The sequence below is a fragment of the Passer domesticus genome, chromosome 11, assembly GCF_036417665.1.
Source record: "Passer domesticus isolate bPasDom1 chromosome 11, bPasDom1.hap1, whole genome shotgun sequence".
Classification (NCBI taxonomy): Eukaryota; Metazoa; Chordata; class Aves; order Passeriformes; family Passeridae; genus Passer; species Passer domesticus.
In genome coordinates this window covers 32278430-32350214 of record NC_087484.1, presented here as the reverse complement: position 1 = coordinate 32350214, position 71785 = coordinate 32278430, and the positions used below count along the sequence as shown (strand labels likewise).

Sequence of the window (71785 nt, the reverse complement as noted above, 5' to 3'; positions counted from 1 at the left end):
GAAGCGAGGCATTTGGGATCCCTGTCACATGATCCTGTCATCGACCAAGGCATGATGAGGGGGGCTAACCCTCACAGCCTCTGGGCACGGGTCTTGGACAGTGTAGCGCAAATATACCTGTGTGCCGATGATCTCTACATGTAGCAAACACAGTGGAAAACCATAGAACAAGGGATTCAATGCTTGAGGAAAATGGCAGTGGTGGAGATTATCTTCTCAGATGACATAACAACTAGGAATGCAGACTTGGTACCATGCACATCTGTGATGTGGCAAAAACTGGTAGGACTTGGGCCACATGAATATGCTTCTGCTCTAGCTATCATGAAGCGGGATGGCACGGATGAGACCCTGCTTGACATGGCAAAGAAGCTCCGAGCTTATGCAGATGCTGTACATGTCCCAACACATGCCAGAATCGCAGTGGTGGAAACACGTCTGCAGAGATTAGAGGATAAGATAGAGGAGAATCATAAGAAGCTCAGAGAGGAGATTAAAGAAGACCTTCTCCAAATCTCGGCAGTACAGATCAGAGGTTCTGGTACCCAACGCAGACATTCCCCAGATGGAGAGAGAAGGTACACCCCACGAGCTGAGCTGTGGTTCTTCCTGCGCAATTGTGGAGAAAACATGAGGCTATGGGATGGAAAATCCACCGCTGCTCTGGCCCGAAGGGTGCGTGAATTGAAGGAAGACAGGGCTCAGAGAGGAAGTTCCACCACTTCCAAGGAAAAGTGGTGGAAAGGAAGGAAGTTCCAAGGAAAGCAGCTCCAGTTGCCCATAGCCAAACTGCCAGGTATGATGATGATTATGACATGTCTGATCGCCTTGAAGGAACTTCTGAGACATATGCCCAAGGAAAGAAGGATAACCAGGCTTAGAGGGGCCCTGCCTCTAACCAGGTAGAGGCTAGGGAAAATTGTGTTTTCTGGACGGTGTGGATTCGTTGGCCTGGCACATCGGAACCACAAGAGTATAAAGCTTTGGTCGACACTGGTGCGCAGTGTACCTTAATTCCATCAAGACATGTGGGGACAGAATCTGTTTCTATCGCTGGTGTGACAGGGGATCACAAGATTTCACTTTGGTGGAAGCTGATGTGAGCTTGACTGGGAATGAGTGGAAGAAACATCCTATTGTGACTGGCCCAGGGGCCACATGTGTTTTGGGCATAGATTATCTGCAAAGTGGGTATTTCAAAGACCCAAAAGGACTGAGGTGGGCATTTGGGATAGCAGCTGTAGTGACAGAGGGCGTCCAGCAATTGAATACCTTGCCTGGACTGTCTGAGAATCCATCTACAGTAGGGCTTCTGAAGGGAGAAGAGCAACAGGTACCAATTGCCACTTCCACAGTGCATCGTCGACAGTATACCACTCGAGATGCTGTGATTCCCATCCATAAGATGATCCGAGAGCTGGAGAGCCAAGGGGTGGTCAGCAAAACCCACTCACCCTTCAACAGCCCCATCTGGCCTGTGCGTAAATCTGAAGGAGAATGGAGATTGACTGTGGACTACCGTGCACTGAATGAAGTGACTCCACCACTGAGCGCTGCTGTGCCAGACATATTAGAGCTCCAGTATGAGCTTGAGTCCAAGGCAGCGAAGTGGTATGCCACTATCGATATTGCCAATGCATTTTTCTCCATTCCGCTGGCAGCAGAATGCAGGCCTCAGTTTGCCTTCACCTGGAGAGGTGTGCAGTACACTTGGAACCGGCTGCCCCAGGGGTGAAAGCACAGTCCTACCATCTGCCATGGACTGATCCAGAGTACACTAGAAAAGGGTGAAGCTCCAGAACATCTGCAATATATTGATGACATCATTGTATGGGGGAAGACAGCAGCAGAAGTGTTTGAGAAAGGAGAGAAAATCATGCAGATTCTCCTGAAAGCTGGCTTTGCCATCAAGAAGAGCAAAGTCAAGGGACCTGCTCAAGAGATCCAGTTTCTGGGAGTGAAGTGGCAAGACGGAGGGCGTCAGATTCCCACTGATGTCATCAACAAAATCACAGCAATGTCTCCACCATCCAACAAGAAGGAAACACAAGCTTTCCTAGGCGCCATAGGTTTTTGGAGAATGCACATTCCTGAATACAGTCAGATCGTGAGCCCTCTCTATCTAGTCACCCGTAAGAAGAACACTATCCACTGGGGCCCTGAGCAGCAACAAGCCTTCGTCCAGATTAAGCAGGAGATCGCTCATGCAGTAGCCCTTGGCCCAGTCAGGACAGGACCAGATGTGGAAAATGTGCTCTACTCTGCAGCCGGGAACCATGGTTTGTCCTGGAGCCTGTGGCAGAAGGTGCCTGGGGAGACTCAAGGACGACCACTAGGATTTTGGAGTCGAAGCTACAGAGGGTCTGAAGCCAACTATACTCCAACAGAGAAGGAAATTTTAGCAGCCTATGAAGGAGTCCAAGCTGCCTCAGAGGTAATAGGCACTGAAGCACAACTCCTCCTGGCACCCCGACTACCAGTACTGGGGTGGATGTTCAAAGCAAAGGTTCCCTCTACCCACCATGCCACCAGTGCTACCTGGAGTAAGTGGATTGCTCTCATAACACAGCACAGCCGTATTGGAAAGCTGAATCGCCCTGGGATTCTGGAAATAATTACAAACTGGCCAGAAGGTGAAAACTTCAGTCTCACTGATGAAGAGGAACAAGAAGTGACACGTGCTGAAGAAGCTCCTCCATATAACCAATTGCCAGTGGAAGAAACACAATATGCTCTTTTTACTGATGGTTCCTGTCGCATGGTAGGAATGAATCGGAAGTGGAAAGCAGCCGTATGGAGCCCCACACGACAGGTTGCAGAGGCCACTGAAGGAGAAGGTGGATCAAGCCAACTTGCTGAACTCAAAGCTGTTCAACTGGCCTTGGACATTGCTGAAAGAGAGAGGTGGCCAAAGCTCTACCTCTACACTGATTCATGGATGGTAGCCAACGCTCTGTGGGGATGGATGGAGAGGTGGAAAGAGGCTAGTTGGCAGCATAGAGGAAAACCAGTTTGGGCTGTTGAAGAGTGGAAAGACATTGCTACCAGGGTAGGGAGGCTACCTGTGAAGGTCCGCCATGTAGATGCCCATGTTCCCAAGAGTAGAGCCAATGAGGAGCACCAAAACAATGAGCAGGTAGACCAGGCTGCAAAGATAGGGGTGTCCAAGATAGACCTAGATTGGGAGCACAAAGGAGAGTTATTCCTAGGTCGATGGGCCCATGATGCCTCAGGTCATCAGGGTAGAGATGCCACCTATAAGTGGGCACGAGACGAGGGGTGGATTTAACTATGGACAGTATTTCTCAGGTTATCCATGACTGTAAGACGTGTGCTGCCATCAAACAGGCCAAGAGGGTGAAGCCCCTATGGTATGGTGGGCGGTGGTCCAAGTACAAGTGTGGGGAGGCCTGGCAGATTGATGACATCACACTGTCCCAGACACGCCAAGGCAAGCGCTACGTGCTCACAATGGTAGAAGCCACCACGGGGTGGTTGGAGACCTACCCTGTGCCTCATGCTATTGCCCGTAACACCATCCTGTGCCTGGAAAAGCAAGTCCTGTGGAGACATGGTACCCCTGAGAGGACTGAGTCAGGGAATGGGACTCATTTCAAGAACAGCCTTATCAGCACCTGGGCCAGAGAACATGGCATTGAGTGGGTGTACCATATCCCCTACCATGCACCGGCTGCGGGCAAAGTGGAAAGGTACAATGGGCTGCTAAAAACCACCTTAAAAGCCTTAGGTGGGGGATCTTTCAAAAATTTGGAGCAGCATTTGGCAAAGGCCACCTGGTTAGTTAATACCCAAGGCTCTACTAACTGAGTGGGCCCTGCCCAATCTGAGCCTTTGCATAGAGTAGATGGAGACAAAGTCCCAGTGGTACATGGGACTTTGTCTTCCCTTTGTTAGGGAAGACAGTTTGGATCAATCCTGCCTCGAGTACAGACAAACCCATTTGCGGGGTTGTTTTTGCTCAGGGACCAAGTTGCACATGGTGGATAATGCAAAAAGATGGAAGAACACGATGTGTACCTCAGGGAGATCTGATTGTTGGGTGAGAACCATGTATAAATATCACTGCTGAATGTTACTACAATTGTCTGTGTATAGCTGTATATTGGATGAATAATGTATGTGTTTGTAGAGTTAGAATATATATTAGTTTTAGTAGTAAGCTGATGATATGGGGATAAGGGGTGGAATGTCCTGGGTTGACTCTATGATGCTTTTATCCCCAATCGTCTTGTTCTGTTTATGCTGAATAATAAGTTTTACACCTTTAAGACTCTCTTCCAGACAGTGAAGAGGGGAAGGAAGAAGCGCACAGTTTGTTTTCAGACTGCTCTCACTCCTCCACATTCCTGCTCCTGGACTGTGTTGTCTGCGGATGGACAGACAGCCGGACAGAGCTCCTTTTTCCCTTTTTCTTGCTTTTAGTTAGTTTTAGCTAGCTGAGGCAAAGAAGTTCCCTGGACTGTGATTTTTTCCTTTTTTCTTGGACCTGTTCAAGCCTGCTCTGGACTGAACACCCAGAAGAGCACCGGCAGCTCCACCTGTGGCACCTCTGGCCGGGCCTGGGCAGCAACATTTCCAGCACCAGAGAGACTGATCAAAGACTGAGTGAGCCGAGCTGCAACCCGGGGAGGGGACTGTTCTGAGTTTGGGGGTTTTTTGGAGCAGTGAGAAGTTTTATTGTTTAATATTGTTTGGTTTCTATTGTTTAATAAACAGGTTTCTTTCCACTTTTTCTCCAAGGAGATATTTTCTCCCGAACCGGTTGGAGGGGGGAGGGGCAATTGAATCTGCTTTTGTAGAGAAGCCCCTTTGGGGGTTATCTCCCAAATTTTCCCTAAACCAGGACAAAGTCCAAGGGACAAATTTGTGGCAATGAACTTCACACCTTGAACTAGGAGGATCAATTCTTGTTGTGCTCAGCAGAGTCTGGGGACAGAGAGGGTTTCCAAAGGAAATCTTGGTCCATGTAGGGCTGAGGCTCCCTCCAGGCTGGCTCCAGCCCCTCAGGGTGCCCACAGCCCAGTGCCCCCTCCTTAGCCCTGGGGCTGCCCAGGGAAGAGCCATGGCTGAGGCTCTGCAGGAGCACACAGGCTCAGCCCTGCTCCAACATGGGATCCATGGGCCAGGGCACGCTGGGCTTTGCCCCTACAGCTCCCAAGTGTGTCCAGAGAAACTGCAAGGAGAGGCTCACCTCTGTCAGTGGGACCCCTCTGTGTACAGGGACCCCCACTCCTGGGGAGGCTGTGCCAGGGACGTCCAGCCCTGGGAACCTGGAGCAAGTGGAAAGCACAACTTTGCAAAATGCTGCCTGTGACTGAAGCAAATGCAAAGAGAACTGGGGTGTGAAAAGTAAAATTTGTTTATTACAGAAGAACAGCAGCAAACATACAGAACATACTAACATTGTAAGAATATTTGTAACAACAACAATCGATAGAACATATATACATAAGAACCTATCTAAAAAAAAAAAAAGGAAACATATTTACAGAAGACAAAAAGCCCTAAAATCTATATCCTAAAGACAACATCAAAGTGTAAAACATATGTACAAAAGGGTGGCATCTCTCTCCATGATGTCCACTGGTCCTGGAAGAAAAGCAAGTGCCACGGTCACTCCAGTCAGGCACAGAGGGTTCTTCCATGTGCCCCCAGGCTGGCAGACACTGGCCCAGCAGCAGGACTCTGCTACCAGAACTGAGCCTGGGTGGATCTGGGACCGAGCTTGTGCAAAGCAAAGCAGGCACAGGACAGGCTGTGGATGGCCACCAGAATCCAGTGCCCTGGGTACAATGTCCCTGAGCAGGGAGCACCCAGCCCAGCCCCAGCCTGGCAGCAGGAGACCCACTCTGCCTGTCCTGCTGCTGGCATTGCTCTTCAGCCCAAGATCATGGCCTCTTTCTCACTTTTTCAATCAATGTCCATGTCCTCAATGGACTCTTCCATATCCACTTCCATCTCCTCTTCCACCTCCACCTCCATCTCCTCCTCTCCAGTGTCTTCTCCCTCTGTCTCCATGACCTCCTCTCTATCAATCTCTGTATCCACCTCCATCTCCTCCTCTCCATCTGGGACAGCCTGCAGAGGCAGCAAAACCTCAGAGTGGGATGCCTTTCCCACTCCATCCCCACAGAGCTCCAGCCCACCCGGGCAGGTGGGGGGTGTCCACCTCCATGGAATGGCTCCATACCTTCCTCAGGACAAATGGGAGCATCCTGCAGGGCTGGATGATGAAATCCTGGCACTCAGGAGCTGTCAGGAATGATCGGGGTATCGGGGGGATAAGAAGAGTGAAATGCGAGGGCAGGAGCAAGGTGCAGAGCGTGTCAACACAGCGGCCAAGGGTTGTGTTGTGCCCTTTGCTGGGCGCTGGACGTTCCAGTTGGAGCGTGGGCTGTGACATCACAGTTCCCAGGCTCCATCTGAAGTGGACAATGGAGACCATGGAATGATGGAGTCCCTGAACGGTTGGGCTTGCAAGGGAGCCTGAAGAACAACATCTTGTTCCCAGCTGAGCAGTCTTTCCCCAGAGCAGGCTGCTCAGAGCCCTGTTGCCAAGGATGGGGCATGCACAGCCTCTGTGCACAGCCTGGGCCAGTGCCCCACCACCCCCAGTGGAAAAGAGCAGCTTCCTTAGATGCAGCTTCAATCAACCTGCTGCAGCTGAAAGCCATCCCCCCTTGTCCTGTCAGCACAGGCCCTGCTGAACACTCTGTCCCCTTCTTTCCTGTGGGAGCCTTCCAGTCCTGCACAGCCACAGGGAGGCCTCCCAGTGTCTCCTCTCCGGGCTAAGCATCCCCAGCCCCACTTGCACAGCAGTCAGTCACATCAGGGCCAGTCAAGGCTGAAGGGTAGCAAATAGCATCAGGAACTGAGAGATGCAAGCTTTAGACCCAGGTTTGCCTCTAAATGTACAAAACTAATAACAGTGGAGGGGAAGATGGTGGGGCACTGGGAAGATGGGACACTGGTTCTGTTCTAACTGGTGATTTATTTTGCTTTTTCTTCTTTTCTGTCATGCTGACCCAGGATTCTCTGTTTGAAAGGAAGCTTGGCACAATGTCCATTGTCTTCTCCATTTGTGAAACAACAAGCAGAGTCTGGGCAGGCTGATGATGCAGAGCACAATCTGAAAATATACTAGTGATCCTGAGCCTGGGGGATGCAGCTAAACCCAGCCAAAAGGAATTTCTGCAGAGTCGAGCCTGGTTTACATTTTCTTGAGTGTGGCTATGCCAACTTCCCCAGTCATTTCTAAAAAAGCAAACAAAAACTCAAACCAAAACAGACAAAAACTCAAACAAAGAAACACACAAACAAACCCACTCAAACCAATCCAACAAATAGATAAAAAACCCCAAATAAAACCAAAGGGAATGAGGAGTTAGTATTAGTTGTGAGGATAGCACAGCAGGCAAATGGCTGCTTCCCACAGGATCACCATCAAAAGCCACATAGAACAGCTGCTCCAAAATATACCCAAGAGGAGAAAAAGAAAAAGTGATCCATGGCAACTTTGGGGGCAGCTCCACAGTCAGGTGAAGGATGAGCACACAGTGGTACAGATCCAGCCTTGCCCACTGACACGATCCGTCCTAAGGACGTGATTCGTGAAGGTTCTTTTCCACTGATCTCAGGGTTCAAAAACTGACACGACAAGGGGATTTGCAGTAAAATCAAAATACATGTACTTTTATTAAATAGCCATAGAGAAGATGCGTTAGAGAGAGGGGAATGAAGAAAGGGAAAAGAATAAGGGAAAGAAAAGAAGAGAGGAAGGGCAAGGAGGTATATAGCTACCAGACGTGCGGATGACAAAGTCCCTCAAAGTCTGGTCGACGAAGAGGCCTGTCGTCTTCACATCAGGGGAGATCTCAAAGGTATCAGTCAGGTCTAACCTTTTTTATAGTCCTTTTGAAATGGGGGAAGGGGACCCATTTCAAAATAGTCTATTGATAAAGGGTACAAGGAGTCCATCAGTAGTCCATCAGGAGCAGGCGTCGTCAGCAGCAGATGTCGTAGGCAGGAACCATTGTCTTCTCGGTCCAGTGGTCGCTTGCAAAACTTGCTCCGGTCCCCACGCATACCTTCCCTCACCCTACGGTGGGGATTTCAGTCTTAGTCCTTTTGGGAAGAAAAGGGGAGCTTTTCCATGTAGGAGTCGCACGTCTCAGTCCTTGAGGGGAGAACCTTCCCCATCTCAGTCCATCTGTCACGGTGGTTGATGTACGGTGAGTGGAGGGTCCTTTTGTGGTGACCTCCAGAAAGGTCATTCCAGAGAGAAAGTCCAGCCAAGTCAGAAGGGTGGAGAAATTCCAGCACTAGCATTGCTAGGTGATGCAGGCGAAGGAGAGCACACTGCCCCTTCTTGGGTGCAGTGTTCCATGAGTTGAGCAAACACACCCGTAGGCAATAAACTGGCTTGGTGGACCAGACAGACCTGGATTTTCAGAACAGGATCTTTCCCTTTCCTTGGTGGTCTTGGCTTTCATGACGATCGAGAGGCAAAAAATGAGGGAAGTTTCGGACAGATTCTCACACATAGCAACAGGGGGCTGGTGATGTTTTCCTTGGAAACTGACCATAGCAACAGGGAGCTAGGGATGGTTGCCATGGATACTGACCATAGCAACAGTATGCTGGTGATGTCTGCCATGAAAGCTGACCACAGCAACGGGGGGCTGGGGATGGTTGTCATGGAAACTGACCATAGCAACAAGAGGCTGGGTATGGTTGCCATGAAAACTGACCATAGCAACAAGGGGCTGGAGACGTTTTCCTTGGAAACTGACCATGCCAACAGGGGGCTGGAGATGGCTTCTATGGAAACTGACAATAGCAACAGGGGGCTGGAGATGTTTTCCTTGGAAACTGACCATAGCAAGAGGGGGCTGGGGATGGTTGCCATGGAAACTGATCATAGCAACGGGGAGCTTGGGATGGTTGCCATGGAAACCTGACATAGCAACGGGGGGCTGGGGATGGTTGCCATGGAAACTGACCACAGCAACAAGGGGCTGGGGATGGTTGCGACGGAAACTGACCACAGCAACAAGGGGCTGGGGATGGTTGCCATGGAAACTGACCATAGCAACGGGAGCTGGGGATGGTTGCCATGGAAGCTGACCATAGCAATAATGGTCTGGGGATAGCATCCATGGAAACAGACCATACCAACAAGGTGCTGGGGATGGTTGCCATGGAAAGTGACCATGGCAACCGGGGGCTGGGGATGGTTGCTATGGAAACTGACCATAGCAACAGTGGGCTGGGGATGGTTGCCATGGAAACTGACCATAGCAACAGGGGGCTGGTGATGGTTGCCATAGTAATTGACCATAGCAACAGGGGATGGGGATGGCTGTAATGGATACCGACCATCGCAACAGGGGGCTGGGGGTTGTTGCTATGGAAATTGATCATAGCCACTGGGGGGTGTTGATGGTTGCCAAGGAAACTGGCCATAGCAACAGGGGGCTGGTGATGGTTACCATGGAAACCGATCATAGCAACAGGGGGCTGGGGATGGTTGCCATGGAGACTGCCCATAGCAACAGTTGGCTGGGGATGTCTGCCATGAAAACTGACCATAGCAACGGGGAGCTTGGGATGCTGGCCATGGAAACCAACCATACCAACACGGGGCTAGGGATGGTTGCCATGGAAACTGACCATAGGAACAAGGGGCTGGGGATGGCTGCCATGGGAACTGACCATAGAAGATGGGGCTGGGGATGGTTGCCATGGAGATTTACCATAGCAACGGGCTGCTAGTGATGGTCGCCATGGAAACAGACCATAGCAACATGGGGCTGGGGATGGTTGCCATGGAAACCGATCATAGCAACAGGGGGCTGGGGATGGCTGCTATGAAATCTGGCCATAGCAACAGGGGGCTGGTGATGTTTTCCTTGGAAACTGACCATAGCAACAGGGAGCTAGGGATGGTTGCCATGGAAACAGGCCGTAGCAACAGGGGGTCTGAGGATGGTTGCTATCTAAACGGACCATAGCAACGGTGGGCAAATTATGGTCGCCTTGGAAACTGACCATAGCAACATGGGGCTGGTGATGGCTGCCATGGAAACCGACCATAGCAACGGGGGCTGGTGATGGTTGCCATGGAAGCTGACCATAGCAACGCGGGGCTGGGGATGGCTGCCATGGAAACTGACAATAGCAACAGGGGGCTGGAGACGTTTTACTTGGAAACTGACCACAGCAACAAGGGGCTGGGGCTGGTTGCCATGCAAACTGACCATAGCAACGGGAGCTGGGGATGGTTGAAATAGAAACTGACAATGGCAAGAGGGGGCTGGTGATGGTTGCCATGGAAACTGACCATAGCAATAGTGGGCTGGGGATGGCTTCTATGGAAACTGACCATAGCAACAAGGTGCTGGGGATGGTTGCCATGGAAAGTGACCATGGCAACCGGGGGCTGGGGATGGTTGCTATGGAAACTGACCATAGCAACAGTGGGCTGCGGATGGTTGCCATGGAAACTGACCATAGCAACATGGGGCTGGTGATGGTTTCCATGGAAACCGATCATAGCAACAGGAGGCTGGTGATGGTAGCCATAGAAACTGACCATAGCAACAGGGGGCTGGTGATGGTTGCCATGGAAATTGATCATAGCAACGTGGGGCTGTGGATCTCTGCCATGGAAACTGACCATAGGAACAGGGGGCTGGTGATGTCTGCCATGGAAACTGACCATAGCAACAGTGGGCTGGGGATGGTTGCCATGGAGATTTACCATAGCAACGGGGTGCTAGTGGTGTTTGCCCTGGAAAGTGACCATAGGAACAGGGGGCTGGGGATGGCTGCCATGGAAACTGACCATAGCAACGGGGGGCTGGGGATGGTAGCCATGGAGACAGACCATAGCAACAGTTGGCTGGTGATGTCTGCCATGAAAACTGACCATAGCAACGGGGGGCTGGGGATGGTTGCCATGGATACTGACCATTGAAACGGTGGGCAAATTACGGTCGGCATGTAAACCGACCATAGCAACGCAGGGCTGGGGATGATTGCCATGGAAACTGACCATAGCAACAGGGAGGTCGGGATGGTTGCTATGGAAACTGACCATAGCAACAGGTGTCTGGTGATGATTGCCGTGGAAACTGACCATAGCAACATGGGGCAGGCGGTGGTTACCATGGAACCTGACAGAGCAACAAGAGGCTGGGGATGGTTGCCATGAAAACTGACCATAGCAACAGGGGTCTGGTGACGTTTTCCTTGGAAACTGACCATAGAAAGACGGGGCTGGAGATGGCTGCCATGGAAACCGACCATAGTAACGGGGGGCTGGTGATGGTAGCCATAGAAACTGACCATAGCAACAAAGGGCTGGGGATGGTTGCCATGGAAACCGACCATAGCAACAGTGGGCTGGTGATGTCTGCCATGAAAACTGACCATTGCAACGGGGGGCTGGGGGCGGTTGTCATGGAAACCGACCATAGCAAGAGGGGGCTGGGGGTGGTTGCCATGGAAACAGGCCGTAGCAACTGCGGGGTGTTGATGGTTGCCATGGAAACTGACCATAGCAACAGGGGGTCTGAGGATGGTTATCATGGAAACCGACCATAGCAACGTTGGACAAATTATGGTCGCCATGGAAACCGACCATAGGAACCAGGGGCTGGGGATGGTTGCCATGGAAACTGACCGTAGTAACATGGGGCTGGCGATGGTTGCAATGGAAACCGACCATAGCAAAGGAAACTGGTGATGGTTGCCATGGAAACTGACCATAGCAACTGGCGGGCTCGTGGTAGTTGCGACGGAAACTGACCATAGCAACAGGGGGGTGGGGATGGTTGCTATGGAAACTGACCATAGAAACAGGTGTCTGGTGATGATTGCCATTGGAACTGACCATAGCAACATGGGGCTGGTGATGTTTGCCAAGGAAACCGACCATTGCAACAGGGCGATGGGGATGGCTGCCGTGGAAACTGACCATAGCAACAAGGGGCTGGCGATGGTTGCCATGGAACCTGACATAGTAACAAGGGGCTGGGGATGGTTGCCATGAAAACTGTCCATAGCAACAGGGGTCTGGTGACGTTTTGCTTGGAAACTGACCATAGCAACAGGGGGCTGGGGATGGCTGCCATGGAAACTGATCATAGCAACGGGGCGCTTGGGATGCTTGCCATGGAAACCGGCCATACCAACGCAGGGCTAGGGATGGTTGCCATGGAAACTGACCATAACAACATGGGGCTGGTGATGGCTGTAATGGAAACCGACCATATTAGCGGGGGGCTGGGGATGGTTGCCATGGAATCTGACAGAGCAACAAGAGGCTGGGGATGGTTGCCATGAGAACGGAACATAGAAACAGTGGGTGGTGATGTTTTCCTTGGACACTGACCGTAGCAAGAAGGGGCTGGAGATGGCTGCCATGGAAACCGACCATAGTAACGGGGGGCTGGTGATGGTAGCCATAGAAACTGACCATAGCAACAAAGGGCTGGGGATGGTTGCCATGGAAACCAACCATAGCAACAGTGGGCTGGTGATGTCTGCCATGAAAACTGACCATAGCAACAGGGAGCTAGGGATGGTTGCCATGGATACACACCATAGCAACAGTGGGTGGTGATAGTTGCCATGGAAAGTGACCATAGCAACAGGGGGCTAGGGGTCGCTGCCATGGATACTGACCACAGCAACTGGGGTCGACTGATGGTTGCCATGGAAACTGACCATAGCAATACGGGATTTGTGATGGTGTCATGGAAACTGACCACAGCAACAGGGGTCTGGTGATAATTGCCGTGGAAACTGACCACAGCAAGAATGGGCTGGGGGTTGTTGCCATGGAAATTGATCATAGCAACTGGGGGGTGTTGATGGTTGCCATGGAAACCAACCATATCAACAAGGGGCTGGTGATGGTTGCCGTGGAAACTAATCATAGCCACATGGGGCTGCTAATGGTTGCCATGGAAACTGACCATAGCAACAGTGGGCTGGGGATGGTTGCCCAGGAAACTGACCATAGCAACGGGGTGCTAAGGATGGTTGCTATGGAAACTGACCATAGAAACTGGCGAGCTGGGTATGGTTGCGATGGAAACTGACCATAGCAACAGGAAGGTGGGGATGGTTGCTATGGAAACTGGCCATAGCAACAGGTGTCTGGTGATGATTGCAGTGGAAACTGACCATAGTAACAGGGGGCTGGGTATGGTTGCTATGAAAACTGGCCATTGCAACAGGGGGTTTGTGATGGTAGCCATAGAAATTGACCACAGCAACAGGGGGCTGGGGATGGTTGCCACGGAAAGTGACCATGGCAACCGGGGGCTGGGGATGGTTGCCATGGAAACTGGCCGTAGCAACAGTGTGCTGCGGATCGTTACCATGGAAACTGACCATTGCAACGGGGGCTGGTGATGGTTGCGTGGAACCTGACATCGCAACAAGGGGTTGGGCATGGTTGCCATGGAAACTGACCATAGCAACAGGGGGCTGGGTATGGTTGCTATGAAAACTGACCATTGCAACGGGGGACTGGTGATGGTTGCCATGGATCCTCACATAGTAACAAGGGGCTGGGGATGGTTGCCATGGAAACTGGCCATAGCAAGAGTGGGCTGGGGTTGTTGCCATGGAAATTGATCACAGCAACTGGGGGGTGTTGATGGTTGCCGTGGAAACCGACCATATCAATAGGGGGCTGGCGATGGATGTCATGGAAACTGACCATCGCAACTGGGGGGTGTTGATGGTTGCCATGGAAACTGACCATAGCAACAGGGGGCTGGGGATGGCTGCCATGGAAATAGACCATAGCAACTGCAGGGTGTAGATGGTTGCCTTGGAAATTGACCATAGCAACAGGGGGCTGGCGGTTGTTGCCATGGAACCCGACCATAGCAACGGAGGGCTGGAGACGTTTTCCTTGGAAACTGACCATAGCAACAAGGGGCTGGTGATGGTTGCCATGGAAACGGATCATAGCAACAGGGGGCTTGTGATGGTTGCCATGGAAACCGACCACAGCAACGAGAGGCTGGGGATGGTTGGTATGGAAACTATCCAAAGCAAGAAGGGGCTGGTGATGGTAGCCATGGAAACCGACAATAGCAACGGGGGGGTGGCGATGGTTGCCATGGAAACGGACCATAGCAACAGGGGGCTGGGGACGGTTGCCATGGAAACCGACCATAGAAACGGGAGCTGGGGATGGTTGCCATGGAAACTGACCATAGGTACATGGGGCTGCTAATGGTTGCAATGGAAACTGACCATAGCAACAGGGGGTGGGGATGGCTGCCATGGATACCGACCATAGAAACAGGGGGCTGGTGATAGTTGCCATGGAAACTGACCATAGCAACAGTGGGCTGGGGATGGCTGCCATGGAAACTGATCATAGCAACAAGGGGCTGGTGATGGTTGCCATGGAAAGTGACCATAGCAACAGTGGGCTGGGGATGGTTACCATGGAAACTGACCATAGCAACTGGCGGGCTGGGGATGGTTGCCATGGAAACTGACCATAACAACATGGGGCTGGTGATGGCTCCCATGGAAACCGAGCATAGCAACAGGGGGCTGGTGATCTTTTCCTTGGAAACTGACCATAGCAACACGGGGCTGGGGATGGTTGCCATGCAAACTGACCATAGGAACAAGGGGCTGGGAATGGTTGCCATGGAAAGTGACTATGGCAACTGGGGGCTGGGGATGGTTGCCATGGAAACTGACCATAGCAACGGTGGGCTGGTGATGGTTGCCATGGAACCTGGCATAGTAACAAGGGGCTGGGGATGGTTGCCATGGAAACTGGCCATAGCAACAGGGTGCTGGTAATAATTGCCGTGGAAGCTGACCACAGCAAGAGTGGGCTGGGGGTTGTGGCCATGTAAATTGATCATAGCAACTGGGGGGTGTTGATGGTTGCCATGGAAACGGACCATAGCAAGAGGGGGCTGGTGATGGTTGCCGTGGAAACTAATCATAGCAACAGGCGGCTGGGGATGGTTGCCATGGAAACCGACCATAGCAACAGTGGGCTGGTGATGTCTGCCATGAAAACTGACCATTGCAACGGGGGGCTGGGGGCGGTTGTCATGGAAACCGACCATAGCAAGAGGGGGCTGGGGGTGGTTGCCATGGAAACAGGCCGTAGCAACTGCGGGGTGTTGATGGTTGCCATGGAAACTGACCATAGCAACAGGGGGTCTGAGGATGGTTATCATGGAAACCGACCATAGCAACGTTGGACAAATTATGGTCGCCATGGAAACCGACCATAGGAACGAGGGGCTGGGGATGGTTGCCATGGAAACTGACCGTAGTAACATGGGGCTGGTGATGGTTGCAATGGAAACCGACCATAGCAAAGGAAACTGGTGATGGTTGCCATGGAAACTGACCATAGCAACTGGCGGGCTCGTGGTAGTTGCGACGGAAACTGACCATAGCAACAGGGGGGTGGGGATGGTTGCTATGGAAACTGACCATAGAAACAGGTGTCTGGTGATGATTGCCATTGGAACTGACCATAGCAACATGGGGCTGGTGATGTTTGCCATGGAAACTGACCATAGCAACCGGGGAATGGTGATAGTTGCTATGGAAACTGACCATAGCAACAGGGGGTGGGGGTGGCTGCCATGGATACTGACCACAGCAACTGGGGTCTGGTGATGTTTGCCAAGGAAACCGACCATTGCAACAGGGCGATGGGGATGGCTGCCGTGGAAACTGACCATAGCAACAAGGGGCTGGCGATGGTTGCCATGGAACCTGACATAGTAACAAGGGGCTGGGGATGGTTGCCATGAAAACTGTCCATAGCAACAGGGGTCTGGTGACGTTTTGCTTGGAAACTGACCATAGCAACAGGGGGCTGGGGATGGCTGCCATGGAAACTGATCATAGCAACGGGGCGCTTGGGATGCTTGCCATGGAAACCGGCCATACCAACGCGGGGCTAGGGATGGTTGCCATGGAAACTGACCATAACAACATGGGGCTGGTGATGGCTGTAATGGAAACCGACCATATTAGCGGGGGGCTGGGGATGGTTGCCATGGAATCTGACAGAGCAACAAGAGGCTGGGGATGGTTGCCATGAAAACTGACCATAGCAACAGGGGTCTGGGGATGGCTGCCATGAGAACGGAACATAGAAACAGTGGGTGGTGATGTTTTCCTTGGAAACTGACCATAGCAAGAAGGGGCTGGAGATGGCTGCCATGGAAACCGACCATAGTAACGGGGGGCTGGTGATGGTAGCCATAGAAACTGACCATAGCAACAAAGGGCTGGGGATGGTTGCCATGGAAACCGACCATAGCAACAGTGGGCTGGTGATGTCTGCCATGAAAACTGACCATAGCAACAGGGAGCTAGGGATGGTTGCCATGGATACACACCATAGCAACAGTGGGTGGTGATAGTTGCCATGGAAAGTGACCATAGCAACAGGGGGCTAGGGGTCGCTGCCATGGATACTGACCACAGCAACTGGGGTCGACTGATGGTTGCCATGGAAACTGACCATAGCAATACGGGATTTGTGATGGTGTCATGGAAACTGACCACAGCAACAGGGGTCTGGTGATAATTGCCGTGGAAACTGACCACAGCAAGAATGGGCTGGGGGTTGTTGCCATGGAAATTGATCATAGCAACTGGGGGGTGTTGATGGTTGCCATGGAAACCGACCATATCAACAAGGGGCTGGTGATGGTTGCCGTGGAAACTAATCATAGCCACATGGGGCTGCTAATGGTTGCCATGGAAACTGACCATAGCAACAGTGGGCTGGGGATGGTTGCCCAGGAAACTGACCATAGCAACGGGGTGCTAAGGATGGTTGCTATGGAAACTGACCATAGAAACTGGCGAGCTGGGTATGGTTGCGATGGAAACTGACCATAGCAACAGGAAGGTGGGGATGGTTGCTATGGAAACTGGCCATAGCAACAGGTGTCTGGTGATGATTGCAGTGGAAACTGACCATAGTAACAGGGGGCTGGGTATGGTTGCTATGAAAACTGGCCATTGCAACAGGGGGTTTGTGATGGTAGCCATAGAAATTGACCACAGCAACAGGGGGCTGGGGATGGTTGCCACGGAAAGTGACCATGGCAACCGGGGGCTGGGGATGGTTGCCATGGAAACTGGCCGTAGCAACAGTGTGCTGCGGATCGTTACCATGGAAACTGACCATTGCAACGGGGGCTGGTGATGGTTGCGTGGAACCTGACATCGCAACAAGGGGTTGGGCATGGTTGCCATGGAAACTGACCATAGCAACAGGGGGCTGGGTATGGTTGCTATGAAAACTGACCATTGCAACGGGGGACTGGTGATGGTTGCCATGGATCCTCACATAGTAACAAGGGGCTGGGGATGGTTGCCATGGAAACTGGCCATAGCAAGAGTGGGCTGGGGTTGTTGCCATGGAAATTGATCACAGCAACTGGGGGGTGTTGATGGTTGCCGTGGAAACCGACCATATCAATAGGGGGCTGGCGATGGATGTCATGGAAACTGACCATCGCAACTGGGGGGTGTTGATGGTTGCCATGGAAACTGACCATAGCAACAGGGGGCTGGGGATGGCTGCCATGGAAATAGACCATAGCAACTGCAGGGTGTAGATGGTTGCCTTGGAAATTGACCATAGCAACAGGGGGCTGGCGGTTGTTGCCATGGAACCCGACCATAGCAATGGAGGGCTGGAGACGTTTTCCTTGGAAACTGACCATAGCAACAAGGGGCTGGTGATGGTTGCCATGGAAACGGATCATAGCAACAGGGGGCTTGTGATGGTTGCCATGGAAACCGACCACAGCAACGAGAGGCTGGGGATGGTTGGTATGGAAACTATCCAAAGCAAGAAGGGGCTGGTGATGGTAGCCATGGAAACCGACAATAGCAACGGGGGGTGGCGATGGTTGCCATGGAAACGGACCATAGCAACAGGGGGCTGGGGACGGTTGCCATGGAAACCGACCATAGAAACGGGAGCTGGGGATGGTTGCCATGGAAACTGACCATAGGTACATGGGGCTGCTAATGGTGGCAATGGAAACTGACCATAGCAACAGGGGGTGGGGATGGCTGCCATGGATACCGACCATAGAAACAGGGGGCTGGTGATAGTTGCCATGGAAACTGACCATAGCAACAGTGGGCTGGGGATGGCTGCCATGGAAACTGATCATAGCAACAAGGGGCTGGTGATGGTTGCCATGGAAAGTGACCATAGCAACAGTGGGCTGGGGATCTTTACCATGGAAACTGACCATAGCAACTGGCGGGCTGGGGATGGTTGCCATGGAAACTGACCATAACAACATGGGGCTGGTGATGGCTGCCATGGAAACCGAGCATAGCAACAGGGGGCTGGTGATCTTTTCCTTGGAAACTGACCATAGCAACACGGGGCTGGGGATGGTTGCCATGCAAACTGACCATAGGAACAAGGGGCTGGGAATGGTTGCCATGGAAAGTGACTATGGCAACTGGGGGCTGGTGATGGTTGCCATGGAAACTGACCATAGCAACGGTGGGCTGGTGATGGTTGCCATGGAACCTGGCATAGTAACAAGGGGCTGGGGATGGTTGCCATGGAAACTGGCCATAGAAACAGGGTGCTGGTAATAATTGCCGTGGAAGCTGACCACAGCAAGAGTGGGCTGGGGGTTGTGGCCATGTAAATTGATCATAGCAACTGGGGGGTGTTGATGGTTGCCATGGAAACGGACCATAGCAAGAGGGGGCTGGTGATGGTTGCCGTGGAAACTAATCATAGCAACAGGCGGCTGGGGATGGTTGCCATGGAAATTGACCATAGCAAGAGGGGGCTAGTGAAGTTTTCCTTGGGAACTGACCATAGCAACAGGGGGCTGGTGATGGTTGCCATGGAAACTGACCATAGCAAGAAGGGGCTGGTGACGTTTTCCTTGGAAACTGACCATAGCAAGAGGGGGCTGGGGATGGCTGCCATGGAAACTGATCATAGCAACGGGGAGCTTGGGATGCTTGCCATGGAAACCGACCATAGCAACGCGGGGCTGGGGATGGTTGCCATGGAAACTGACCATAGCAACAGGGGGCTGGTGATGGCTGCCATGAAAACTGACCATAGCAACGGGGTGCTGGGGATGGTTGCCATGGAAACTGACCATAGCAACAGGAGGCTGGTGATGGTTTTCCTGGAAAACTGACCATAGCAACAGGGAACTAGGGATGGTTGCCACGGATACTGACCATAGCAACGGCGGGTTGGGGATGGTTGCCATGGAAACCGACCATTACAACAGGACGCTGAGGATGGCTGCCGTGCAAACTGACCATAGCAACAGGGGGCTGGGGATGGTTGCCATGGAACCTGACATAGGAACAATAGGCTGGGGATGGTTGCCATGGAAACTGGCCGTAGCAACAGTGTGCTGCGGATCGTTACCATGGAAACTGACCATTGCAACGGGGGCTGGTGATGGTTGCGTGGAACCTGACATCGCAACAAGGGGTTGGGCATGGTTGCCATGGAAACTGACCATAGCAACAGGGGGCTGGGTATGGTTGCTATGAAAACTGACCATTGCAACGGGGGACTGCGGATGGTTACCATGGATCCTGACATAGTAACAAGGGGCTGGGGATGGTTGCCATGGAAACTGGCCATAGCAAGAGTGGGCTGGGGTTGTTGCCATGGAAATTGATCACAGCAACTGGGGGGTGTTGATGGTTGCCGTGGAAACCGACCATATCAATAGGGGGCTGGCGATGGATGTCATGGAAACTGACCATCGCAACTGGGGGGTGTTGATGGTTGCCATGGAAACTGACCATAGCAACAGGGGGCTGGGGATGGCTGCCATGGAAATAGACCATAGCAACTGCAGGGTGTAGATGGTTGCCTTGGAAATTGACCATAGCAACAGGGGGCTGGCGGTTGTTGCCATGGAACCCGACCATAGCAACGGAGGGCTGGAGACGTTTTCCTTGGAAACTGACCATAGCAACAAGGGGCTGGTGATGGTTGCCATGGAAACGGATCATAGCAACAGGGGGCTTGTGATGGTTGCCATGGAAACCGACCACAGCAACGAGAGGCTGGGGATGGTTGGTATGGAAACTATCCAAAGCAAGAAGGGGCTGGTGATGGTAGCCATGGAAACCGACAATAGCAACGGGGGGTGGCGATGGTTGCCATGGAAACGGACCATAGCAACAGGGGGCTGGGGACGGTTGCCATGGAAACCGACCATAGAAACGGGAGCTGGGGATGGTTGCCATGGAAACTGACCATAGGTACATGGGGCTGCTAATGGTTGCAATGGAAACTGACCATAGCAACAGGGGGTGGGGATGGCTGCCATGGATACCGACCATAGAAACAGGGGGCTGGTGATAGTTGCCATGGAAACTGACCATAGCAACAGTGGGCTGGGGATGGCTGCCATGGAAACTGATCATAGCAACAAGGGGCTGGTGATGGTTGCCATGGAAAGTGACCATAGCAACAGTGGGCTGGGGATGGTTACCATGGAAACTGACCATAGCAACTGGCGGGCTGGGGATGGTTGCCATGGAAACTGACCATAACAACATGGGGCTGGTGATGGCTCCCATGGAAACCGAGCATAGCAACAGGGGGCTGGTGATCTTTTCCTTGGAAACTGACCATAGCAACACGGGGCTGGGGATGGTTGCCATGCAAACTGACCATAGGAACAAGGGGCTGGGAATGGTTGCCATGGAAAGTGACTATGGCAACTGGGGGCTGGGGATGGTTGCCATGGAAACTGACCATAGCAACGGTGGGCTGGTGATGGTTGCCATGGAACCTGGCATAGTAACAAGGGGCTGGGGATGGTTGCCATGGAAACTGGCCATAGCAACAGGGTGCTGGTAATAATTGCCGTGGAAGCTGACCACAGCAAGAGTGGGCTGGGGGTTGTGGCCATGTAAATTGATCATAGCAACTGGGGGGTGTTGATGGTTGCCATGGAAACGGACCATAGCAAGAGGGGGCTGGTGATGGTTGCCGTGGAAACTAATCATAGCAACAGGCGGCTGGGGATGGTTGCCATGGAAATTGACCATAGCAAGAGGGGGCTAGTGAAGTTTTCCTTGGGAACTGACCATAGCAACAGGGGGCTGGTGATGGTTGCCATGGAAACTGACCATAGCAAGAAGGGGCTGGTGACGTTTTCCTTGGAAACTGACCATAGCAAGAGGGGGCTGGGGATGGCTGCCATGGAAACTGATCATAGCAACGGGGAGCTTGGGATGCTTGCCATGGAAACCGACCATAGCAACGCGGGGCTGGGGATGGTTGCCATGGAAACTGACCATAGCAACAGGGGGCTGGTGATGGCTGCCATGAAAACTGACCATAGCAACGGGGTGCTGGGGATGGTTGCCATGGAAACTGACCATAGCAACAGGAGGCTGGTGATGGTTTTCCTGGAAAACTGACCATAGCAACAGGGAACTAGGGATGGTTGCCACGGATACTGACCATAGCAACGGCGGGTTGGGGATGGTTGCCATGGAAACCGACCATTACAACAGGACGCTGAGGATGGCTGCCGTGCAAACTGACCATAGCAACAGGGGGCTGGGGATGGTTGCCATGGAACCTGACATAGGAACAATAGGCTGGGGATGGTTGCCATGGAAACTGGCCGTAGCAACAGTGTGCTGCGGATCGTTACCATGGAAACTGACCATTGCAACGGGGGCTGGTGATGGTTGCGTGGAACCTGACATCGCAACAAGGGGTTGGGCATGGTTGCCATGGAAACTGACCATAGCAACAGGGGGCTGGGTATGGTTGCTATGAAAACTGACCATTGCAACGGGGGACTGCGGATGGTTACCATGGATCCTGACATAGTAACAAGGGGCTGGGGATGGTTGCCATGGAAACTGGCCATAGCAACTGGGGGCTGGAGATAATTGCCGTGGAAACTGACTATAGCAGGAGTGGGCTGGTGACGGTTGCCATGGAAACGGACCATAGCAACAGGGTGCTGGTGATGGTTGCCATAGACACTGACCATAGCAACAGGGGGCTGGTGATGGTTACTATGGAAACGGACCATAGCAAGAAGGGCTTGGTGATGGTAGCCATGGAAACTGACCATAGTAACTGGGGGCTGGCGATGGCTGCCATGGAAATAGACCATAGCAACTGCGGGGTGTAGATCGTTGCCATGGAAATTGACCATAGCAACAGGGGGCTGACGGTTTTTGCCATGGAAGCCGACCATAGCAACGGAGGGCTGGAGACGTTTTCCTTGGAAACTGACCATAGCAACAGGGAGCTAGGGATGGTTGCCACGGATACTGACCATAGAAACAGTGGGCTGAGGATGGTTGTCATGGAAACCGACGATAGCAACGAGAGGGTGGGGATGATTGGCATGGAAATTATCCATAGGAAGAAGGGGCTGGTGATGGTAGCCATGGAAACTGACAAGAGCAACGGGGGGTGGTGATGGTTGCCATGGAAACGGACCATAGCAACAGGGGGCTGGGGATGGTTTCCATGGAAACCGACCATAGCAACGGGAGCTGGGGATGGTTGCCATGGAAACTGACCATAACAACAGGGGTTTGGGGATGGCTGCCATGGATACCGACCATAGAAACAGGGGGCTGTTGAAAGTTGCCATGGAAACTAACCATAGCAACGGGGTGCTGGGGATAGTTGCCATGGAAACTGACCATAGCTACTGGCGGGCTGGTGATGATTGCCATGGAAACTGACCATAGCAACAGGGGGGTGGGGATGATTGCTATGGAAACTGACCATAGCAACAAGTGTCTGGTGATGATTGCCGTGGAAACTGACCATAGCAACATGGGGCTGGTGATGGCTGCCATGGAAACTGACCATAGCAACAGGGGGCTGGTGATGTTTTCCTTGGAAACGGACCATAGCAACATGGGACTGGGGATGGTTGCCGTGGAAACTGACCATAGGAACAAGGGTCTGGGAATGGTTGCCATGGAAACTGACCATAGCAACAAAGGACTGGGGATGGTTGCCATGGAAACTGATCATAGCAACGGGGGGCTGGGGATGGTTGCCATGGAAACTGACCATAGTAACAGGCGGGCTGGTGATGGTTGCCATGGAAACTGACCATAGTAATGGGGGGGATGGTTGCTATGGAAACTGACCATGGCAACAGGTGTGTGGTGATGATTGCTGTGGAAAGTGACCATAGCAACAGGGGGTGGGGATGGTGTTTATCGAAACTGACCATAGCAACAAGGGGCTGGTGATGGTTGCCATGGAAAATGACCATAGCAACAGTGGGCTGGTGATGTTTGCCATGGAAAGTGACCATAGTAACGGGGCTGCGGATGGTGTCCATGGAAAGTGACCATGGCAACCGGGGCCTGGTGATGGTTACCATGGAAACTGACCATTGCAACGGAGGCTGGTGATGGTTGCCGTGGAACCCGACATAGCAACAGTGGTCTTGGGATGGCTGCCATGGAAATAGACCATAGCAACTGCGGGGTGTAGATGGTTGCCATGGAAATTGACCATAGCAACAGGGGGCTGACGGTTTTTGCCATGGAAACCGACCATAGCAACGGAGGGCTGGAGACGTTTTCCTTGGAAACTGACCATAGCAACAAGGGGCTGGTGATGGTTTCCATGGAAACTGACAATAGCAACGGGGGGTGGCGATGGTTGCCATGGAAACGGACCATAGCAACAGGGGGCTGGGGATGGTTGCCATGGAAACCGGCCATAGAAACGGGAGCTGGGGATGGTTGCCATGGAAACTGACTATAGCAACAGTGGGCTGGGGATGGCTGCCATGGAAACTGATCATAGCAACAAGGGGCGGGGGATGGTTGCCATGGAAAGTGGCCATAGCAACAGTGGGCTGGTTATGGTTACCATGGAAACTGACCATAGCAACGGGGTGCTGGGGATGGTTGCCATAGAAACTGAGCATAGCAATGGGGGGGGTGGGGATGATTGCTATGGAAACTGACCATCGCAACAGTTGTCTGGTGATGATTGATGTGGAAAGTGACTATGGCAACTGGGGGCTGGGGATGGTTGCCATGGAAACTGACCATAGCAACGGGGCGCTGTTGATGGTTGCCATGGAACCTGGCATAGTAACAAGGGGCTGGGGATGGTTGCCATGGAAACTGGCCATAGCAACAGGGGGCTGGTAATAATTGCCGTGGAAGCTGACCACAGCAAGAGTGGGCTGGGGGTTGTTGCCATGTAAATTGATCATAGCAACTGGGGGGTGTTGATGGGTACCATGGAAACGGACCATACCAACAGGGGGCTGGTGATGGTTGCCGTGGAAACTAATCATAGCAACAGGCAGCTGGGGATAGTTGCCTTGGAAACTCACCATAGCAAGAGGGGCCTAGTGATGTTTTCCTTGGGAACTGACCATAGCAACAGGGGGCTGGTGATGGTTGCCATGGAAACTGACCATAGCAACAGGGGTCTGGTGATGGTAGCCATGGAAAGCGACCACAGCAACAGGGTGCTGGGGATGGTTGCCATGGAAACTGAGCTTAGCAGTAGGGGGGTGGGGATGATTGGTATGAAAACTGACCATAGCAATGGCGGGCTGGTGATGGTTGCCATAGAAACTGACCACAAAAAGAGGGGTCTGGGATGGTTGCCATGGAATCCGACCATCGAAACAAGGGGCTGGGGATGGCTGCCATGGAAACCGACCATAGCAACGGCGGGCTGGTGATGGTTGCCATGGAAAGTGATCACAAAAAGAGGGGGCTGGGGTGGTTGCCATGGAAATTAATCATAGCAACTGGGGGGTGTTGATGGTTGCTATGAAAACTGACCATAGCAACGGGCGGCTGGTGATGCTCGCCGTGGAAACTGACCATATCAACAGGGGGCTGGTGATGGTTGCCATGGAAACTAATCATAGCAACAGGAGTCTAGAGATGGTTGCCATGGAAACTCATCATAGCAACAGGGGTCTGGAGATGCTTGCCATGGAAACTGACCATAGCAACAGGCGGGCTGGTGATGGTTGCGATGGAAACTGACCATAGCAACGGGGGGGGGATGGTTGCTATGGAAACTGACCATAGCAACATGTGTCTGGTGATGATTGCTGTGGAAACTGTCCATAGCAACAGTGGGTGGGGATGGTTGTCAGGGAAACTGACCATAGCAACAAGGGGCTGGTGATGGTTGCCATGGAAAGTGACCATGACAACCGGGGGCTGGGCATGGTTGCCACGGAAACTGACCATAGCAACAGTGTGCTGCGGATGGTTGCCATGGAAACTGACCATTGCAACGGGGGCTGTGATGGTTGCCATGGAACCTGACATAGCAACAGGCGGCTGGGGTTGGTTGCTATGGATACCGACCATAGCAGCAGGGGGCTGTGATGGTTGCCATGGAACCTGACATAGGAACGGCGGGCTTGGGATGGTTGCCATGGAAACCGACCATCGAAACAAGGGGCTGGGGATGGCTGCCATGGAAACCGACCATAGCAACACGCGGCTGGTGACTGTCGCCGTGGAAACTGACCATAGCAACAGTGGTCTGGTAATGATTGCCATGGAAACTGACCATAGCAATAGGGGATTTGTGATGGTTGCCATAGAAACTGACCATAGCAAGAGGGGGCTGGGGGTGGTTGCCATGGAAACTGACCATAGCAACCGGGGGCTGGGGATGGTTGCCATGGAAACTGACCAGAGCAACATGGGGCTGGGGATGGTTTCCATGGAAACAGACAACAGCAACAGGGGGCTGGGGATGGTTGGCATGGAAACTGAGCTTAGCAACAGGGGGGTGGGGATGGTAGGTATGAAAACTGACCATAGCAACGGGGGGCTGGTGATGGTTGCCATAGAAACTGACCATAGCAATGGCGGGCTGATGATGGTTGCCATGGCAACTGACCATAGCAACAGGCGGCTGGTGATGTCTACCATTGATATTTACCATACCAACAGGGGGCCGGGGATGGTTGCCGTGGAAACTGACCATAGCCACATGGGTGTGGGGTTGATTGCCATGGAAACTGACCACAACAAGAGGGGGCTGGGGGTGGTTGCCATGGAAATTGATCATAGCAACAGTGGGCTGCGGATGGTTACCATGGATACTGACCATAGCAACGGGGGACTGGGGATGGTTGCCATGGATCCTGACATAGTAACAAGGGGCTGGGGATGGTTGCCATGGAAACTGGCCATAGCAACTGGGGGCTGGTGATAATTGCCGTGGAAACTGACCATAGCAAGAGTGGGCTGGGGTTGTTGCCATGGAAATTGATCACAGCAACTGGGGGGTGTTGATGGTTGCCATGGAAACCGACCATATCAACAGGGGGCTGGTGATGGTTGCCATGGAAACTGACCATCGCAACTGGAGGCTGTTGATGGTTGCCATGGAAACTGACCATAGCAGCAGGGGGCTCACGATTGTTGCCATGGAAACCGACCATAGCAACGGAGGGCTGGAGACGTTTTCCTTGGAAACTGACCATAGCAACAGGGAGCTAGGGATGGTTGCCATGGATACTGACCATAGCAACAGGGGGCTGGGGATGGTTGTCATGGAAACCGACCATAGCAACGAGAGGCTGGGGATGGTTGGTATGGAAACTACCCATAGCAAGAAGGGGCTGGTGATGGTAGCCATGGAAACCGACAATAGCAACGGGGGGTGGCGATGGTTGCCATGGAAACGGACCATAGCAACAGGGGGTTGGGGATGGCTGCCATGGATACCGACCATAGAAACAGGGGGATGGTGATAGTTGCCATGGAAACTAACCATAGCCACAGTGGGCTGGGGATGGCTGCCATGGAAACTGATCATAGCAACAAGGGGCGGGGGATGGTTACCATGGAAAGTGACCATAGCAACAGTGGGCTGCGGATGGTTACCATGGAAACTGACCATAGCAACGGGGTGCTGGGTATGGTTGCCATGGAAACCGAGCATAGCAACAGGCATGCTGGTGATGGTTGCGATGGAAACTGACCATAGCAACGGGGGGGATGGTTGCTATGGAAACTGACCATAGCAACCGGAGGTGGGGATGGTTGTCATGGAAACTGACCATAGCAACATGGGGTGGGGATGGCTGCCATGGAAACCGACCATAGCAAGGGGGGCTGGGGATGGTGTCTATGGAAACTGATCATAGCAACAAGGGGCTGGGGATGGTTGCCACGGAAACTGATCATAGCAACAGTGTGCTGCTGATGGTTGCCATGGAAACTGACCATTGCAACGGGGGCTGTGATAGTTGCCATGGAACCTGACTTAGCAACAATGGGTTGGGGATGGTTGCCATGGAAACTGACCATAGCAACAGGGGGCTGGTAATGTTTGCCATGGAAACTGACCATAGCAACAGGGGGCTGGGGTTGGTTGCCATGGAAACTGACCATAGGAACAAGGGGCTGGGAATGGTTGCCATGGAAAGTGACTATGGCAACTGGGGGCTGGGGATGGTTGCTATGGAAACTGACCATAGCAACGGGGGGCTGGGGATGGTTGCCATGGAACCTGGCATAGTAACAAGGTGCTGGGGATGGTTGTCATGGAAACTGGCCATAGCAACTGGGGGCTGGTGATAATTGCCGTGGAAACTGACCATAGTAAGAGTGGGCTGGGGTTGTTGCCATGGAAATTGATCACAGCAACTGGGGGGTGTTGATGGTTGCTGTGGAAACCGACCATATCAACAGGGGGCTGGGGTTGTTGCCATGGAAACTGACCATCGCAGCTGGGGGGTGTTGATGGTTTCCATGGAAACTGACCATAGCAACAAGGGGCTGGGGATGGCTGCCATGGAAATAGACCATAGCAACTGCGGGGTGTAGATCGTTGCCATGGAAATTGACCATAGCAACAGGGGGCTCACGATTGTTGCCATGGAAACCGACCATAGCAACGGAGGGCTGGAGACGTTTTCCTTGGAAACTGACCATAGCAACAGGGAGCTAGGGATGGTTGCCATGGATACTGACCACAGCAACAGTGGGCTGAGGATGGTTGTCATGGAAACCGACCATAGAAACGAGAGGCTGGGGATGGTTGGTATGGAAACTATCCATAGCAAGAAGGGGCTGGTGATGCTAGCCATGGAAACTGACCATAGCAACAGGGGGCTGGGGATGGTTTCCATGGAAACCGACCATAGAAACGGGAGCTGGGGATGGTTGCCATGGAAACTGATCATAGAAACAGTGGGCTGGGGATGGCTGCCATGGAAACTGACCATAGCAACGGGGTGCTGGGAATGGTTGCCATGGAAACTGACCATAGCAACAGGGGGGTGGGGATGATTGCTATGGAAACTGACCATAGCAACAGGTGTCTGGTGGTGATTGCCGTGGAAACTGACCATAGCAACATGGGGCTGGTGATGGCTGCCATGGAAACCGAGCATAGCAACAGGGGGCTGGTGATGCTTTCCTTGGAAACTCACCATAGCAACAGGGGGCTGGTATGGTTGCCATGGAAACTGACCATAGGAACAAGGGGCTGGGAATGGTTGCCATGGAAACTGACCATAGGAACAAGGGGCTGGGAATGGTTGCCATGGAAACTGATCATAGCAACTGGCGGGCTGGGGATGGTTGCCATGGAAACTGACCATAACAACGGGCGGGGGGATGGTTGCTATGGAAACTGACCCTAACAACAGGTGTCTGGTGATGATTGCCGTGGAAACTGACCATAGCAACAGGGGGCTGGTGATGGCTGCCATGGAAACCGACCATAGCAACAGGGGGCTGGGGTTGGTTGCCATGGAAACTGACCATAGCAACAGGGGGCTGGGGGTGGTTGCCATGGAAATTGATCATAGCAACTGGGGGGTGTTGATGGTTGCCATGGAAACAGACCATAGCAACTGGGGCCTGGGGATGGTTGCTATGGAAACTGACCATAGCAGCAAAGGGCTGGGGATGATTGCCATGGAAACTGACCATAGCAACAGGTGTCTGGTGATGATTGTCGTGGAAACGGACCATAGCAACAGGGGGCTGGGGTGATGGCTGCTATGGAAACTGACCATAAAAACAGGTGTCTTGTGATGATTCCCGTGGAAACTGACTATAGCAACAGGGGGCTGGTGATGGCTGCCATGGAAACCGACCATAGCAACACGGGGCTGGGGATGGCTGCCATGGAAACTGACCATAGCAACAGGTGGCTGGGGTTGGTTGCCATGGATACCGACCATAGAAACAGGGGGATGGTGATGGTTGCCATGGAAACTGACCATAGCAACAGGGGACTGGGGTTCGCTGCCATGGATACTGACCACAGGAACTGTGGTCTGGTGATGGTGGCCATGGAAACTGACCATAGTAGTAGTGGATTGGTGATGGTTGCCATAGGAACTGACCATAGCAACAGGGGGCTGGGGATGGTTGCCATGGAAACTGACCATAGCAACAGGGGTCTGGTGATGGTAGCCATGGAAACCGACCATAGCAACAGGGGGATGGGGATGGTTGGCATGGAAACTGAGCTTAGCAACAGGGGGCTGCGGATGGTTGGTGTGAAAACTGACCATAGCAACAAGGCCTGTGGATGGTTGCCATGGAAACTGGCCATAGCAACTGGGGGGTGGTGATGGTTGCCATGGATAGTGACCATAGCTACAGGGGACTAGTGATGGTAGCCATAGAAACTGACCATAGTAACAGGTGGCTGGTGATGTCTGCCATGGAAACTGACCATAGCAACGGTAGCTGATGATGGTTGCCATGGAATCTGACCATAGTAACAGTGGACTAGGGATGGTTGCCATGGAAAGTGACCATAGCAACAGGGGGCTGGGGATGGTTGCCATGGAAACTGACCATAGCAACAGGGGGCTGGTTATGGTTGCCATGGAAACTGACCATATGTCTTGGTTTGAAAAGACAGGAGTCTGTGAAGGAAGGCAAAAAGCCTTCTGTGAAATGGAAAAGGTAAACCCCCTCCTTCCGAATTATCACAATTTCAGAATTAAAAGGGCTCTCAGGCAAAGATATGGGAATAACAGTTTTTTACTAGGAAGAAAAAAACCTAAATAACAATGTAATTTAGCACAAGCAAAAAAACACTGGCAGAGTGAGAAAAACCTGACACCCTGAGAAGTCAGGGTGTTGATAGTAGTCCAGCCAGATGGTGGCTGCTCCTCCTGGAGCGGCGATCTGCAGAAGGGTGTAGATCCTTTCTGAAAATGCGGCGAAGGAGCAGCTGGGCCTTGGTTCCTGATTCCTCTGGGAAATCCAGCGAAGAAGGCTGTCTGTGGTCTCAGAAATGCTTGTTTTATGGTGGCAGGGATGCTTGGCTCCTCCCTCTGGGTGGAGCATCTCCCAATGGGATGATGTAACTAATCTTACCAGCCACAGTGAGTAATTCAATAGCCCATTAGCAGGAGATTATCTTCCAGGCAGTGTCATTGTTCTTGAAAGAGATAAGAAAAACTGCCTAACCCCCAACAGATGGCAAAAATAGAATACATGCTTATTTTACAAGCCAGGACATTATCCACCCCTTATTCTATTTCCATCTGTGTCACAATGAAATCTTATACTCAGTTTTCACTTAAGACCAGGTTTCCCTGTGGTACACAACGGGTTTCCCCATCTTTCTGCATTACCCACCAAGTGTAACCAGGTCCTTGAGCAAAAACAATCCCACGGATGGGTTTGTCTCTGCCTGAGGTGGGATTAATCCAGACAGTTTTCCCTAAAATACCCTTCATATGTACCACAGGGACTTTATCTCCATCTATTGTGTGCAAGGGTTCAGACTGGGCAGGGCCAGCTCCATTAATGGACCCTCGGGTGTTGACCATCCAGGTTGCTTTTGCCAGGTTATTTTCCCAGATTCTAAATGTTCCCCCACCAAGTGCCTTCAGGGTAGTCTTAAGGAGTCCGTTGCACCATTCAACTTTGCCAGCAGCTGGAGCATGATAGGGGATATGATATATCCATTCGATACCATGTTCTCTGGCCCAGGTGTTGATAAGGCCGTTCTTGAAATGGGTGCCGTTGTCAGATTCAATCCTTTCAGGTGTGCCATGTCTCCATAGGACTTGCTTTTCCAGGCCTAAGATGGTGTTCCGGGCAGTGGCATGAGGTACAGGGTAGGTCTCTAGCCATCCAGTGGTGGCTTCCACCATGGTCAGCACGTAGCGCTTGCCTTGGCATGTCTGGGGCAGTGTGATGTAGTCAATCTGCCAGGCCTCCCCATACTTGTACTTGGACCACCGCCCCCCATACCACAGGGGCTTCACCCGCTTGGCCTGTTTGATGGCAGCACATGTCTCACAGTCGTGGATAACCTGAGAAATACTGTCCATGGTTAGATCCACCCCTCGGTCTCGTGCCCACTTGTAGGTGGCATCTCTGCCCTGATGACCCGAGGCATCGTGAGCCCATCGAGCCAGGAACAACTCCCCCTTATGGTGCCAATCTAAGTCTATCTTTGACACTTCTATTCTCGCTGCCTGATCTACCTGCTCGTTGTTTCGGTGTTCCTCATTAGCCCGACTTTTGGGGACATGGGCATCTACATGACGGACTTTCACCGTTAGTTTCTCCACCCGAGAGGCAATGTCTTTCCATATATCAGCAGCCCAGATTGGTTTTCCTTTACGTTGCCAGTTGGCTTTTCTCCACCTTCCCAGCCAGCCCCATAGAGCATTGGCTACCATCCATGAATCAGTATAAAGGTAGAGCTTTGGCCACCTCTCCCTTTCAGCAATGTCCAGGGCCAGCTGAACGGCCTTGAGTTCAGCAAGTTGGCTCGATCCACCTTCTCCTTCGGTAGCTTGTGCAACCTGTCGTGTGGGGCTCCATACGGCTGCTTTCCACTTCCGGTTCATCCCTACGATGCGACAAGAACCGTCAGTGAAAAGAGCGTAACGTGTTTCCTCTGCTGGTAGTTGGTTATAGGGTGGAGCTTCTTCAGCTCTTGTCGCTTGTACCTGCTCCTCATTGTCAGTGAGACTAAAGTTTTCACCTTCTGGCCAGTTCGTAATTATCTCTAAAATCCCAGGGCGATTCAGGTTTCCAATACGGGCGCGCTGGGTGATGAGGGCAATCCATTTGCTCCATGTGGCGTCGGTGGCGTGGTGGGTAGTAGGAACCTTTCCTTTGAACATCCACCCCAGCACTGGTAGTCGGGCTGCCAGGAGGAGTTGTGCTTCCGTGCCAATCACCTCTGAGGCGGCTTGAACTCCTTCATAGGCAGCCAAGATTTCCTTCTCTGTTGGGGTGTAGTTGGCTTCGGACCCTTTGAAACTTCGGCTCCAGAATCCCAATGGTCGACCTTGAGTCTCACCAGGCACCTTCTGCCAAAGGCTCCAGGAACAAACCATTGTTCCCGGCTGCAGAGTAGAGCACATTTTTGACTTCTGGTCCCGTTCTGACTGGGCCAAGGGCTACAGCATGAGCGATCTCCTGCTTGATCTGGGTGAAGGCTTGTTGCTGCTCAGGGCCCCAGTGGAAATCGTTCTTTTTGCGGGTAACCAGGTAAAGAGGGCTCACAATCTGGCTATACTCGGGAATGTGCATGCTCCAAAAACCTATGGCACCTAGGAAAGCTTGTGTTTCCTTCTTGCTGGTTGGTGGGGACATAGCGGTGATCTTGTTGATGACCTCAGTGGGAATCTGGCGCCGTCCGTCTTGCCATTTCACTCCCAGGAACTGGATTTCTCGGGCAGGTCCCTTGACTTTGCTCTTCTTGATGGCAAAGCCAGATTCTAGCAGTATCTGGATGATCCTCTTACCTTTCTCAAACACTTCTGCCGCTGTGTTCCCCCACACAATGATGTCATCGATGTACTGCAGGTGTTCTGGAGCCTCACCCTTTTCTAGTGCAGTCTGGATCAGTCCATGGCAGATAGTGGGACTGTGTTTCCACCCCTGGGGCAGTCGGTTCCAGGTGTACTGCACGCCCCTCCAGGTGAAAGCAAACTGAGGCCTGCATTCTGCTGCCAGAGGAATGGAGAAAAACGCATTAGCAATATCAATAGTGGCATACCACTTCGCTGCCTTGGACTCCAGCTCGTACTGGAGTTCCAGCATATCCGGTACAGCGGCGCTCAGCGGTGGAGTCACTTCATTCAAGGCACGATAGTCCACAGTCAATCTCCATTCTCCGTCAGATTTGCGCACAGGCCAGATGGGGCTGTTGAATAGTGAGTGGGTTTTGCTGACCACCCCTTGGCTCTCCAGCTCACGAATCATTCTGTGGATGGGGATCACGGCATCTCGATCCGTCCGATACTGCCGGCGGTGCACTGTCGAGGTCGCAATTGGCACGAGTTGCTCTTCCACCCTCAGGAGTCCTACTGCAGACGGGTTTTCTGACAGTCCAGGCAAGGTGTTCAATTGCTTAATGTCCCCTGCCTCTACAGCAGCTATGCCAAAAGCCCACCTGAGTCCCTTTGGGTCTTTGTAATAGCCGTTCCGGAGGAAGTCTATGCTCAGAATACACGGGGCCTCTGGGCCAGTCACTATAGGATGTTTCTGCCACTCCTTCCCAGTCAGGCTCACCTCGGCTTCCACCAGGGTCAATTGCTGTGATCCCCCTGTCACACCAGCAATAGAAACAGGCTCTGCCCCCACATGTCCCGATGGTATCAGGGTACACTGCGCACCAGTATCAACTAGGGCATCGTATTTTTGTGGCTCTGATGTGCCAGGCCATCGGATCCACACTGTCCAGAAGATCCGGTTTTCCCGTGCCTCTCCCTGGCTAGAGGCAGGGCCCCTCTAACACTGGTTATTATTCCTCTCCTGGGTATACATACTAGAGGTCCCTTCAAGGGGATCTGACAGATCGTACCCAAAAGCTTGGTCATGGGAGGTTGAGGCTACCTTCACCTTGGTGGAACTCCCCCGGTTAGAGTTTCCCTCCTTGAGTTGACAGACCCGTGCTGCCAGGACAGAAGTGGGTTTCCCATCCCACCTCCCCATGTCTTCCCCGTGGTCACGCAGGAAGAACCACAGATTAGCCCTTGGGGTGTACCCTCTCTCTCTAGCTGGGGAATGTTGGGCTCTGACTTTGGGGCCTGTGACTCGTACGGGTGCTGCATTAACCTTCCTCATTTCCTCCCTCATCTCTTCTTTGAACTCCTTAATCACAGCTGAGATATGAGCCTGCATTGGGCCATTAATCATACTCTCATAATTCCTAAGTTTGTTGGCAACAGAGCCCACTGTCTCTCGGTTAGTGTCAGCATCAATTGTTGCAATGAAAGTGGTGTACTGAGATGGCCCCAGATTTGCCAGACTCCACAGCATTTGCCCTGTGCACCTGACCTTGTCGGGGTCATTATTATGTTGTCCATCCCTCCCAAAGAGTACCTCTAATACTGCCACTTCCCTTAACTGTTGGATCCCTTCCTCCAGGGTCTTCCAACGCATTCTATGGTGGTGCTCCTGCATTCTCTCCCTGTGGACAAACCTCTCTCTGACACTCATTAAAAGCCGCTCCCAGAGAGAAAGGGATCCTGGCCCCCTTACAAAAATCTGATTCATACCTGAGTCCTGGATTAAGGGTCCCAAGTTCCTTGCCTCACCACCGTCCAGCTGCACGCCTGTACCCATAAGGTCCCAGACCCGGAGTAGCCAGGTAGTATAAGCCTCACGCCCTCGTCGCACAATGTCTTTGTGCAGATTACGGAGACTTTCGTACGTCAGGGACTCGGTGATGATCGCAACTCCTGGCTCCCCTGTGGGTTGTGAGGTTCCTCCATTCCTATCTCTATCTGGGTGCTCTGCTTTCATCTCAGACCTCCTTGTTTCTACCGGGGCAACTGCTGCTGGCTGTGACTGCCTTTGTGGTTCAGCTGGAGCCTGGACAGTTGTAACATTTGTGGGTTCCACAGCTGTACTATTAGACTGTCCCTCTTCAAGGCAAAAGGCGGGCTTCTCACCAGCTGGTGAAATGCACTCCTTCAGCATCTCCTGCATCTCCTTAACCAGCACCCTCACCCAATCTGGGTGGTTCGTTTCTGAGGCAGGCTGTGGGGCAGGGGCAGGCTCTGGAGCAGCAGCATCTCCAGTCTCTGGGGTAGTGTCAGGCTCTGCAGCAGCATCCCTAGTCTCTGGTGTAGGTGTCAGGGTAGTTATCCAGGTTAATCTTCTCTTATCTCTGAGTGCTAAACATAACAGCAACACCATCCATTGTATGATATCATTAGCACTTAGAGTGGATCTTAACCCTTCGAAAACTGGTGGAGCAGACCCAAAAAGATGGTTAAAAGGTTGGGAGAAAGTTTCCCCCCGTGTCATTTCTACACAGTAGGTACCATTATTAAAGTAACTCCAAAAACATGCAGTTAGTGTGTGATAGCTCTGAATCCATGTACCTGCCATCCAGAGGAAATTAAAGATCCATGAATCCTTCACCCAGAGGACAAACTTGATAACAGACACAGTGGCTTTAGTTATAGGACCCATATTTAGATAAGGGCCTGTAAATGGGAAGAATACACTTGCGACCACATGCCACCCAAACCAGGGAAAACTAGACCACATGGTGGTACTTAAAAATTAAACTACCTAAGAACTGTTAATCCCTTTTTTTTTTTTTTCTCAATGCCCTCGAGCCCCTGTTCAGGCGCCAAAATCTGTCTTGGTTTGAAAAGACAGGAGTCTGTGAAGGAAGGCAAAAGCCTCCTGTGAAATGGAAAAGGTAAACCCCCTCCTTCCGAATTATCACAATTTCAGAATTAAAAGGGCTCTCAGGCAAAGATATGGGAATGGGAATAACAGTTTTTTACTAGGAAGAAAAAAAACCCTAAATAACAATGTAATTTAGCACAAGCAAAAAAACACTGGCAGAGTGAGAAAAACCTGACACCCTGAGAAGTCAGGGTGTTGATAGTAGTCCAGCCAGATGGTGGCTGCTCCTCCTGGAGCGGCGATCTGCAGAAGGGTGTAGATCCTTTCTGAAAATGCGGCGAAGGAGCAGCTGGGCCTTGGTTCCTGATTCCTCTGGGAAATCCAGCGAAGAAGGCTGTCTGTGGTCTCAGAAATGCTTGTTTTATGGTGGCAGGGATGCTTGGCTCCTCCCTCTGGGTGGAGCATCTCCCAATGGGATGATGTAACTAATCTTACCAGCCACAGTGAGTAATTCAATAGCCCATTAGCAGGAGATTATCTTCCAGGCAGTGTCATTGTTCTTGAAAGAGATAAGAAAAACTGCCTAACCCCCAACAGATGGCAAAAATAGAATACATGCTTATTTTACAAGCCAGGACACCTGGGTCTAAAGCTTGCATCTCTCAGTTCCTGATGCTATTTGCTACCCTTCAGCCTTGACTGGCCCTGATGTGACTGACTGCTGGGCAAGTGGGGCTGGGGATGCTCAGCCTGGAGAGAGGAGACACTGGGCAGCCTCACTGCGGCTCTGCAGGACTGGAAGGGTCCCGCAGGAAAGAAGGGGACAGAGTGTTCAGCAGGGCCTGTGCTGACAGGACAAGGGGGGATGGCTTTCAACTGCAGCAGGTTGATGGAAGCTGCATCTAAGGAAGCTGCTCTTTTCCACTGGGGGTGGTGGGGCACTGGCCCAGGCTGTGCAGAGAGGCTGTGCATGTCCCATCCTTGGCAACAGGGCTCTCAGCAGCATGCTCTGGGGGAAGACTGCTCAGCTGGGAACAAGATGTTGTTCTTCAGGCTCCCTTGCAAGCCCAACCGTTCAGGGACTCCATCATTCCATGGTCTCCACTGTCCACTTCAGATGGAGCCTGGGAACTGTGATGTCACAGCCCACGCTCCAGCTGGAACGTCCAGCGCCCAGCAAAGGGCACAACACAACCCTTGGCCGCTGTGTTGACACGCTCTGCACCTTGCTCCTGCCTTCGCCTTTCACTCTTCTTATCCCCCCGATACCCCGATCACCTCGATCATTCCTGACAGCTCCTGAGTGCCTGGATTTCATCATCCAGCCCTGCAGGATGCTCCCCTTTCTTCTGAGGAAGGTATGGTGCCATTCCATGGAGGTGGACACCCCCCACCTGCCCGGGTGGGCTGGAGCTCTGTGGGCATGGAGTGGGACAGGGACCCGCTCTGAGCTTTTGCTACCTACCTCTGCAGGCTGTCCCAGACAGAGAGGAGGAGATGGAGGTAGATACCAAGATTGATATGGAGGAGGAGATGGAAATAGACGGAGAAGACCCTGGAGAGGAAGAGATGGATGTGGATGAGGATGATGAAGAAGAGATGGACGTGGATGTGCATGAGGACGAAGAGATGGATGTGGATATGGAAGAGTCCATTGAGGACATGGATATTGATTAAGAAGGTGAGGAAGCGGCCATGATCTTGGCATGAAGAGCAATGCCAGCAGCAGGACAGGCAGAGTGGGTCTCCTGCTGCCAGGCTGGGGCTGAGCTGGGTGCTCCCTGCTCAGGGACATTGTACCCAGGGCACTGGATTCTGGTGGCCATCCACAGCCCGTCCTGTGCCTGCTTTGCTCCACACAAGCTCCATGCCAGACCCAGCCAGGCTCAGTTCTGGTAGCAGAGTCCTGCTGCTGGGTAAGCATGTGCCAGCCTGGGGGCACATGCAAGAGCCCTCTGTGCCTGACTGGAGTGACCGTGCCATTTGCTTTTCTTCCAGGTGCGATGGACATCACCGACAGAGGCACCACCCTTTTGTATATATGTTTTACACTTTGTTGTTGTTTTTTAGAATATAGATTTTAGGGCTATTTTGGACTTCTGTAAATACATTTCACATAGTTTTGCTAGGTAGGTTTTTCTCTATATATGTTCTATCAATTGTTGTTGTTACAAACATTCTTAGAATGTAAATATCTTCTGTATTTTTGCTTCTGTTCTTCTGTAATAAACAAATTTTATTTTTCACATCTCAGTTCTCCTTGCATTTGCTTCAGGCACAGGCAGCATTTTGACAAGTTGTGCTTTCCACTTGCTCCAGGTTCCCAGGGCTGGAGGTCCCTGGCACAGCCTCCCCAGGAGTGGGGGTCCCTGTGCACAGAGGGGTCCCACTGACAGAGGTGAGCCTCTCCTTGCAGTTTCTCTGGACACACTTGGGAGCTGTAGGGGCAAAGCCCAGCGTGCCCTGGCCCATGAATCCCATGTTGGAGCAGGGCTGAGCCTGTGTGCTCCTGCAGAGCTTCAGCCATGGCTCTTCCCTGGGCAGCCCCAGGGCTAAGGAGGGGGCACTGGGCTGTGGGCACCCTGAGGGGCTGGAGCCAGCCTGGAGGGAGCCTCAGCCCCACACGGACCAAGATTTCCTTTGGAAACCCTCTCTGTCCCCAGACTCTGCTGAGCACAACAAGAATTGATCCTCCTAGTTCAAGGTGTGAAGTTCATTGCCACAAATTTGTCCCTTGGACTTTGTCCTGGTTTAGGGAAAATTTGGGAGATAACCCCCAAAGGGGCTTCTCTACAAAAGCAGATTCAATTGCCCCTCCACCCTCCAACCAGTTTGGGAGAAAATATCTCCTTGGAGAAAAAGTGGAAAGAAACCTGTTTATTAAACAATAGAACCCAAACAATATTAAACAACAAAACTTTTCACTGATCCAAAAAAACAAGCAAACTCAGAACAGCCACCTCCCTGGGTTGCAGCTCGGCTCACTCAGTCTTTGATCAGTCTCTCTGGTGCTGGAAATGCTGCTGCCCAGGCTCAGACAGGGGGGCTACAGGTGGAGCTGCTGGTGCTCTTCTGGGTGTTCAGTGCAGAGCAGGCTTGAACAGGTCCAAGAAAAAAGGAAAAAATCACAGTCCAGGGAACTTCTTTGCTTCAGCTAGGTAAAACTAACTAAAAGCAAGAAAATAGGGAAAAAGGAGCCCTGTCCGGCTGTCTGTCCATCCGCAGAAAACACAGTCCAGGAGCAGGAATGTGGAGGAGTGAGAGCAGTCTGAAAACAAACTGTGCGCTTCTTCCCTCCCCTCTTCACTGTCTGGAAGAGAGTCTTAAAGGTGTAAAACATATTATTCAGTATAAACAGAACAAGACGATTGGGGATAAAAGCATCATATAGTCAACCCAGGACATTCCACCCCTTATCCCCATATCATCGGCTTACTACTAAAACTAATATATATTCTTACTCTACAAACACATATATTATACATCTAATATACAGCTATACACAGACAATGGTGGTAACATTCAGCAAACAGTGATATTTATACATAGTTCTCACCCAACAATCAGATCTCCCTGAGGTACACATCCTGTTCTTCCATCTTTTTGCATTATCCACCATGTGCAACCTGGTCCCTGAGCAAAAACAACTCCGCAAATGGGTTTGTCTGTACTCAAGGTAGGATTGATCCAAACTGTCTTCCCTAACAAACCCCTGACATGTACCACTGGGACTTTGTCTCCATCTACTCTATGCAAAGGCTCAGATTGGGCAGGGCCCACTCAGTTAGTAGAGCCTCGGGTATTAACTAACCAGGTGGCCTTTGCCAAATGCTGCTCCAAATTTTTGAAAGATCCCCCACCTAAGGCTTTTAAGGTGGTTTTTAGCAGCCCATTGTACCTTTCCACTTTTCCCGCAGCTGGTGCATGGTAGGGGTTATGGTACACCCAATCAATGCCATGTTCTCTGGCCCAGGTGCTGATAAGGCTGTTCTTGAAATGAGTCCCGTTGTCTGACTCAGTCCTCTCAGGGGTACCATGTCTCCACAGGACTTGCTTTTCCAGGCACAGGATGGTGTTCTGGGCAGTAGCATGAGGCACAGGGTAGGTCTCCAACCATCCTGTGGTGGCTTCTACCATTGTGAGCACGTAGCGCTTGCCTTGGTGTGTGTGGGGCAGTGTGATGTAGTCAATCTGCCAGGCCTCCCCATACTTGTACTTGGACCACCGCCCACCATACCATAGGGGCTTCATCCGCTTGGCCTGTTTGACGGCAGCACACGTCTCACAGTTGTGGATAACTTGAGAAATACTGTCTATGGTTAAATCCACTCCTCGGTCTCGTGCCCTCTTATAGGTGGCATCTCTACCCTGATGACCTGAGGCATCATGGGCCCATCGAGCTAGGAATAACTCTCCCTTATGCTCCCAATCTAGGTTTGTCTTGGACACCCCTATCTTTGCAGCCTGGTCTACCTGCTCATTGTTCTTGTGCTCCTCATTAGCTCTACTCTTGAGGACATGGGCATCTACATGGCGGACCTTCACAGGTAGCCTCCCTACCCTGGTAGCGATGTCTTTCCACTCTTCAACAGCCCAAACTGGTTTTCCTCTACGCTGCCAATTAGCCTCTTTCCACCTCTCCAGCCATCCCCACAGAGTGTTGGCTACCATCCATGAATCAGTGTAGAGGTAGAGCTTTGGCCACCTCTCTCTTTCAGCAATGTCCAAGGCCAGTTGAACAGCTTTGAGTTCAGCAAGTTGGCTTGATCCATCTTCTCCTTCAGTGGCCTCTGCAACCTGTCGTGTGGGGCTCCATACGGCTGCTTTCCACTTCCGATTCATTCCTACCATGCGACAGGAACCATCAGTAAAAAGAGCATATTGTGTTTCTTCCGCTGGCAGTTGGTTATATGGAGGAGCTTCTTCAGCATGTGTCACTTCTTGTTCTTCTTTATCAGTGAGACTGAAGTTTTTACTTTCTGGCTAGTTTGTAATTATTTCTAGAATTTCAGGGCAATTCAGCTTTCTAATACGGGCACGCTGTGTTATGAGAGCAATCTACTTATTTTATGTAGCACTGGTGGCATGGTGGGTAGAGGGAACTTTTGCTTTGAACATCCACCCCAGTACTGGTAGTCGGGGTGCCAGGAGGAGTTGTGCTTCGGTGTTTATTACTTCTGAGGCAGTTTGGACTCTTTTATAGGTTGCTAAAATTTCTTTCTCTGTTGGAGTATAGTTGGCTTCAGACTTTCTGTAGTTTCGACTCTAAAATCCCAGTGGTCGGCTTCGAGTCTCTTCAGGCACTTTCTGCTACAAGTTCTAGGACAAACCATGGTTCCCGGCTGTAGAATAGAGCACATTTTTCACATCTGGTCTTGTTTTGACTGGGCTAAGGGTTACTGCATGAGCGATTTTTTGCTTAATTTGGACGAAGGCTTGTTGCTGTTCAGGGCTCTAGTGGAAAGTGTTCTTTTTATGGGTGACTAGATAGAGAGGGCTCACGATTTGACTATATTCAGGAATGTGCATTTTCTAAAAACCTATGGCACTTAGGAAAGCTTGTGTTTCCTTCTTGTTGGATGGTGGAGACATTGCTGTTATCTTGTTGATGACATCAGTGGGAATCTGACGCTGTTCGTCTTGCTACTTTACTCTTAGAAACTGGATTTCTTGAGCAGGTCTTTTGACTTTGCTCTTCTTGATGGTAAAGCCGGCTTTCAGGAGAATTTGGATAATTTTCTCTCTTTTCTCAAACACTTCTGCTGCTGTCTTCCCCTATATAATGATGTCATCAATATACTGCAGATGTTCTGGAGTTTTACCTTTTTCTAGTGTACTTTGGATCAGTCTATGGCAGATGGTAGGACTGTGCTTCTACTCCTGGGGCAGTCGGTTTCAAGTGTACTGCACACCTCTCTAGGTGAAGGCAAACTGAGGCTTGCATTCTGCTGTCAGCAGAATGGAGAAAAATGTATTGGCAATATTGATAGTGGCATACTACTTCGCTGCTTTGGACTCAAGCTCATACTGGAGCTCTAATATGTCTGGTACAGCAGCGCTCAGTGGTGGACTCACTTTATTTAACGCACGGTAGTTAACCATCAGTCTCTATTCTCTTTTAGATTTATGCACAGGCTAGATGGGGCTGTTGAAGGGTGAGTGGGTTTTGTTGACTATTCTTTGGCTCTCTAGCTCTCGCATCATCTTATGGATGGGAATTACAGCATCTCGAGTGGTTTTATATTGTCGATGATGTACTGTGGAAGTGGCAATTGGTACTTGTTGTTCTTTTCTCTTTAGAAGCTTTATTGTAGATGGATTTTCAGACAGTCTAGGCAAGGTATTCAATTGCTGGACGCCCTCTGTTACTATAGTTGCTATCTTAAATGCTTACTTCAGTCCTTTTGGGTCTTTGAAATACCTACTTCACAGATAATCTATGCCCAGGATACATGGGGCTTTTGGGCCAGTCACAATAGGATGTTTCTTCTACTCATTCTCAGTCAAGCTCACATCAGCTTCTACTAAAGTGAAGTCTTGTGATCTCCCTGTCACACCAGCGATAGAAACGGATTCTGTCCCTACGTGTCTTGATGGAATTATGGTACACTGTGCACCAGTGTTGACTAAAGCTTTATACTTTTGTGGTTCTGATGTGCCAGGCCAACGAATCTATACTGTCCAGAAAACACGATTTTTTTTAGCTTCTACTTGGCTAGCGGCAGGGCTCCTCTAAGCTTGGTTATCTTTCTTTCTTTGGGCATATGTCTTAGAGGTTTTTTCAAGGGGATTAGACATGTCATTATTATTATCATACCTGGCAGTTTGGCTATGGGTAACTGGAGCTGCTTTCCTTGTGGTGGAACTTCTTCTCTGAGCTTTGTCTTCTTTTAATTCACGTACTTTTCGGGCCAGAGCAGCGGTGGATTTTTCATCTTATAGCTTCATGTTTGCTCTACAATTACGCAGAAAGAACCACAGCTCAGCTCGTGGGGTGTACTTTCTTTCTCCATCTGGGGAACGTCTGCGTTGGGTACTAGAACCTCTGATCTGTACTGCTGAGATTTGGAGAAGGTTTTCTTTAATCTCTTTTCTAAGCTTCTTATGATTCTTTTTTATCTTATCTTCTAATCTCTGCAGACGTGTTTCCACCGCTGCGATTCTGGCATGTGTGGGGCTATGCACAGCATCTGCATAAGCTCGGAGTTTCTTTGCCATGTCAAGCACAGTCTCATCCGTGTTATCTCGCTTTATGATAGCTAGAGCAGATGCATATTCATGTGGTTCAAGTTGTACTAGTTTTCGCCACATCACAGATGTGCATGGTACTAAGTCTGGATTTTTAGTTGTTATGTCATCTGAGAATATAATTTCTCTTATTGTTATTTTTTTCAAGCGTTGAATCTTTTGTTCTATGGTTTTTTACTGTGTTTGCTGCATGTAGAGATCATCGGCACACAGGTATCTTTGCGCTACACTGTTTAAGACCCGTACCCAGAGGCTGTGAGGGTTAGCCCCCCTCATCATGCTTTGGTCAATGACAGGATCATGTGACAGGGATCTCAAATGCTTCGCTTCTGTGTTATTCAGAATTGTAGCTTCGCTTGCAGCATTTTAAAGACAGACTAACCAGCTAATTATGGATTTATCAGATCGTCGGGTGTAATCCTTCCTTAGGCCACGCAGGTCTTTTAGGGAGAAGGACTTAATATTGGCTTCTGATTTTGTGTTAGTTGCTTTGACTCCTGATTTTATGTTAGGAAATGTTGAGGGTCTTTCTTTTGCATCATCATCATTATCATCTATTGGTCGATCGGTCTTGTCTGTGCACTTCTTACTTTTAGTGCTAGTAGCAACAGCTATTGGTTGAGGCTTATTGTTTGGTTTAACCACTGGCTTAGGTTCACTATGTGGTTTAGCTGCTGGTTTTGAGCTTGGGGTGTTGGTTGCAACTTGAGCGATTGGGATAGCTCTTGATGTATCTCCCTGCCCCCGTTCCTCGGTCTGCTGCCCTAGAGTATCTAGCAGTGTACGATAAGCATATGCTAGGGCCCAGCTTACTGCAATGATCCTTTTCGCCTTAGGGCTATCATTGAGATACTTCTCTTTCAGATATTTCCCCACTTCAGCTGGGTTCTGAATTTGTTCATGGGGAAAGTCCCAGACTATAGGGTCAGAGAATTCTTTCAGGATTTGGCTCATATTTTCCCATTCTCCACCCCACTCAGGATTCTCCACACGTGGGTCTACTTCTGGGTCAGGGGTCTCATCAGCTCTTCTAGACATCTCAGCCCTGATTCTAGAGAAGCTGCAGACCATATAGAGGAAGCCTACTAGATTAAATGCCAGAAAGATGGTCTCTTTAATATTCAGGGGAAACTGAACATTCTCTACAAGTGACATAACAGATTCAAAGGAGAAGAAGGAAAGGAAAGGCTGGAAAGCCTCATTCCTTGCTCCTCCTCTAACCAGCTGGGTGCAATTACTAATAAATTCCCAAAACATACTGCTAGAACTGGGATGCAGGGTAAGACGAAGAAACCATAAACCATACATATCGTAAACAGACGCCAGTATTTTTGTAAACGCCTTATAAATCATTATCACCAAGGCTAACACAATAGCTAATCTAATCCATGCCCCTTTACCGCAAAAACTACGTGATAGGGACAATAATCCTAGTGACCAGAAAGGTATTGAAACCTCAAAAAGGTCTAGAGACCAGAGCCACATAAAGGCCTCCCCAAGAGACATTACAAATTCAAATAACATGGCTACTGGGTACTTTAACCTACTACACACCAAGCACAACAAACCTACAATCAATAAAGGGTTTTTTTCCACTTTCTCAAGCCACGCGTTGGGCGCCACTAGCTGTATTTGTCTTGGTTTAGGGCAAGTTTGGGAGATAACTCCCAAAGGGGCTTCTCTACAAAAGCAGATCCAATTGCCCCTCCACCCTCCAACCGGTTCAGGAGAAAATATTTCTTTGGAGAAAAGTGGAAAGAAACCTGTTTATTAAACAATAGAAACCAAACAATATTAAACAATAAAACTTCTCACTGATCCAAGGAAAGCAAACTCAGAACAGTCCTCTCTCCTGGTTGCAGCTCGGCTCACTCAGTCTCTGATCAGTCTCTGGTGCTGGAAACGCCGCGGCCTAGGCCTGGCCAGGGGCTACAGGTGGAGCTGCCGGTGCTCTTCTGGGTGTTCAGTGCAGAGCAGGCTTGAACAGGTCCAAGAAAAAAGGAAAAAAATCACAATCTGGAGAACTTCTTTGCCTCAGCTAGCTAAAACTAACTAAAAGAAAGAAAAAGGGAAAAAAGGAGCTCTGTCCGGCTGTCTGTCCATCCGCAGAAAACACAGTCCAGGAGCAGGAATGTGGAGGAGTGAGAGCAGTCTGAAAACAAACTGTGCGCTTCTTCCCTCCCGTCCTCACTGTCTGGAAGAGAGTCTTAAAGGTTTAAAACATATTATTCAGCGTAAACAGAACAAGACGATTGGGGATAAAAGCATCATATATTCAACCCAGGACAACACTCTTCATGGCAATGCACAGCGTTTGGAGTTCCACACAAAGACCCATCTCTGGCCTCATTCATCAGCACTTGAAGCAAGTGTGCTCCGGCCTCTGGGAGTGCAGCTCGCTCACACGGGCTCACTGTGGACACGCCGCAATCACACAGTCATTGAGTGCACCAGAGAACCTGGCCTCTAATAAAAGGCAGGAATCCCGCAGCCCACCCAACCCAATGCCTTGCATGTCTCTACTTTTTCCTTCTCCTCTCATCTCTCATGTCACTTTCCCCATTTCCTCTCTCTGCCAGCTTGGCTTCTCTCTCTCCTGGCTGCAGCTTCAGCCACATGTGTGACCCTGCAGGAACATCCTGACCTACAGGGAAGTGGGAGAGGACTCTTTGTCAGCAACTGAAGTGACAGAACAAGGGGGAATGGGATGAAACTGCAAGAGCTGGAATCCATTCCATGATGGGAAGAAGTTCTTTCCTGTCAGGGTGCTTGTCCCTGACACAGGGACCAGCGCAGAGAGGCTGTGCATGCCCCATGCCCATCAACATCCAAGGCCAGCTTGGACAGGGGCCGCATCAACCTGCTGTGCTGGGAGGCTGCTCAGCTTGCAACCAGATGATCTTTAGGGTCCCTTCCAAGCCAAACCATTCAAGGATTTCATCATTCCACCATGCCCACCTCCCAGTGTGGAGCGGCCCTGAAACTTCTGTGACATCACAGCCCCCACAGTGTTCCAGGTGGAACGTCCAGCACCTGGAAACCACCACAGCAGACACTCTGCCTGCTGCCAGCACTCAGTTGGCGCTCGCTCTGCGCTCTGCCCGTCAGCACTCAGCTGTTGCTGCTGCTGCCTGGGCTTTTCCTGCTGCCTGCTCTGGAGCACCAACCCCAGCAGGATGAGCACTGCTGCGCCTGTGGAGGTACTGTGCCATTCCAGGGAGGAGGCAGCCTGCTTGAGCAGGCTGCAGCCATGTGGCAATGGATGGTGTGGGACAGGAACCCCACTGTGAGATTGTGCTGTCTCTTGCAGACTAACAGAGACACTGTGGTGGCGATGGAAGTGGACATGGTGCTGAATGAGGAAGAAATCATGGAGGTGGACGTGGAAGAGCAGGTTGAGGACATGGAAGTAGATGTGGAGGATGACATCGAGCAGATGGAAGTGGACGAGGAGCATGAGGAGGAGCCCATGGTCCTTGGATGAAGATGGAGCCCCACAAGTAAGACAGGCAGATGCTCCCCATGCCCTGCCCACAGACACAGTGGCTGCCCTGGCGCCAGGCTGGGGCTGGGCTGGATGGCCCCGCTCAGGGACACGCTGCCCGCAGGGGGCCTGGATTGTGCTGCCACAAGCACCAGCCCTGGCCTGCCCTGCACTTGCCTGGGGCCACACCAGCCCTGCCAGCCCTGTCCCAGCTCCTGTGGCCCAGCTCCCAGCCCAGCTGGGCCCAGGGCTGGCAGCAGACTCCAGCTTTGCTTCTTTCTTCCTTCCAGGACTGCTGGAGATGATGGCCGTACCTATTACGCCTGTGTATATATGTTTGAAAAGTTAGGATATTTTTGTAAATATGTTCTTAGGTTAGTAGTTCTCTGTAAATATGTTTTGAAGATTGTTAGTCCATAGGATCCCATGTAAATAAATCCTGTAGATTGTTGTTGTTGTTGTTGTTATAAGGATTTTTGTAATGGAAGGTGTTCTGTAAATCCGCGTCTTTGCCGATCTTCGCCAAATAAATACTGCTTCTTTATAAAACTCCACTTCTCTTTCTCATTCCTTTGGGCACTGTCAGAACCCCGGACGTCTCGCTGACCATCCTAAATGATTCCAGCCCCAGCCAGGGGGCTTTAAATCCCTGGCAGGGGGTTCAGAGACCCTGGCATGTAGCCAAAGACCCCTGTGCCTTTGAATTTAACCCATAAAGCATGTTACCACCTTTATGTCAAGAATTAAAAGTCACAACAATTTAGATAGCCTAGTAATAGTAATCACAAAGTGAACGGAAAACATTTAGAGCACTGTAGACAGAGGTTTTGAACCTTGTACGAAAGAGTTTGGAATTGTCTACATAGAAGTCAGAGGTTCTAAGATAGAAAAATTTGGGCGTACCCTATCCTTCCTCTTTCTTCTCCCTAGCATCCATATGAAAGATGATGTTAGCATCCACAAATTGGTTTCAAGTAGAAAGTCACTATCTAACTTAAGTAATAGGTATTAAAACATTCTTGTAAACATAGTATACGCACTTTTTAATATAAAAGATAACACCAACCCGAGAGGCAAAAAGAGTGCCTTGAGCTGAGCTGCTGAACAAACCTCAGCAGGCCAGACAAAAAATGTTTTAGACAAAACATAAAAATCAACCTTAAGAGAGTGAAGCACATACTTCTCAACTCTTCCTTTGACAGCTAAGTTAGAAAAAGAGACTTCTAACATACCTCGAAATCCCCTCAACCAAAGAAAACCCAAGAGGCACAGGCAGCGTTTGAACAGTTGGGATTTCCACTTGTTCCGGGATCCCGGGGCTGGAGCTCCCTGGGGCTGCTGCCACGGCCACCCAGCGGTTGGGGGTCCCTGTGCACAGGGGGTCCCACTGACACCACTGCTGCCGCTGGCCACTGCTGCTGCTCCTGGGCTGGGGCACAGCCGCGTCCCCAAGAGCTGAGCTGTCACCAGCACAGAGGGGGCTCTCGCTGCACTGGCCCCTGCAGCCATGCCACCAAAGCAAGGCAGGAAACTTTCAGCCACCCTTCCTGCTGCAGCCACAGCCACTCCTGGCTCCAGAGCCGCCATCAGCCCACAGGGATGCAAAATCCACCTGCCCGCTCTCAAGGCTTGACAGCCTTGGCAACTGTGGCACCTGCATCTGGGCTGCTGCAGGGGCTGATGTTTAAGGCTTGCAGCCTCCAAAGGCTCCGGGCTCTGCTTCCCACCCTGCTCTGCACTGCCCTGGGCCCGCATTGCTCAAGAGACAAAAGCCAAGCCAGGGGATCCTCACCCTGCCCAAATTGCTGAATTGACTGCAGTACTTAGGACCTTCTCCACTTTCAGAGAACCTATTTGTTTGATCACTGATTCGGCAGATGTCTATGGCCTAGTTCAGCGGGCTGAAAATTCCATTTTCAAAGACATTTCTAACCCCAACTAGAGCATTTGCTTTCAGCATTCATTTCTCTTTTGTCCCACAGACAACACCCACGCTATATCATGCACACAAGGCCTCATACCACCCTTCCTGGGTTCATAGTAGGCAATGCTACAGCAGATGCCCCAGCAAGGGTTGTCCAAACTTCCCCACGGAATGTTTTTGAACAGGCTAGGATCCGCCACCACTTCCACCATCAAAACATTCCTGCACCGCTCAGCATCTTTAAAATTACCCAAGATCCATGGCAAACACCTGCCCAAATTTTCAGCAACGTGCCTTTGCTTCTGTCAGAGCTGCACTCAATCCAAGAGGACTAAAGACTCTCCAGATCGGGCAATCACACATCACACACCAAGCCCCTTTTGGGAGACTAAAATACATCCCCGTCTCAATCCACACCGACAACGCTGCGGTTTTCGCCTTTGCCCATGCTGGTGAGAAATCAAAAGATGCTATAAAACGTTCCTTTTTAGCCTTTTCCACCTTCCCTGTTCCACAGGAAATTAAAACTGATCATGGTCCTGCTTATACCTCCCACTGATTCCAACCGTTTTCTGACCAGTGGGCTACAAAACATGTCACAGCCATACCACACTCTGCCACAGGACAGTCCATCGTCCAGAGGGCCCACTCTTCCATCCAAAGGATCCTTGATCAACAGAGACAGGGAGTCCACATAGTATCTCCCATTGAGAGCCTGGCCAAGGCCCTTGATGTGCTCAACTTTTTCAACACCTCATTTATGGAGCCAACTCCCCCAGTCATCAGGCATTTTGCATTTCATGTCACTGCAGGCCAGTGAAAAGAAAAGCCACCTGTCTTGATCAAAGACCCTGAATCCAAACAAATTATGGGCCCTTTCCCATTCATTACTTGGGGGAGAGGATATGCTTGTGTCTCTACAGCAGCACGCCCAAGATGGATCCCAGCAAAAAACATAAAACCCTTCTGCCAATGGCCAGGCAAACACCAGGGCCACCTTCAGAAGAACAGAATGAAAGCCTAAGAGAGACAGCAGCAGCCTGGAAAAGAAGAAGAAGAAGAAGGACAGAAGAAGATCTCCTAAGCAGTGTGGACCACACAGACCAACACCAAGAGAGCTCAGACACCACTATCCGGGATATATCGCTTAACATTTGGAAAAACTGTATTCTAGCCTTGATATTTGATTCTTCTAATAAGCTGACTTCAAACCCACGCCTTACAGAAGAGAAAGTTTAGTGGGACCAGAATTTAAGTTTCACATTGCAATCTCCCTATCTCTTTACTTTCAGGCCACCCAAGCCTCCACCCACTACTAAATTAGCTAAAGTCAAAGGATGCTGTCTTTTGTTGCCACTGCAGCAGGAAGCTGGATGCTCCTCACTATGCCACATGCCTTCAGCTGGCTGGTTCCACAGCCAAGCCACAATTTCTTGCCCATGGCCACACATGTCAACCTCTTCTCACATAGGGACTCAGTATACCAGAGCGGCCAGCTGCTCACAGATCAAATCAATAAGATCCAGACAAAAGGCAACAACGACTGGCTCACTGGACTGTTGAAAGACTGGGGCATGAAAGGCTGGCTTTCATCTTTACGTCCAACAATATGAAGTCTAATAAGTCTAAGTGCCGTGTTCTGCATTTTGGCCACAAAAATCCCCTACAGCGTTACAGGCTGGGGACGGTGTGGCTGGATAGTGTTCAGGCAGAAAGGGACCTGGGGGTGCTGGTTGACAGCCAATTGGATATGAGCCAGCAATGTGCCTTGGTGGCCAAGAAGGCCAACGGCATCCTGGCCTGCATTAGGACTTGTGTGAGCAGCAGGAGCAGGGAGGTCATTCTCCCCCTGTACTCGGCACTGGTGAGGCCACATCTTGAGTACTGTGTCCAGTTCTGGGCCCCTCAATTTAGGAAGGATATTGAGATACTTGAGCGTGTCCAGAGGAGAGCAACGAGGCTGGTGAGGGGCTTGGAAAACAAGCCCTACGAGGAACATTTGAGGGAGCTGGGGTTGTTTAGCCTGGAGAAGAGGAGGCTTAGAGGTGACCTTATTGCTCTCTACAACTTCCTGAAGGGAGGTTGTAGACAGGTGGGGGTCGGTCTCTTCCACCGGGCAGCAACTGACAGAACAAGGGGACACAGTCTCAAGCTACGTCAGGGAAGGTATAGGTTAGATATTAGGAAAAAAATTTTCACTGAAAGAATAATAAAGCACTGGAACTGTCTTCCCAGGGAGGTGGTGGAATCACCATCACTGGATGTGTTTAAAAAAAGACTGGACATGCCACTTGGTGCTATAGTCTAGTTGAGATGTTAGGGCATAGGTTGGACTTGATGATCTTAGGGGTCTCTTCCAAACTCATGTTTCTGTGATTCTGTGATTTAGTCAAGACTGTTTTGTGGGCTTTGTTTCTTGTATTCATTGTCTTGGTTATTCTATCCAGTTTTGCTCAACGCTTGCAAAAGTCCATGGCAGAAGCCTTCATTCTTGAAAACAAAAAGGGGGCACTTGTGGAGGCCCAGGGGCCTCTCATTGCAACTGTAATACCTTAGGGCAAAGGGGACCAAGGTGAAACAGAGAAACCCCTCTGAATGCAAGGCTCTCACCCATGGCCACTTGCAGCCTCTTGCAATCCGCAGGTTTTGTTGCTATCACCCACTTCAACTGCCATTTTTTCCTTAGATCTACTCTCCAGAGAATGTTCTCCTCTCTCTTCTCCCCTGCTGGTCCTGGCTTCACCCCTTCTCCCCCCCGAATGAAACCTCATTCCCCAGCCTCATTTTCTCTCTGGCCCTGGACCCTCTTCATGGCAATGCACAGCGTTTGGAGTTCCACACAAAGACCCATCTCTGGCCTCATTCATCAGCACTTGAAGCAAGTGTGCTCCGGCCTCTGGGAGTGCAGCTCGCTCACACGGGCTCACTGTGGACACGCCGCAATCACACAGTCATTGAGTGCACCAGAGAACCTGGCCTCTAATAAAAGGCATGAATGCCACAAATCACCCAACCCAATGCCTTGCATGTCTCTACTTTTTCCTTCTCCTCTCATCTCTCATGTCACTTTCCCCATTTCCTCTCTCTGCCAGCTTGGCTTCTCTCTCTCCTGGCTGCAGCTTCAGCCACATGTGTGACACTGCAGGAACAGCCTGACCCACAGGGAAGTGGGAGAGGACTCTTTGTCAGCAACTGAAGTGACAGAACAAGGGCGAATGGGATGAAACTGCAAGAGCTGGAATCCATTCCATGATGGCAAGAAGTTCTTTCCTGTCAGGGTGCTTGTCCCTGACACAGGGACCAGCGCAGAGAGGCTGTGCATACCCCATGCCCACCAACATCCAAGGCCAGCTTGGACAGGGGCCGCAGCAACCTGCTGTGCTGGGAGGCTGCTCAGCTTGCAACCAGATGATCTTTAGGGTCCCTTCCAAGCCAAACCATTCAAGGATTTCATCATTCCACCATGCCCACCTCCCAGTGTGGAGCGGCCCTGAAACTTCTGTGACATCACAGCTCCCACAGTGTTCCAGGTGGAACGTCCAGCACCTGGAAACCACCACAGCAGACACTCTGCCTGCTGCCAGCGCTCAGTTGGCGCTCGCTCTGCGCTCTGCCCGTCAGCACTCAGCTGTTGCTGCTGCTGCCTGGCCTTTTCCTGCTGCCTGCTCTGGAGCACCAACCCTAGCAGGATGAGCACTGCTGCGCCAGTGGAGGTACTGTGCCATTCCAGGGAGGAGGCAGCCTGCTTGAGCAGGCTGCAGCCATGTAGGAATGGATGGTGTGGGACAGGAACCCCACTGTGAGTTTGTGCTGTCTCTTGCAGACTAACAGAGACACTGTGGTGGCGATGGAAGTGGACATGGTGCTGAATGAGGAAGAGATGATGGAGGTGGACGTGGAAGACCAGGTTGAGGACATGGAAGTAGATGTGGAGGATGACATCGAGGCGATGGAAGTGGATGAGAAGGATGAGGAGGAGCCCATGGTCCTTGGATGAAGATGGAGCCCCACAAGTAAGACAGGCAGATGCTCTCCATGCCCTGCCCACAGACACAGTGGCTGCCCTGGCGCCAGGCTGGGGCTGGGCTGGATGGCCCCGCTCAGGGACACGCTGCCCGCAGGGGGCCTGGATTGTGCTGCCACAAGCACCAGCCCTGGTCTGCCCTGCACTTGCCTGGGGCCACACCAGCCCTGCCAGCCCTGTCCCAGCTCCTGGGGCCCAGCTGGGCCCAGTGCTGGCAGCTGACTCCAGCTTTGCTTCTTTCTTCCTTCCAGGACTGATGCAGATGATGGCTGTAGATATTACGGCGGTGTATATATGTTTGAAAAGTTAGGATATTTTTGTAAATATGTTCTTAGGTTAGTAGTTCTTTGTAAATATGTTTTGAAGATTGTTACTCCATAGGATCCCATGGAAATATGTGCAGTAGATTGTTGTTGTTGTTGTTATGAGGATTGTTGTAATGAAATGTGTTCTGTAAATCCTCGTGTTTGCCGATGTTCAGCAAATAAATAATGATTCTTTATAAAACTTCACTTCTCTTTCTCATTCCTTTGGGCACTGTCAGAACCCCGGACCTCCCCCTGACCATCCTAAATGATTCCAGCCCCAGCCAGGGGGCTTTAAATCCCTGGCAGGGGGTTCAGAGACCCTGGCATGTAGCCAAAGACCCCTGTGCCTTTGAATTTAACCCATAAAGCATGTTACCACCTTTATGTCAAGAATTAAAAGTCACAACAATTTAGATAGTCTAGTAATAGTAATCACAAAGTGAACGGAAAACATTTAGAGCACTGTAGACAGAGGTTTTGAACCTTGTACGAAAGAGTTTGGTATTATCTACATAGATAGAAAAATTTGGGTGTACCCAGTCCTTCCTCTTTCTTCTCGCTAGCATCCATATGAAAGACGATATTACCATTCACATATTGGTTTCAAGTAGAAAGTCACTATCTAACTTAAGTAATAGCTATTAAAACATTCTTGTAAACATAGTATAGTCAGGTTTTAATATAAAAGATAACACCAACCCAAGAGGCAAAAAGAGTACCTTAAGCTGACCTGCTGAACAAACCTCAGCAGGCCAGCAAAAAAATGTTTTAGACAAAATATAAAAATCAACCTTAAGAGAGTGAAGCACATACTTCTCAACTCTTCCTTCGACAGCTAAGTTAGAGAAAAAGAGACTTCTAACGTACCTCGAAATCCCCTCAACCAAAGAAAACCCAAGAGGCACAGGCAGCGCTTGCACAGTTGGGATTTCCACTTGCTCCGGGATCCCGGGGCTGGAGCTCCCTGGGGCTGCTGCCACGGCCACCCCGCGGCTGGGGCTCCACGTGCACAGGGGGTCCCACTGACACCACTGCTGCCGCTGGCCACTGCTGCTGCTCCTGGGCTGGGGCACAGCCGCGTCCCCAAGAGCTGAGCTGTCACCAGCACAGAGGGGGCTCTCACTGCACTGGCCCCTGCAGCCATGCCACCAAAGCAAGGCAGGAAACTTTCAGCCACCCTTCCTGCTGCAGCCACAGCCACTCCTGGCTCCAGAGCCGCCATCAGCCCACAGGGATGCAAAATCCACCTGCCCGCTCTCAAGGCCTTGACAGCCTTGGCAACTGTGGCACCTGCATCTGGGCTGCTGCAGGGGCTGATGTTTAAGGCTTGCAGCCTCCAAAGGCTCCGGGCTCTGCTTCCCACCCTGCTCTGCACTGCCCTGGGCCCGCATTGCTCAAGAGACAAAAGTCAAGCCAGGGGATCCTCACCCTGCCCAAATTGCTGAATTGACTGCAGTCCTTAGGACCTTCTCCACTTTCAAAGAACCTCTTCCTTTGATCACTGATTCGGCACATGTCTATGGCCTAGTGCAGCGGGCTGAAAATTCCATTTTCAAAGACATTTCTAACCCCAACTAGAGCATTTGCTTTCAGCATTCATTTCTCTTTTGTCCCACAGACAACACCCACGCTATATCATGCACACAAGGTCTCATACCACCCTTCCTGCATTTATAGTAGGCAATGCTAGAGCAGATGCCTCAGCAATGCTTCTCCAAACCTCCCTACGGAATGTTTCTGAACAGGCTAGGATCCGCCACCACTTCTACCATCAAAACATTCCTGCACCGCTCAGCATCTTTAAAATTACCCAAGATCAGGCAAGATTCATGGCAGCCACCTGCCCAAATTGTCAGCAACGTGCCTTTGCTTCTGTCAGAGCTGCACTCAATCCAAGAGGACTAAAGACTCTCCAGATCGGGCAATCTCACATCACACACCAAGCCCCTTTTGGGAGACTAAAATACATCCCCGTCTCAATCCACACCGACAACGCTGCGGTTTCTGCCCCTGCCCATGCTGCTGAAAAATCAAAAGATGCTATAAAACGTTACTTTTTAGCCTTTTCCACCTTCCCTGTTCCACAGGAAATTAAAACTGATCATGGTCCTGCTTATACCTCCCACTAATTCCAACCGTTTTCTGACCAGTGGGCTACAAAACATGTCACAGCCATACCACACTCTGCCACAGGACAGTCCATCGTCCAGAGGGCCCACTCTTCCATCCAAAGGATCCTTGATCAACAGAGACAGGGAGTCCACATAGTATCTCCCATTGAGAGCCTGGCCAAGGCCCTTGATGTGCTCAACTTTTTGAACAACTCCCCCAGTCATCAGGCATTTTATATTTAATTGGCAGCCCAATAAAAAGAAAAGCCACCTGTGTTGATCAAAGACCCTGAATCCAAACAAATTATGGGCCCTTTCCCATTCATTACTTGGGAGGGAGGATATGCTTGTGTCTCTACAGCAGCAGGCCCAAGACGCATCCCAGCAAAAAACATAAAACTCTTCTGCCAATGGCCAGGCAAACACCACAGCCACCATCAGAAAAACAGAACAAAAGCCTAAGAGAGACAGCAGCAGCCTGCAAAAGAAGAAGAAGAAGGACAGAAGAAGATCTCCTAAGCAGTGTGGACCGCACAGACCAACACCAAGAGAGCTCAGACACCACTAACTGCGATATACTGCTTAACAATTGGAAAAACTGTATTCTAGCCTTGATATTTGATTCTTCTAATAAGCTGACTTCAAACCCTTGCCTTACAGAAGAGAAAGTTTAGTGGGACCAGAATTTAAGTTTCACATTGCAATCTCCCTATCTCTTTACTTTCAGGCCACCCAAGTCTCCACCCACTAGTAAATTAGCTAAAGTCAAAGGATGCTGTCCTTTCTTGCCACTGCAGCAGGAAGCTGGATGCTCCTAACTATGCCGCATGCCTTCGCATGGGTAGTTCCACAGCCAAGCCACAATTTCTTGCCCATGGCCACGCATGTCAACCTCTTCTCACATAGGGACTCAGCATACCAGAGCGGCCAGCTGCTCACAGATCAAATCAATAAGATCCAGACAAAAGGCAACAACGACTGGCTCACTGGACTGTTGAAAGACTGGGGCATGAAAGGCTGGCTTTCATCTTTACGTCCAACAATATGAAGTCTAATAAGTCTAAGTGCCGTGTTCTGCATTTTGGCCACAAAAATCCCCTACAGCGTTACAGGCTGGGGACGGTGTGGCTGGATAGTGTTCAGGCAGAAAGGGACCTGGGGGTGCTGGTTGACAGCCAATTGGATATGAGCCAGCAATGTGCCTTGGTGGCCAAGAAGGCCAACGGCATCCTGGCCTGCATTAGGACTTGTGTGAGCAGCAGGAGCAGGGAGGTCATTCTCCCCCTGTACTCGGCACTGGTGAGGCCACATCTTGAGTACTGTGTCCAGTTCTGGGCCCCTCAATTTAGGAAGGATATTGAGATACTTGAGCGTGTCCAGAGGAGAGCAACGAGGCTGGTGAGGGGCTTGGAAAACAAGCCCTACGAGGAACATTTGAGGGAGCTGGGGTTGTTTAGCCTGGAGAAGAGGAGGCTTAGAGGTGACCTTATTGCTCTCTACAACTTCCTGAAGGGAGGTTGTAGACAGGTGGGGGTCGGTCTCTTCCACCGGGCAGCAACTGACAGAACAAGGGGACACAGTCTCAAGCTACGTCAGGGAAGGTATAGGTTAGATATTAGGAAAAAAATTTTCACTGAAAGAATAATAAAGCACTGGAATTGTCTTCCCAGGGAGGTGGTGGAATCACCATCACTGGATGTGTTTAAAAAAAGACTGGACATGCCACTTGGTGCTATAGTCTAGTTGAGATGTTAGGGCATAGGTTGGACTTGATGATCTTAGGGGTCTCTTCCAAACTCATGTTTCTGTGATTCTGTGATTTAGTCAAGACTGTTTTGTGGGCTTTGTTTCTTGTATTCATTGTCTTGGTTATTCTATCCAGTTTTGCTCAACGCTTGCAAAAGTCCATGGCAGAAGCCTTCATTCTTGAAAACAAAAAGGGGGCACTTGTGGAGGCCCAGGGGCCTCTCATTGCAACTGTAATACCTTAGGGCAAAGGGGACCAAGGTGAAACAGAGAAACCCCTCTGAATGCAAGGCTCTCACCCATGGCCACTTGCAGCCTCTTGCAATCCGCAGGTTTTGTTGCTATCACCCACTTCAACTGCCATTTTTTCCTTATATCTACTCTCCAGAGAATGTTCTCCTCTCTCTTCTCCCCTGCTGGTCCTGGCTTCACCCCTTCTCCCCCCCGAATGAAACCCTCAGACCCCAGCCTCATTTTCTCTCTGGCCCTGGACCCTCTTCATGGCAATGCACAGCGTTTGGAGTTCCACACAAAGACCCATCTCTGGCCTCATTCATCAGCACTTGAAGCAAGTGTGCTCCGGCCTCTGGGAGTGCAGCTCGCTCACACGGGCTCACTGTGGACACGCCGCAATCACACAGTCATTGAGTGCACCAGAGAACCTGGCCTCTAATAAAAGGCAGGAATCCCGCAGCCCACCCAACCCAATGCCTTGCATGACTCTACTTTTTCCTTCTCCTCTCATCTCTCATGTCACTTTCCCCATTTCCTCTCTCTGCCAGCTTGGCTTCTCTCTCTCCTGGCTGCAGCTTCAGCCACATGTGTGACACTGCAGGAACAGCCTGACCCACAGGGAAGTGGGAGAGGACTCTTTGTCAGCAACTGAAGTCACAGAACAAGGGGGAATGGGATGAAACTGCAAGAGCTGGAATCCATTCCATGATGGCAAGAAGTTCTTTCCTGTCAGGGTGCTTGTCCCTGACACAGGGACCAGCGCAGAGAGGCTGTGCATACCCCATGCCCACCAACATCCAAGGCCAGCTTGGACAGGGGCCGCAGCAACCTGCTGTGCTGGGAGGCTGCTCAGCTTGGAACCAGATGATCCTTAGGGTCCCTTCCAGGCCAAACCATTCAAGGATTTCATCATTCCACCATGCCCATCTCCCAGTGTGGAGCGGCCCTGAAACTTCTGTGACATCACAGCTCCCACAGTGTTCCAGGTGGAACGTCCAGCACCTGGAAACCACCACAGCAGACACTCTGCCTGCTGCCAGCGCTCAGTTGGCGCTCGCTCTGCGCTCTGCCCGTCAGCACTCAGCTGTTGCTGCTGCTGCCTGGCCTTTTCCTGCTGCCTGCTCTGGAGCACCAACCCCAGCAGGATGAGCACTGCTGCGCCTGTGGAGGTACTGTGCCATTCCAGGGAGGAGGCAGCCTGCTTGAGCAGGCTGCAGCCATGTGGCAATGGATGGTGTGGGACAGGAACCCCACTGTGAGATTGTGCTGTCTCTTGCAGACTAACAGAGACACTGTGGTGGCGATGGAAGTGGACATGGTGCTGAATGAGGAAGAGATGATGGAGGTGGACGTGGAAGAGCAGGTTGAGGAGATGGAAGTTGATGAGGAGGATGACATCGAGGCGATGGAAGTGGATGAGAAGGATGAGGAGGAGCCCATGGTCCTTGGATGAAGATGGAGCCCCACAAGTAAGACAGGCAGATGCTCCCCATGCCCTGCCCACAGACACAGTGGCTGCCCTGGCGCCAGGCTGGGGCTGGGCTGGATGGCCCCGCTCAGGGACACGCTGCCCGCAGGGGGCCTGGATTGTGCTGCCACAAGCACCAGCCCTGGCCTGCCCTGCACTTGCCTGGGGCCACACCAGCCCTGCCAGCCCTGTCCCAGCTCCTGGGGCCCAGCTGGGCCCAGTGCTGGCAGCTGACTCCAGCTTTGCTTCTTTCTTCCTTCCAGGACTGATGCAGATGATGGCTGTAGATATTACGGCGGTGTATATATGTTTGAAAAGTTAGGATATTTTTGTAAATATGTTCTTAGGTTAGTAGTTCTTTGTAAATATGTTTTGAAGATTGTTACTCCATAGGATCCCATGGAAATATGTGCAGTAGATTGTTGTTGTTGTTGTTATGAGGATTGTTGTAATGAAATGTGTTCTGTAAATCCTCGTGTTTGCCGATGTTCAGCAAATAAATAATGATTCTTTATAAAACTTCACTTCTCTTTCTCATTCCTTTGGGCACTGTCAGAACCCCGGACCTCCCCCTGACCATCCTAAATGATTCCAGCCCCAGCCAGGGGGCTTTAAATCCCTGGCAGGGGGTTCAGAGACCCTGGCATGTAGCCAAAGACCCCTGGGCCTTTGAATTTAACCCATAAAGCATGTTACCACCTTTATGTCAAGAATTAAAAGTCACAACAATTTAGATAGTCTAGTAATAGTAATCACAAAGTGAACGGAAAACATTTAGAGCACTGTAGACAGAGGTTTTGAACCTTGTACGAAAGAGTTTGGTATTATCTACATAGATAGAAAAATTTGGGTGTACCCAGTCCTTCCTCTTTCTTCTCGCTAGCATCCATATGAAAGACGATATTACCATTCACATATTGGTTTCAAGTAGAAAGTCACTATCTAACTTAAGTAATAGGTATTAAAACATTCTTGTAAACATAGTATAGTCAGGTTTTAATATAAAAGATAACACCAACCCAAGAGGCAAAAAGAGTACCTTAAGCTGACCTGCTGAACAAACCTCAGCAGGCCAGCAAAAAAATGTTTTAGACAAAATATAAAAATCAACCTTAAGAGAGTGAAGCACATACTTCTCAACTCTTCCTTCGACAGCTAAGTTAGAGAAAAAGAGACTTCTAACGTACCTCGAAATCCCCTCAACCAAAGAAAACCCAGGAGGCACAGGCAGCGCTTGCACAGTTGGGATTTCCACTTGTTCCGGGATCCCGGGGCTGGAGCTCCCTGGGGCTGCTGCCACGGCCACCCCGCGGCTGGGGCTCCCTGTGCACAGGGGGTCCCACTGACACCACTGCTGCCGCTGGCCACTGCTGCTGCTCCTGGGCTGGGGCACAGCCGCGTCCCCAAGAGCTGAGCTCTCACCAGCACAGAGGGGGCTCTCACTGCACTGGCCCCTGCAGCCATGCCACCAAAGCAAGGCAGGAAACTTTCAGCCACCCTTACTGCTGCAGCCACAGCCACTCCTGGCTCCAGAGCCGCCATCAGCCCACAGGGATGCAAAATCCACCTGCCCGCTCTCAAGGCCTTGACAGCCTTGGCAACTGTGGCACCTGCATCTGGGCTGCTGCAGGGGCTGATGTTTAAGGCTTGCAGCCTCCAAAGGCTCCGGGCTCTGCTTCCCACCCTGCTCTGCACTGCCCTGGGCCCGCATTGCTCAAGAGACAAAAGCCAAGCCAGGGGATCCTCACCCTGCCCAAATTGCTGAATTGACTGCAGTCCTTAGGACCTTCTCCACTTTCAAAGAACCTCTTCCTTTGATCACTGATTCGGCACATGTCTATGACCTAGTGCAGCGGGCCGAAAATTCCATTTTCAAAGACATTTCTAACCCCAACTAGAGCATTTGCTTTCCCCTTTCATTTCTCTTCTGTCCCACAGACAACACCCACACTATATCATGCACACAAGGTCTCATACCACCCTTCCTGCATTTATAGTAGGCAATGCTAGAGCAGATGCCTCAGCAATGCTTCTCCAAACCTCCCTACGGAATCTTTCTGACCAGGCTAGGATCCGCCACCACTTCTACCATCAAAACATTCCTGCACCGCTCAGCATCTTTAAAATTACCCAAGATCAGGCAAGATTCATGGCAGCCACCTGCCCAAATTGTCAGCAACGTGCCTTTGCTTCTGTCAGAGCTGCACTCAATCCAAGAGGACTAAAGACTCTCCAGATCGGGCAATCACACATCACACACCAAGCCCCTTTTGGGAGACTAAAATACATCCCCGTCTCAATCCACACCGACAACGCTGCGATTTCTGCCCCTGCCCATGCTGCTGAAAAATCAAAAGATGCTATAAAACGTTACTTTTTAGCCTTTTCCACCTCCCCTGTTCCACAGGAAATTAAAACTGATCATGGTCCTGCTTATACCTCCCACTGATTCCAACCATTTTCTGACCAGTGGGCTACAAAACATGTCACAGCCATACCACACTCTGCCACAGGACAGTCCATCGTCCAGAGGGCCCACTCTTCCATCCAAAGGATCCTTGATCAACAGAGACAGGGAGTCCACATAGTATCTCCCATTGAGAGCCTGGCCAAGGCCCTTGATGTGCTCAACTTTTTCAACAACTCCCCCAGTCATCAGGCATTTTATATTTAATTGGCAGCCCAATAAAAAGAAAAGCCACCTGTGTTGATCAAAGACCCTGAATCCAAACAAATTATGGGCCCTTTCCCATTCATTACTTGGGAGGGAGGATATGCTTGTGTCTCTACAGCAGCAGGCCCAAGACGCATCCCAGCAAAAAACATAAAACTCTTCTGCCAATGGCCAGGCAAACACCACAGCCACCATCAGAAAAACAGAACAAAAGCCTAAGAGAGACAGCAGCAGCCTGCAAAAGAAGAAGAAGGACAGAAGAAGATCTCCTAAGCAGTGTGGACCGCACACACCAACACCAAGAGAGCTCAGACACCACTAACTGCGATATACCGCTTAACAATTGGAAAAACTGTATTCTAGCCTTGATATTTGATTCTTCTAATAAGCTGACTTCAAACCCTTGCCTTACAGAAGAGAAAGTTTAGTGGGACCAGAATTTCAGTTTCACATTGCAATCTCCCTATCTCTTTACTTTCAGGCCACCCAAGCCTCCACCCACTACTAAATTAGCTAAAGTCAAAGGATGCTGTCCTTTCTTGCCACTGCAGCAGGAAGCTGGATGCTCCTAACTATGCCGCATGCCTTCGCATGGGTGGTTCCACAGCCAAGCCACAATTTCTTGCCCATGGCCACGCATGTCAACCTCTTCTCACATAGGGACTCAGTATACCAGAGCGGCCAGCTGCTCACAGATCAAATCAATAAGATCCAGACAAAAGGCAACAACGACTGGCTCACTGGACTGTTGAAAGACTGGGGCATGAAAGGCTGGCTTTCATCTTTACGTCCAACAATATGAAGTCTAATAAGTCTAAGTGCCGTGTTCTGCATTTTGGCCACAAAAATCCCCTACAGCGTTACAGGCTGGGGACGGTGTGGCTGGATAGTGTTCAGGCAGAAAGGGACCTGGGGGTGCTGGTTGACAGCCGATTGGATATGAGCCAGCAATGTGCCTTGGTGGCCAAGAAGGCCAACGGCATCCTGGCCTGCATTAGGACTTGTGTGAGCAGCAGGAGCAGGGAGGTCATTCTCCCCCTGTACTCGGCACTGGTGAGGCCACATCTTGAGTACTGTGTCCAGTTCTGGGCCCCTCAATTTAGGAAGGATATTGAGATACTTGAGCGTGTCCAGAGGAGAGCAACGAGGCTGGTGAGGGGCTTGGAAAACAAGCCCTACGAGGAACATTTGAGGGAGCTGGGGTTGTTTAGCCTGGAGAAGAGGAGGCTTAGAGGTGACCTTATTGCTCTCTACAACTTCCTGAAGGGAGGTTGTAGACAGGTGGGGGTCGGTCTCTTCCACCGGGCAGCAACTGACAGAACAAGGGGACACAGTCTCAAGCTACGTCAGGGAAGGTATAGGTTAGATATTAGGAAAAAAATTTTCACTGAAAGAATAATAAAGCACTGGAATTGTCTTCCCAGGGAGGTGGTGGAATCACCATCACTGGATGTGTTTAAAAAAAGACTGGACATGCCACTTGGTGCTATAGTCTAGTTGAGATGTTAGGGCATAGGTTGGACTTGATGATCTTAGGGGTCTCTTCCAAACTCATGTTTCTGTGATTCTGTGATTTAGTCAAGACTGTTTTGTGGGCTTTGTTTCTTGTATTCATTGTCTTGGTTATTCTATCCAGTTTTGCTCAACGCTTGCAAAAGTCCATGGCAGAAGCCTTCATTCTTGAAAACAAAAAGGGGGCACTTGTGGAGGCCCAGGGGCCTCTCATTGCAACTGTAATACCTTAGGGCAAAGGGGACCAAGGTGAAACAGAGAAACCCCTCTGAATGCAAGGCTCTCACCCATGGCCACTTGCAGCCTCTTGCAATCCGCAGGTTTTGTTGCTATCACCCACTTCAACTGCCATTTTTTCCTTAGATCTACTCTCCAGAGAATGTTCTCCTCTCTCTTCTCCCCTGCTGGTCCTGGCTTCACCCCTTCTCCCCCCCGAATGAAACCCTCAGACCCCAGCCTCATTTTCTCTCTGGCCCTGGACCCTCTTCATGGCAATGCACAGCGTTTGGAGTTCCACACAAAGACCCATCTCTGGCCTCATTCATCAGCACTTGAAGCAAGTGTGCTCCGGCCTCTGGGAGTGCAGCTCGCTCACACGGGCTCACTGTGGACACGCCGCAATCACACAGTCATTGAGTGCACCAGAGAACCTGGCCTCTAATAAAAGGCATGAATGCCACAGCCCACCCAACCCAATGCCTTGCATGTCTCTACTTTTTCCTTCTCCTCTCATCTCTCATGTCACTTTCCCCATTTCCTCTCTCTGCCAGCTTGGCTTCTCTCTCTCCTGGCTGCAGCTTCAGCCACATGTGTGACACTGCAGGAACAGCCTGACCCACAGGGAAGTGGGAGAGGACTCTTTGTCAGCAACTGAAGTCACAGAACAAGGGGGAATGGGATGAAACTGCAAGAGCTGGAATCCATTCCATGATGGCAAGAAGTTCTTTCCTGTCAGGGTGCTTGTCCCTGACACAGGGACCAGCGCAGAGAGGCTGTGCATACCCCATGCCCACCAACATCCAAGGCCAGCTTGGACAGGGGCCGCAGCAACCTGCTGTGCTGGGAGGCTGCTCAGCTTGGAACCAGATGATCCTTAGGGTCCCTTCCAGGCCAAACCATTCAAGGATTTCATCATTCCACCATGCCCATCTCCCAGTGTGGAGCGGCCCTGAAACTTCTGTGACATCACAGCTCCCACAGCGTTCCAGGTGGAACGTCCAGCACCTGGAAACCACCACAGCAGACACTCTGCCTGCTGCCAGCGCTCAGTTGGCGCTCGCTCTGCGCTCTGCCCGTCAGCACTCAGCTGTTGCTGCTGCTGCCTGGCCTTTTCCTGCTGCCTGCTCTGGAGCACCAACCCCAGCAGGATGAGCACTGCTGCGCCAGTGGAGGTACTGTGCCATTCCAGGGAGGAGGCAGCCTGCTTGAGCAGGCTGCAGCCATGTGGCAATGGATGGTGTGGGACAGGAACCCCACTGTGAGATTGTGCTGTCTCTTGCAGACTAACAGAGACACTGTGGTGGCGATGGAAGTGGACATGGTGCTGAATGAGGAAGAGATGATGGAGGTGGACGTGGAAGACCAGGTTGAGGAGATGGAAGTTGATGAGGAGGACGACATCGAGGCGATGGAAGTGGATGAGAAGGATGAGGAGGAGCCCATGGTCCTTGGATGAAGATGGAGCCCCACAAGTAAGACAGGCAGATGCTCCCCATGCCCTGCCCACAGACACAGTGGCTGCCCTGGCGCCAGGCTGGGGCTGGGCTGGATGGCCCCGCTCAGGGACACGCTGCCCGCAGGGGGCCTGGATTGTGCTGCCACAAGCACCAGCCCTGGCCTGCCCTGCACTTGCCTGGGGCCACACCAGCCCTGCCAGCCCTGTCCCAGCTCCTGGGGCCCAGCTGGGCCCAGTGCTGGCAGCTGACTCCAGCTTTGCTTCTTTCTTCCTTCCAGGACTGATGCAGATGATGGCTGTAGATATTACGGCGGTGTATATATGTTTGAAAAGTTAGGATATTTTTGTAAATATGTTCTTAGGTTAGTAGTTCTTTGTAAATATGTTTTGAAGATTGTTACTCCATAGGAGCCCATGGAAATATGTGCAGTAGATTGTTGTTGTTGTTGTTATGAGGATTGTTGTAATGAAATGTGTTCTGTAAATCCTCGTGTTTGCCGATGTTCAGCAAATAAATAATGATTCTTTATAAAACTTCACTTCTCTTTCTCATTCCTTTGGGCACTGTCAGAACCCCGGACCTCCCCCTGACCATCCTAAATGATTCCAGCCCCAGCCAGGGGGCTTTAAATCCCTGGCAGGGGGTTCAGAGACCCTGGCATGTAGCCAAAGACCCCTGGGCCTTTGAATTTAACCCATAAAGCATGTTACCACCTTTATGTCAAGAATTAAAAGTCACAACAATTTAGATAGTCTAGTAATAGTAATCACAAAGTGAACGGAAAACATTTAGAGCACTGTAGACAGAGGTTTTGAACCTTGTACGAAAGAGTTTGGTATTATCTACATAGATAGAAAAAGTTGGGTGTACCCAGTCCTTCCTCTTTCTTCTCGCTAGCATCCATATGAAAGACGATATTACCATTCACATATTGGTTTCAAGTAGAAAGTCACTATCTAACTTAAGTAATAGCTATTAAAACATTCTTGTAAACATAGTATAGTCAGGTTTTAATATAAAAGATAACACCAACCCAAGAGGCAAAAAGAGTACCTTAAGCTGACCTGCTGAACAAACCTCAGCAGGCCAGCAAAAAAATGTTTTAGACAAAATATAAAAATCAACCTTAAGAGAGTGAAGCACATACTTCTCAACTCTTCCTTCGACAGCTAAGTTAGAGAAAAAGAGACTTCTAACGTACCTCGAAATCCCCTCAACCAAAGAAAACCCAGGAGGCACAGGCAGCGCTTGCACAGTTGGGATTTCCACTTGTTCCGGGATCCCGGGGCTGGAGCTCCCTGGGGCTGCTGCCACGGCCACCCCGCGGCTGGGGCTCCCTGTGCACAGGGGGTCCCACTGACACCACTGCTGCCGCTGGCCACTGCTGCTGCTCCTGGGCTGGGGCACAGCCGCGTCCCCAAGAGCTGAGCTCTCACCAGCACAGAGGGGGCTCTCACTGCACTGGCCCCTGCAGCCATGCCACCAAAGCAAGGCAGGAAACTTTCAGCCACCCTTCCTGCTGCAGCCACAGCCACTCCTGGCTCCAGAGCCGCCATCAGCCCACAGGGATGCAAAATCCACCTGCCCGCTCTCAAGGCCTTGACAGCCTTGGCAACTGTGGCACCTGCATCTGGGCTGCTGCAGGGGCTGATGTTTAAGGCTTGCAGCCTCCAAAGGCTCCGGGCTCTGCTTCCCACCCTGCTCTGCACTGCCCTGGGCCCGCATTGCTCAAGAGACAAAAGCCAAGCCAGGGCATCCTCACCCTGCCCAAATTGCTGAATTGACTGCAGTCCTTAGGACCTTCTCCACTTTCAAAGAACCTCTTCCTTTGATCACTGATTCAGCACATGTCTATGACCTAGTGCAGCGGGCCGAAAATTCCATTTTCAAAGACATTTCTAACCCCAACTAGAGCATTTGCTTTCCCCTTTCATTTCTCTTCTGTCCCACAGACAACACCCACACTATATCATGCACACAAGGTCTCATACCACCCTTCCTGCATTTATAGTAGGCAATGCTAGAGCAGATGCCTCAGCAATGCTTCTCCAAACCTCCCTACGGAATCTTTCTGACCAGGCTAGGATCCGCCACCACTTCTACCATCAAAACATTCCTGCACCGCTCAGCATCTTTAAAATTACCCAAGATCAGGCAAGATTCATGGCAGCCACCTGCCCAAATTGTCAGCAACGTGCCTTTGCTTCTGTCAGAGCTGCACTCAATCCAAGAGGACTAAAGACTCTCCAGATCGGGCAATCACACATCACACACCAAGCCCCTTTTGGGAGACTAAAATACATCCCCGTCTCAATCCACACCGACAACGCTGCGATTTCTGCCCCTGCCCATGCTGCTGAAAAATCAAAAGATGCTATAAAACGTTACTTTTTAGCCTTTTCCACCTCCCCTGTTCCACAGGAAATTAAAACTGATCATGGTCCTGCTTATACCTCCCACTGATTCCAACCATTTTCTGACCAGTGGGCTACAAAACATGTCACAGCCATACCACACTCTGCCACAGGACAGTCCATCGTCCAGAGGGCCCACTCTTCCATCCAAAGGATCCTTGATCAACAGAGACAGGGAGTCCACATAGTATCTCCCATTGAGAGCCTGGCCAAGGCCCTTGATGTGCTCAACTTTTTGAACAACTCCCCCAGTCATCAGGCATTTTATATTTAATTGGCAGCCCAATAAAAAGAAAAGCCACCTGTGTTGATCAAAGACCCTGAATCCAAACAAATTATGGGCCCTTTCCCATTCATTACTTGGGAGGGAGGATATGCTTGTGTCTCTACAGCAGCAGGCCCAAGACGCATCCCAGCAAAAAACATAAAACTCTTCTGCCAATGGCCAGGCAAACACCACAGCCACCATCAGAAAAACAGAACAAAAGCCTAAGAGAGACAGCAGCAGCCTGCAAAAGAAGAAGAAGGACAGAAGAAGATCTCCTAAGCAGTGTGGACCGCACACACCAACACCAAGAGAGCTCAGACACCACTAACTGCGATATACCGCTTAACAATTGGAAAAACTGTATTCTAGCCTTGATATTTGATTCTTCTAATAAGCTGACTTCAAACCCTTGCCTTACAGAAGAGAAAGTTTAGTGGGACCAGAATTTCAGTTTCACATTGCAATCTCCCTATCTCTTTACTTTCAGGCCACCCAAGCCTCCACCCACTACTAAATTAGCTAAAGTCAAAGGATGCTGTCCTTTCTTGCCACTGCAGCAGGAAGCTGGATGCTCCTAACTATGCCGCATGCCTTCGCATGGGTGGTTCCACAGCCAAGCCACAATTTCTTGCCCATGGCCACGCATGTCAACCTCTTCTCACATAGGGACTCAGTATACCAGAGCGGCCAGCTGCTCACAGATCAAATCAATAAGATCCAGACAAAAGGCAACAACGACTGGCTCACTGGACTGTTGAAAGACTGGGGCATGAAAGGCTGGCTTTCATCTTTACGTCCAACAATATGAAGTCTAATAAGTCTAAGTGCCGTGTTCTGCATTTTGGCCACAAAAATCCCCTACAGCGTTACAGGCTGGGGACGGTGTGGCTGGATAGTGTTCAGGCAGAAAGGGACCTGGGGGTGCTGGTTGACAGCCGATTGGATATGAGCCAGCAATGTGCCTTGGTGGCCAAGAAGGCCAACGGCATCCTGGCCTGCATTAGGACTTGTGTGAGCAGCAGGAGCAGGGAGGTCATTCTCCCCCTGTACTCGGCACTGGTGAGGCCACATCTTGAGTACTGTGTCCAGTTCTGGGCCCCTCAATTTAGGAAGGATATTGAGATACTTGAGCGTGTCCAGAGGAGAGCAACGAGGCTGGTGAGGGGCTTGGAAAACAAGCCCTACGAGGAACATTTGAGGGAGCTGGGGTTGTTTAGCCTGGAGAAGAGGAGGCTTAGAGGTGACCTTATTGCTCTCTACAACTTCCTGAAGGGAGGTTGTAGACAGGTGGGGGTCGGTCTCTTCCACCGGGCAGCAACTGACAGAACAAGGGGACACAGTCTCAAGCTACGTCAGGGAAGGTATAGGTTAGATATTAGGAAAAAAATTTTCACTGAAAGAATAATAAAGCACTGGAACTGTCTTCCCAGGGAGGTGGTGGAATCACCATCACTGGATGTGTTTAAAAAAAGACTGGACATGCCACTTGGTGCTATAGTCTAGTTGAGATGTTAGGGCATAGGTTGGACTTGATGATCTTAGGGGTCTCTTCCAAACTCATGATTCTGTGATTCTGTGATTTAGTCAAGACTGTTTTGTGGGCTTTGTTTCTTGTATTCATTGTCTTGGTTATTCTATCCAGTTTTGCTCAACGCTTGCAAAAGTCCATGGCAGAAGCCTTCATTCTTGAAAACAAAAAGGGGGCACTTGTGGAGGCCCAGGGGCCTCTCATTGCAACTGTAATACCTTAGGGCAAAGGGGACCAAGGTGAAACAGAGAAACCCCTCTGAATGCAAGGCTCTCACCCATGGCCACTTGCAGCCTCTTGCAATCTGCAGGTTTTGTTGCTATCACCCACTTCAACTGCCATTTTTTCCTTATATCTACTCTCCAGAGAATGTTCTCCTCTCTCTTCTCCCCTGCTGGTCCTGGCTTCACCCCTTCTCCCCCCCGAATGAAACCCTCAGACCCCAGCCTCATTTTCTCTCTGGCCCTGGACCCTCTTCATGGCAATGCACAGCGTTTGGAGTTCCACACAAAGACCCATCTCTGGCCTCATTCATCAGCACTTGAAGCAAGTGTGCTCCGGCCTCTGGGAGTGCAGCTCGCTCACACGGGCTCACTGTGGACACGCCGCAATCACACAGTCATTGAGTGCACCAGAGAACCTGGCCTCTAATAAAAGGCATGAATGCCACAGCCCACCCAACCCAATGCCTTGCATGTCTCTACTTTTTCCTTCTCCTCTCATCTCGCATGTCACTTTCCCCATTTCCTCTCTCTGCCAGCTTGGCTTCTCTCTCTCCTGGCTGCAGCTTCAGCCACATGTGTGACACTGCAGGAACAGCCTGACCCACAGGGAAGTGGGAGAGGACTCTTTGTCAGCAACTGAAGTCACAGAACAAGGGGGAATGGGATGAAACTGCAAGAGCTGGAATCCATTCCATGATGGCAAGAAGTTCTTTCCTGTCAGGGTGCTTGTCCCTGACACAGGGACCAGCGCAGAGAGGCTGTGCATACCCCATGCCCACCAACATCCAAGGCCAGCTTGGACAGGGGCCGCAGCAACCTGCTGTGCTGGGAGGCTGCTCAGCTTGCAACCAGATGATCCTTAGGGTCCCTTCCAGGCCAAACCATTCAAGGATTTCATCATTCCACCATGCCCATCTCCCAGTGTGGAGCGGCCCTGAAACTTCTGCGACATCACAGCTCCCACAGCGTTCCAGGTGGAACGTCCAGCACCTGGAAACCACCACAGCAGACACTCTGCCTGCTGCCAGCGCTCAGTTGGCGCTCGCTCTGCGCTCTGCCCGTCAGCACTCAGCTGTTGCTGCTGCTGCCTGGCCTTTTCCTGCTGCCTGCTCTGGAGCACCAACCCCAGCAGGATGAGCACTGCTGCGCCAGTGGAGGTACTGTGCCATTCCAGGGAGGAGGCAGCCTGCTTGAGCAGGCTGCAGCCATGTGGCAATGGATGGTGTGGGACAGGAACCCCACTGTGAGATTGTGCTGTCTCTTGCAGACTAACAGAGACACTGTGGTGGCGATGGAAGTGGACATGGTGCTGAATGAGGAAGAGATGATGGAGGTGGACGTGGAAGAGCAGGTTGAGGAGATGGAAGTTGATGAGGAGGATGACATCGAGGCGATGGAAATGGATGAGAAGGATGAGGAGGAGCCCATGGTCCTTGGATGAAGATGGAGCCCCACAAGTAAGACAGGCAGATGCTCCCCATGCCCTGCCCACAGACACAGTGGCTGCCCTGGCGCCAGGCTGGGGCTGGGCTGGATGGCCCCGCTCAGGGACACGCTGCCCGCAGGGGGCCTGGATTGTGCTGCCACAAGCACCAGCCCTGGCCTGCCCTGCACTTGCCTGGGGCCACACCAGCCCTGCCAGCCCTGTCCCAGCTCCTGGGGCCCAGCTGGGCCCAGTGCTGGCAGCTGACTCCAGCTTTGCTTCTTTCTTCCTTCCAGGACTGATGCAGATGATGGCTGTAGATATTACGGCGGTGTATATATGTTTGAAAAGTTAGGATATTTTTGTAAATATGTTCTTAGGTTAGTAGTTCTTTGTAAATATGTTTTGAAGATTGTTACTCCATAGGAGCCCATGGAAATATGTGCAGTAGATTGTTGTTGTTGTTGTTATGAGGATTGTTGTAATGAAATGTGTTCTGTAAATCCTCGTGTTTGCCGATGTTCAGCAAATAAATAATGATTCTTTATAAAACTTCACTTCTCTTTCTCATTCCTTTGGGCACTGTCAGAACCCCGGACCTCCCCCTGACCATCCTAAATGATTCCAGCCCCAGCCAGGGGGCTTTAAATCCCTGGCAGGGGGTTCAGAGACCCTGGCATGTAGCCAAAGACCCCTGGGCCTTTGAATTTAACCCATAAAGCATGTTACCACCTTTATGTCAAGAATTAAAAGTCACAACAATTTAGATAGTCTAGTAATAGTAATCACAAAGTGAACGGAAAACATTTAGAGCACTGTAGACAGAGGTTTTGAACCTTGTACGAAAGAGTTTGGTATTATCTACATAGATAGAAAAAGTTGGGTGTACCCAGTCCTTCCTCTTTCTTCTCGCTAGCATCCATATGAAAGACGATATTACCATTCACATATTGGTTTCAAGTAGAAAGTCACTATCTAACTTAAGTAATAGCTATTAAAACATTCTTGTAAACATAGTATAGTCAGGTTTTAATATAAAAGATAACACCAACCCAAGAGGCAAAAAGAGTACCTTAAGCTGACCTGCTGAACAAACCTCAGCAGGCCAGCAAAAAAATGTTTTAGACAAAATATAAAAATCAACCTTAAGAGAGTGAAGCACATACTTCTCAACTCTTCCTTCGACAGCTAAGTTAGAGAAAAAGAGACTTCTAACGTACCTCGAAATCCCCTCAACCAAAGAAAACCCAGGAGGCACAGGCAGCGCTTGCACAGTTGGGATTTCCACTTGTTCCGGGATCCCGGGGCTGGAGCTCCCTGGGGCTGCTGCCACGGCCACCCCGCGGCTGGGGCTCCCTGTGCACAGGGGGTCCCACTGACACCACTGCTGCCGCTGGCCACTGCTGCTGCTCCTGGGCTGGGGCACAGCCGCGTCCCCAAGAGCTGAGCTCTCACCAGCACAGAGGGGGCTCTCACTGCACTGGCCCCTGCAGCCATGCCACCAAAGCAAGGCAGGAAACTTTCAGCCACCCTTCCTGCTGCAGCCACAGCCACTCCTGGCTCCAGAGCCGCCATCAGCCCACAGGGATGCAAAATCCACCTGCCCGCTCTCAAGGCCTTGACAGCCTTGGCAACTGTGGCACCTGCATCTGGGCTGCTGCAGGGGCTGATGTTTAAGGCTTGCAGCCTCCAAAGGCTCCGGGCTCTGCTTCCCACCCTGCTCTGCACTGCCCTGGCTCCGCATTGCTCAAGAGACAAAAGTCAAGCCAGGGGATCCTCACCCTGCCCAAATTGCTGAATTGACTGCAGTCCTTAGGACCTTCTCCACTTTCAAAGAACCTCTTCCTTT

At 51.0% G+C, this 71785-nt stretch overlaps 2 protein-coding genes across 5 annotated transcripts; one reads left to right on the top strand and one right to left on the bottom strand.

Moving 5' to 3' along the window:
- The first annotated feature begins 36873 nt into the window (after positions 1-36873).
- On the top strand, positions 36874-37918 carry LOC135278557 (ribosomal RNA processing protein 1 homolog). Its single transcript, XM_064385129.1, has 3 exons — positions 36874-37028; positions 37144-37351; positions 37669-37918. The coding sequence occupies exons 1-2, from the start codon at positions 37005-37007 to the stop codon at positions 37345-37347; spliced, it is 228 nt and encodes a 75-aa protein (XP_064241199.1). The 5' UTR covers positions 36874-37004; the 3' UTR covers positions 37348-37351; positions 37669-37918.
- Positions 37919-38465: 547 nt separating this feature from the next.
- LOC135278326 (uncharacterized) lies at positions 38466-45309 on the bottom strand. Of its 4 annotated transcripts, XM_064384883.1 has the most exons (3): positions 44734-45309; positions 42488-42728; positions 38466-40514 (listed from the first exon to the last, which is right to left on the bottom strand). In XM_064384883.1, exon 3 carries the CDS (start codon positions 40510-40512, stop codon positions 39451-39453), a length of 1062 nt encoding a protein of 353 aa, XP_064240953.1. In that variant the 5' UTR covers positions 40513-40514; positions 42488-42728; positions 44734-45309; the 3' UTR covers positions 38466-39450. The 4 variants fall into 4 exon arrangements, 2 of the variants coding, with proteins under 2 accessions (XP_064240953.1, XP_064240952.1); XM_064384882.1 differs by having other exon boundaries at positions 42488-45309; XR_010345844.1 differs by lacking the exon at positions 38466-40514 and adding an exon at positions 40557-41618 and having other exon boundaries at positions 42488-45309.
- Between the last annotated feature and the right edge of the window lie 26476 nt (positions 45310-71785).

What these genes read in the sequence shown, in the direction of transcription:
- LOC135278557 (XM_064385129.1), top strand. Translation starts at nt 37,005, where the DNA reads ATGCTCCCCTTTCTTCTGAGGAAG. An exon ending in TCCCCTTTCTTCTGAGGAAG is followed by an intron (nt 37,029 to 37,143) that starts GTATGGTGCCAT and finishes CTACCTCTGCAG; the next exon opens with GCTGTCCCAGACAGAGAGGA.
- LOC135278326 (XM_064384882.1), bottom strand. Translation starts at nt 40,512, where the DNA reads ATGAATCGGAAGTGGAAAGCAGCCGTATGGAGCCCCACACGACAGGTT.